Below are 70867 nucleotides of genomic sequence, written 5' to 3' on the forward strand. Positions count from 1 at the left end.
CGCTCAGGAATTCCCTCTTTCCAGTTATACTGGAGGGTTAACAATATTTTCATTTGGGAATTGTGTCCTCCTGCCGTTAGAAAGGAAAAATACATCTTTCAGGAGTGTGGTGATGAAAATTGCTGGGCTGCAGCTGGCACAGCAGAAGCCTTTTATTAGTTGCTTTGGCCCAGGAGGAGTCAGTCAGTGGACTCATCACTTCTCCAGGCACCTTCTGTGGCATCACAACAAATCAGTTTCTGAATTAGGGAGACTGGGAGATACTGCAGGAGCTCCCAGGGCATTGCTGGATGATATTACAACAATCACAGCATACAAATAATGTAGCTCTGCTCTGTGGGGATGGGGTTCCTCCTCTGTGTCTTGTGGTTCTAAGAAGGTTGCAGCACTGCCACAAAAATATGTCTTCTGCTCAGTCAGATGAAGGTTTGTGTAGGTGGTCTTTGCATCTCAAACACCCTTTCTCTGATGTGGGAGGACTCAGACAAGCATCACGGCAGGAAGGCGGCATCTGACATTGACGTGACTTAAATTGCAGGCTTCCCACTGCAGCCAAGCTGGTCACCTTTCTGGTGCTCTGCCCAGCAGGAAGAATGATGCAAACAGCAACTGCGGATGCTGGCACCGGCTGGAAGACAGAAGGAGCACACATCTGTGCCGGCTGCACTCACCTTCTGTTTGTGAAGATTCAGGCCCACCCAATCCATGATCAGAAGCCACTGCGTGTGGCCAAGCAGCCCAGTCAGGCAGCGTGGTGAATGAACAGCAAATAAGCAAAAAATATTCTCAAAATATTTTGAGGCTAAATATTGTTTGTCCAAGTTACTTGGCCAAGACTCCTGACTGAGGGAATCACTGCCAGGAACTGAGATCACCTGAGAAGGATTCAGAAGAGAAGGAAATTCATCAGCGGCTTTGTCTCACTGGATAATGGCAGCTTTTATCCCTGACCAATCCTGTTTTGAAACGCATCTCATGCCTGAAGCCAGAGTGGATGCTTTGGTCAAACTGAAATCCTGGGCTTGAACTGTACCCCTCAGCTCACTGCTGGAGACAAGTTTTACCTAAACATGTTATTGAGGCTGTGAGGAGTCCTGCATCCTGATCCAGATGTGAAGAAACACAGCTGTATCCTTACACACAAGTTTCTGTGCCCTGGGAAGGACTTAAAATCTTCTAAATTACTTCTCTGTGAAACTAGGAATATGTTGGGAACTGAGAGATGAAGACAGAGCCTTCTTCCTAATCAAGCCAAACCCATGTTACCCATCCCTATTTGCTTCCTACGTAACTTTATGAGCACTTTCTTGTCATGGAGCACTTGGAGTGAGACATGTGTTAGCTGTCTGGGATGATGGTTCATTATTATGATGTCCTAGGTCTGTCTGAACCATGAATCACACCATGCCTCCTGTTCAGGTGGGACTCACAGAGTCACAGAATAGTTTATGCTGGATGGGACTTTAAAGACCCTCTGATTTCAACCCTCTGCCATGGGCAGGGACACCTTCTACTAGACCAGGTTGCTCCATGCCCCATCCAAAGTAGTCGCAAGAATTCAGGAGAAATATGTTGGAAAAGCAGATGGGTTATTAGCCTCTGCAAAGACCCTGAAGAGAAAAAACTAAAAACTGCATGGCCTTCATGAGTCTGTATGGCGTGTGGTACACAGCTCTGCTGATAGGTGTGCAGGATTTGTGCAACAATGGTATGTCCCCATTGGACCCATACTGGTACAGATCTCATCTGGACCAGGACAACTTTAACTAGTGCCCGCATTTTCTTTTTCAGGAGGCACTTGGGGCCCACCCTGGGCTTGCATCTCCAGAACAGACACACAGCAAGGCTCTGGCTCCAGCAAAATGCACAGGAAGTTCAGGGCTGTGCAGGCAAGGGTCGCGCTGCCAAGGGCGTTATGTGTTTGTAGCTGAGTGTGGATGGTCTCACTGCTTGGACATGGGCACAGCACACACTTCCCATCTGTTCCATCCCTATCAATAGGAGCTTGTCCTCACCATGATGAGGGTGGATGTTATCCCCATGGGCTCAGTCCTGTTGCTCAGCCCCGTTGCTGAGATGCCCCATTAGCTGAGTGCTAACTAATGGAAAAATCCTGCAAAAGAAAATTGGAACAGGAAAGGGAATAGGAACCTTACTGGGTCAGAGCTACAACCTGTCTTGCCTGCAACTAGCAGAGGCAATAGGAGATGCTGTTTTGGGGGAGGCTTCTGCAGCCTATGCACCTCCTACTTCAGTATTCTTGGTCACTGGGCTTGGGACAGCAGAAGGCTGACTGTTCCCTCTGATACTCCCTTACGGACCTGCTCTCCACTGGCTGGTCTAATTCCTTTTCACCCATGCTGACAGCCTCTTGTGGCAGCAAATTCTTGAGGTTTTACTCACTGTGTGAAGAAATCTTTCCTTCTCTGTTTCATTGATATCCTACCAGTGCCACTGACTGCCCCTAGGTCTTGGCCTTGGGATTGATTTCAATTTCACTTGATTCACTCCCTTCAGTCACTTCAGTCACATCCCCCCCTGTTTTCTTCTCTTCAAGTTGATGAATCCCAACCTTTTCAGTGCTATTCACAAGACAACCCCTCCAGCCTCTTGATCATTTTAATTATTAATTGAACCGCCCTTAGTATATGAAAGTTAGAGCCTTCAGGTTTGTTTCTATCCTCTGTTTAACTTCGGAGGAGATCTGGAGGATCTTCTATTGGGGTTCTAACTGTGGTGAGTGAACATCCAGCTGCTTGAAAATATATCCTAAAAATTTCAAATGCCTTGTTCGTGGGGTTGGCTACAGTTCTTCTGGATTTATAGTTTCTTTATAGGGTATTGCTCTTGCTCCAGCAACCTGCATTAGTAGTTGCAGATGCAAGTGACCTACTGCTAAAGAAAATGTCAGGAATTCTTGCAGCTCTGCAGAAAGAAAAGGCTTTTGTGGTTTAACCTCAGGCTGAGAAAGACCAAAATTATGACAGCAACCTTAGACTGAGATCTCACAGGCCAACGTCCCTGGTGGTTTACCATAAACATGCATTTATTTAACACTGGGCTGCATGTGGTCTTGGAGCATGTGCAGGAGAATGGTTGATGGGTCTTACCTGGCTTCCAGAGTTGTCTGAAGATCCCAAGACTTCGCTCTGCAGAAGCACTACTGTGGTTAGGATTCTCAAAGCTCACTACAAAGGTTAAGCTGTGTCAAAGGAAGATGCTTTTCCAGGGTCAGGGTTGAACAGCAGAGCCCTGGTTCACCAGCACACTTTAAATGTGGTTGTGATGGTCCATCAGAAGGGCTTTGGGACAGAGAAGGTGGACATTTATTTGTAAAGTTTCTGTTCTCCTGAAATGCTCAGTGCTGAGAAGATGAATAAAAACCAATTCCCTGCCATGTTACATCTGCTTCAGCTTCTGAAAAAGCACAGATGATGGGATAAGGTCATCTTGAGCATGGCATCAAGCTAAGCATTTTCCTGGCTTTATGTTCATCCCACATCCCCTGCTCTGTCCTGGTCTCATGCTAGTATGGTCCCTCCCCTGGAAAAACCAGCTAGAGCTTGCACTTGGCTTCTGAGCCTGGTGCCCACAGTGGCAGCTCTTCAGTGAGGATTCTGGTAGCAGGACACAAATGGCCATCAGGCCCCTGCCCACTGCACCCAGCACAGTGTGTGCAGGACACCATGGGGCAGGAGGGGGCAGTTCAGCTGCCTGCTCTTTGCAAAAACACAGGTGTGCAAGCAGCAGAGAGGAACCACTGCGGAGTGCAGGGACCACGGCACACAGACTGCAGTGTAGGGACTCTTCCCATCAGGTGCTGCTCTGTCCTCCACGCTCATCCATGGCAGGTAAGCATGGAGCTAGGGCTCTTCCCTCTCAGGGCAGAAGGTGTTTTGCTCACCAGGCCATAACTCCTGCAGAGCCCCTTTGCCATGGCCACAGACCACCTGGAACAGAGCATGGCAGGTGAGGAGGTACCCACCCATCCTGTTCCCCTGCTTGGAGACCTCTGTGTCCCTTATGGGTAGACCCAGGCCTGCCCTCGCTGTCTCCATGCACACCCTGTGCAGCACAAGCAGGATGCTGACCTCTCCCCGCACAAGGCTGGATGCAGCCTGTGCTCTGGGACCTGCTGACTCATGTATCTGACTCACTCCAAGGCTGAATTTCCATTGCCACAAGTTACTCTGTTCTGCCAACTCAAAAGACTCCCACCCATGGGGATCCTCTCCCTGGGGCAAGGAGGCTCAGCCCTGCACAGGCAAGCAGCAGCAGCACCAAGGGGCACAAAAGTGGCTGACAAATGACAAACGGGTTCACGGTTTGGCTGCTGATGTGCAGAACAGAGCTCTGCACACAGGTATTGCCTCTACTGGCTACCTGCTCCCTGAGCAGGGCAGGGGAGCCCAAGAGCCCCACTTCAGCCTACAGTGATAGCTTCCAGGAGGAGGCTGCCTGGGACAGGTGCTGTCTGACTGTTCCCACTTGCAGCTGCACAGCCTCAGCCCAGGGCTCCAGTCTGAGGTGTGCTCTGCTCCAGGCTGGCCACACACACCACCAGTGGAGCACCAGGCTGGTGCTGCCCGGTGCTGTAGACCAGTGTTTCTGCCCTCCCCTCTGACACACGGAGCAATTTGCCTTCCTCCTCAGGAAGGGACGCAGAGCCTTGCCCAGGTGGTGAAAGGGGCAGAGCTCAGGAAGAAAGGAGTGACCAGGATGGGTGCGTGCCAGCCCAGAACTTGCTCTGGTGGCCTGATAAGTGTGGCTCACCTTGCCTTACGATTTCCAGAGCACTCTGTGCTCCATCTCACCAGAGATCTCTCACCACTCAAGAGATGCACAGTTACCCAGGAAGGTGTCCTTCCAACAGGTCCCTGTGCTTGTTGTGAGAAACAGCTCTTCCCTGGGGATGCAAGAAGAGGATCCACTCCAAGTCAAGAGAGTGCAGGATTGGCCCTTCATTTGTCCCTATGGGTCTCAGGAATGGGGTCTCTTTAGCACAGCTGGGCTCCCAACATTGTTGGAGCAGCAAACCCACAGTGCTGAGGAGGGCAGATGGGCTGGCTCATACCAAGCTGGTTTGAGTTCAGCGGTGGGATCTCTGGGATGCTTGTAGTCCCCTGAGCCCCCCGTGCTGCCCTGGCACCTGCCAGCCCACGCTGCCCGTCACTTTATTCCTCAAAATCCTGACCACAATCCAGTAACATGGAGAAGCTCTGTGCTGCCCCTGGGGCCTGGCTATGCTGGAGGCTCTCCTGGGAGGATGACCAAATGCTCACCATCCATCTGGCCTCTTGTCCCCATGCCTTGTCCTCTCCTGTATGTCAGTCTCAGGAGGAAATGTCCTCAGCTGCCAGATCAGGGCAAACAGCAAAACATCGCTGATTATCTATAGAGAGGATGACCTCTGGTTCACAGCGCCCTCCCAAGCTACCCAGATCAATGAACACAGGTTTGGTTTCCTCTGCGGACCCACTATGGTCATCTGTCTGATTGGTACTCTGCCCCAGATAGGACAGTCTTACCCACATATTTAAGGAATTGTTGCTAGACAGATGTCCAGCACTGCTTACTGACAGATCACATGAATCTGAAATTTTGACATTGAGTTGAATTTGAAACCATTTTACCATGACTGAACCACTTTCTCTTTCTGGAGGTTCTCATCCCAGGAGATCATGCTAAATCAAGGTCTCCGCTTCTCACCCAGTGACCTTTCACATCCAAGAGCAGTGTTCCAGCCCACCAGAACATGTGCCATTCTTCATCCTGGAGTAAAAGACCTCCAGATGTTGACCCGCAGGCTTGATAAGAAATGCTTAACCCACATAACCCACCCACAAACTTCCTGGAGCCTTGCAAGGTGCTGGAAACCTTTCGCCACCCTATTTCTGAGTCTCCCCTCCATTTTTCCAGGTGGTACCTGTGAGGTACAGAGAAGTGCCAATGGAATTTTTCCCAGAGGATGACTGTTGCTGGGTCCCATACATTAGAAGACAGCACAGCATACAATCAGCACAGGGTTAGCTCAGCCCTGGGCCAGCTGTGCAGGGGTGGGTGGTTGTGCATAACCTGTCCCCAGTATGTGGGGACAGGGCTAAAAAAGCCAGAGGCCTAAAACCCTTCCCCTGCAAAGAGCTCTGTGACAGACAGACAGACCTTTTCCATGTCTGCCCTGCTGGGAGAGATCCCAAAATAAATAACCCCGAGGCCCAAAGCCCCAAGGGAGATGAGAAGGAGCAGGGAGTGGGCCCAGGCCAGAGCACTCAGCTCCACACACAGGGCAGCCACACAGATCCGTGCTGTTGACAGAGCCAAGAATAATTCCAGCATCTCTATTTAATGCTATTTAGAAAAATTTCCCTCTCCAAAATAGTGAACTTCCCCAAAGACAGGATCGATATTTATAAATGCCGTGACTTCCATGCCCCAGTGATTTATCTGGGACCCAGGTTGGGCAGGGTTGCTGCAGCCCTGGCTGGGCCTGTGGGCAGGGATAGTGTCCATCATTTTGGCTGTTCCCAGGGAAGCAGGATGCACTGGGGCAGCCTGAGGAGGAGAGGAGGTCTGGACTGTTCAGGGAGGCTGCTGGGCAGGGGTACCTCACAGAGAGCCTGAATTTTCTCCCACGTGGAAACATGAATTTTTGAGGGAATTCAGTGCCAACCCAGTCAGGATAAAGGTGCCCAATAAGGCTGGCTGGTGGTAGCTGGTTTCCCACATCAGAAAGAGCTGGGGGCTCCTCTGTGATAGCAGAGGGAGTGGGGGGTAACCGTGGACACAGGAGACTGACTCCATCCTCCCACATCCAGGTTTTAGGTCACCTTTCCCCCTACCCAGGAGCATGTTTTCTAGGGGGACAAAGATGATTTTACTAATTTCCCTCTCTCATGCCTTGCCGCCCCCTCCACTGTTCCCATCCAGCTGACTGTGACTGCTGTAGAAAGCAGACGGGGGTAATATTTACCCCTCCCCCCCCAGTCATCCCCACGACTCAATCTTTAGCCCAAACAAAGGAGTCAGCAGATGGCAGGGACAGCACACTGTTATTGAGGATGGAGAGATGATCGTCAGCAATCCCATAAAGTGATTTTTAAAGAAAGCTTCCTTTGCAACAGCACTTCCCAAAATGTCCTGCTCGGCATTTGGACTGGGATAGCCAAAGGATATATGGGGTGCATGTTGCTCTGCCTGCATCAGTTAGGGATGGATCTCGCCTTGCTAGATGCCACCCATCGGGACCTCTCCCACTTGGCCTCCATTCATCCTATAACAGGACAGGTCCCGGTCCACAAGAAAGGACCCTCATGAAGTGTTTGAGGCACTATTCCTCTGTGATGGAGACCTAGAGGATGGATGCTCCTCAGATAGGTGCACAAGGCACAGATTTACCTGCGTGGCTGAGTGATGGAGAACATCCCCCTAGACAGGACAAGAGGCAATGGCTTTAAGCTGAAGGAGGACAGATTTAGTTTGGATGATAGGAATAAATTCTTCCCTGTGAAGGTGCTGAGGCCCTGGCACAGGGTGCCCAGAGAAGCTGTGGCTGTCCCATCTCTGGAATTGTTCAGGTCCAGGCTGGACGGGGCTTGGAGCAATGTGGGATAGTGGAAAGAGTCCCTGCCCATGGAAGGGGGATGGAACAGAATGAGCTTTAAGGTCCCTTCCAACCAAAACCCTTCTGTGATTTTGTGATCAAGCCCTTCTCTGTTCTGCAGCTCAACACTGCTGCCCAGAGAGGAGCTTCTGATACAAACCATGGCACTACCTTGGAACCATCAGGGGACTGCAGGAGATTCCATCCTCTGCTCCTCCAGCAGAAAAAGCAAAGCAAGGTCACAGGCAAGCTGAGCATGCTCCCCACTCCCAGCCAGCAGCAGGTACTGGTGTGAAGCTGCCTGCCTGTGCTGAGGGCCAAAAAGGGATTGGCAGTGTTCTGCCTCAGCAGGAACATGGTCCTTCCAGCAACTAGGTTAGGACGTGCAGAGGGACATGTGCCATGGGGGGTAGTTTGGAGGGAGAGCAACTAAATAAGCAAGGGAATGCATGGCTGGAGCCCTGCCAGCACCTGCCACCCCTGGAAATAGCTCTTACAGAGCCCCAGGGTCCGGGCATGAAGTCCCCTTCCCTTGGGTTATTATGCAGCACAGGATACATTAAACATGTTGGCAGCAGTCAGTCTAGGGAGAGCTGAGCAAGGGAGGGAGGAAGATTAATAGGAAAACAAATCAGCACCTAGAAACAGAGCAAATGGTCAACATGTAGGGACCCAGACCACCGGGGATGCTGGATCACAGACAAACCCAGGCACATGCATAGAAGGAAACAGGCTGCGAGAAGAGCTGGCCACCCAGAGCAAAGGCAGGAAAATGAAAGGAAAACACTTTATTATCTAAATGAGGATACGATTTCTGGAAGAACAGACTCTTCAGCCCAGGAATGGTGTTTGAAGCACTAGAACAGCTGAGAGAGGTGTTGATGGGGGCTGTCACCAGAAAAAATGAGAGTATGGAGATACTGTTTTTTACCTAAAGCCAAAGCATGGGAGAAGAAATAGATACTTGCTTCTGAAGAAGGGAACACTGCAGCAGTAAGGACCTGCAAAGGGAATAAAGCAGTGGAAGAACTGCATGTGCTCAGTGCCCAGGGCAGTCTGCAGCTTGAAGATCTTGGAGCAGGGATCCTGACAAGCCAGGAGTTTGCTGCTCTGCTAACAGCAGTGATGGAGAGGAGGGAGGTTGTGCTCACACAGAACAGGAGCTGTTGACTGCAGCCTCTGGCAGGGGAGAACTGCCCAGCTCACTGCAGTGCAGATGCTGAGCCATCCCTGCTCACCATGAAGCCCCTTCTGAGGAGCCTTGAAAAGAGGAAAGAGTTCAAGTTCAGCTGGGCATCCCTTTCACCACATGCAGATGGATCTTCAGTCTGTTAGCTTGTGATAGTACTGGTGTGGCTGGAAGGAGAGGCCCAAGGGATATTCCAAAGATCCCAACAGACATGGGTACTGAAGCAGGACAGTAATTTGTACAGCAAGGTTGGTGACATCATAAAAAAATCAATGTCACGGGTACCAGTAGCTCCTACCTGCCAGTAGCAGATAAGAGGTGAACTCTGGGCCACATATAAGGTGGGATTTTGCTTAAAAGAGGCCAGGGGACTGGAGAGCTGACATCATGGACAGATGCCTAGGCAAGCTGAGTGGAGGATGAAGGCATGCCTGGAGTGGTGCCAGGGCTGGATATTGATGCTTAGCTGAAGACAAGTGCTGTGTCCCATCCTGAAAGGAATCTGTGCAGCCTCCTGAAACTCCAACCTGTCTGTGGAAAGACTGGAAGAAACCTGATCACATTTAGTAATGGATCACAGATATGTGATAGCTCCAATAGCATCCACAGAGCCTTGGAACTGGACTTTCTAGAGGCCACAGAAGTCAGAATCTGACTGAGAAGCAGAAGATCGCCTTTGGAAAGCTGGATTTCAACATGTTCTGCTCAGACTGGACCACCACACTCAGCAACAGAGTGAACACAGTTCAGTATCCTGTGGGAAGCTGGATATAAGACTTCTTTCCCTACATACCCCACAGAAAGAAGCAGGAATGGCAAATGCCATGGAGATGGTCTCTCTTGGGAATCACTGCAATAAAAAGTAATCAAATCAAAAGCCAAGGAAGCTGATGGATCAGGAACTACAAGAGGCTTTATAAATTCAGTCTGGGTGCCAGAAGTCCATCTCTTCAGGGAAACTTCAGTTTGGCTGGAGAAACACAGAAGTGAAATATTTCAAACCCATTTACAGTCCCTGCTTCTTAATGGGAGCAGGGACTTCCCTTCCCCAAGACACCATCCAACTCAGTTTTGAAGGGCAATTTAGATGAAATAACAGGGCAACATACAGTCTCTGAGTGCAAGCCTGGAATGTGCTGGCAATGGCAAGAGGATGGGGCAAAGGGGGCAGAAACTCCTCTGCCATGAACCAGCTGCTCCAGTGGCAGGAGGGAGGAGGACTGGTGTGGGAGGAAATCTGGTTTGGTACATGGAGAGTGCACTTGGTAACTCCCAGTATGTCCTCCGGGACAGCTCAGAGGGGTCGTGCATGGTGTTCCGCTTCATTAGCAATTACTTTATGCCAGCATATGTAAATAATTATTCTGGCACAGGTTCCCAGCAGAGAGCTGTGTGTAGCCCTTTGGAGCCAGTGCAGCGCTGACCCCCAGCACAGCCTGTGCTGCTGCCTTTCTTGGAGACCAGCACCAGGAGCAAGGAGATTTGTGTTCACACATGGACAGGCTGTGCGTCCTTGCATCAACAGTGCTTTGGAAAATTAAACCATCTGTGCAGGTGAAGTATAATTCCATGTGATCAAACTTTCTGCCTCCCCTCAATAACTCACTGTGCAGCCCAGCCTTTTCCCTGAGATCTGACCCTCATGAGAGAAGCCCTGGGATTAAAAAGATGGAAGAGAGAAATGTTTACAGAAAAATGAAGATAAAAGAAGTCCACATGACTTGATATTTTCTGTGAAAGATTTTGCCCAAGACGGAGCGTTCAGGCCAAAGCTACAAACCCCTGAGAACAGAAGCCACAAAACGGATGTTCTTCTGCATAGTACGACACGCAACAAATCTTTCACCCCAGGAATCTGCCTCTTTGCAAACTCCAACAGTGCCCTCAAGTGCTCAAAGGAGAAGCCGCAAGCCAGGGATGGAGCTTGCTACCACCCAGGCTGTGAGGCAGAGAAGACTTATGAACGAGAAGGCGGAGAGATGTGGTTGCATGGCCTTAGGCGTGGCTCACTGCTGTTCCTGTCTGAGCTAAGGTGTGTCTTTTCCTACTTCTTTCCCCCTGAATGGGTAGATCTGTGCTGTTCGATAGCCCATCTGTCACCAAGAGAGCATCAAAAACAGATTTAAGATCTGCGTTGCCTGGAAAAGATGCACATGTCACAAGCTTGTGGAAACAGCAATGTTTGGATTTGGCCACTGGAGTGATCTCACCCAGCTACACCTCCTGGATCCATTCTTCAGAAGACGTAACTTCTGGAGGGGACTGCGTCTCAGTGTCCCAGCTCTGGAGGGGAGGTTGGGTTTCACCCCGTCTGATTCCCTGCCCTGAGCTTTTTAAGTGGTGTGGAGGCTGTTTTGGCAGAGCTAGGCAGGGCTGTCCTCACTTCTTCAGTGGGCTGGGTCTCAGCAAGAGGGGCTCTTTCAAGGGACAGGAGACAAGGCCTGTTTGGATCTGTGGGACTTCTGCCTGCTCCCAGTGAGAATAGTAGCTGGAGACATGGTACATGCTCACCTGGGCTCCTTTGTGTGACACTCAAGTGATCCCTGGCAGGATGCTGAACTCAAAACCAGCTCAACTCGCTTAGGTCTTTCCTTGCAGGTTCCTTGGAGAGTCACCTGGTAAAGCTTTATCCTGCAGTCCTAAACATACACTTTGGGGAAAGGAAGCACGCAATGGTACAGCCCCACTCACCGGGACTTGCTGTACGAGAATTAAGATGTTTTCAAGGGACAGCTGAGTGTTACTGTGCTTGCAATTGACAAAGCTACACTGGGAATCTGTTTGTGTCCCCTGTTTCCTCACCCTTTTTCTTATTTGGGGAGACTACTCCTGGATCATGGAATTGGTTTGATTTACATGGCATGGACACGAATCCCATTGATTTAAGCAGCAGAGGGGACAGAAACAGGGAGATGGGGACAGGAACTACCAAGTCTGTTTCTGTCCCTGTAGCCAGTGTGTCATGCCTCTGACCACCCTACCCTAGCCTTTGGAGAAAAGTCTGTGTGGCTTCTCTGAAGGCATATGTGTTGTTCTCTTCCATCGCTGCTCATCATGCCACTGCCCTGTCTCCTCCACACATCACCATCCATCTCCTCCAAGGTAGGAGACCACAGATGCTCTTCCAAGCAGGCTGCTGTCAATCCCATTAGGCCCCCCTGAATCCCAGACACCGCTCAGCAAACATCAATTTCAGTTCAGAGCTGGTTTCAGCAAAGAGCCACTCCTTTATGACCTTTTGCTGCACTGCCTTGGTCTGGGCAGGGACATTCAGCTTCTTCTTCTCTCTAATTCTGACAAAAAGCTGTTCCCACAGGTGCCTGCTCCAGGTGCTCACAGGAGTATCACAACACCAAACGGACAGGCAGGCTCAAAAACCTGTAGCCAAAACCTCATACCTTTTTGTGCCAAAGCTCTAAGTTTCTCACACAGGGAACAATTCTCAAGGTATCAGAGACATCAGGACTCTTCTCTGCCATCAAGGATGGCCTTGCAGGAAAGGTTTTGCTCCTGCGGAGAAGCCACCTGCTGCAACACACAACTCCTGCTCTGCTGCAGTGTGCTGTGGATGCTCAGCATGCCTCAGACAACATGAGATGGCTCTGCAGCAAGTGTACATCTGACAGGGATGGGGATGTTGCTCCTAGTGTAGCAATCACTGCCCTTCATCTCACCAATACTCCTTGGCCAATGCCAGCCTCTCCCCCAGCAGCCTGGAGCAGGTCAGTCTCACAGCTGGGGTGTCATCTCCAGGTCAGCTGCTGTCAGCAGCCACAGAGCAAGAGCCACCAGTGACTTCTCAGTATCACCTTGCTTTGATCGTCACCAGGCTGGGGATAAAAATAACCAGATCTGGGTCCAGAGTTCTCTCACAGAGATCCCTTCAACACTTAAAATAGGAGCACGCAGGAGAAAACTGGTGGAGCAGTGATTGACAGCTGCAGCAAAGACAGCTCAGTGCAGGAGAGTGGCAAAGAACCATAGTCTGAGCAGGGCCCCACGAGCCACTCTCCACACCTCCACAAGAAAACAGCCTGTCCTGCTTTTGTTGCATTCGCCAAAAGTGACCTTCAAACCTGCTTCTGCAGTGCCATTTCTATTGTAATGGCAGAATAGCTTCCTGTCGGCCGAGAATCCCAGCCAAGAGGCATTTCCCTTGCAGAACACAGAGGTCCCAGAGCAGAACAGGTCTCATCGTGAAACTGTGGGTTTCTAACTAATACCCATTTGTCTGCAAGCTGATCTGCTTGACCACATGCCAGCCCCAGAACTTCATCTGCTTCCCTGGGGAGAGGGCTTGGCAGTCGCCAGGACCCACAGTCCCAGGCCCTACAACCTGCCTGCTGCTGGTTACCAGGTCACACACAGCCCAAGATATCAATCTCCACACCTCTGCACGCTTCTAATCCCACAATTAGCACTTGTTTATGCAAATGAGTCAGTTCATTAGCTCTCCTCTGCAATCTATCAATAGATGGAGCAGATAACCCCCTTCCAAGCCTGAGAATGTAAATGGAAACGAACCTGCTACTCCATGTACTGGCAAGATTGCCTTTTTTTTGGTTGTTGTTGTCTTTTGTTTTGTTTTTGTTTTTTGTTTGTTTGTTTGTTTTTTTAATCCAAATTTCAGCCAAAATCTTTCTGTTTCTCCAATGATACGAGTCAGACAAAACTTCCCTAGAGCTCTGTTAAAGCCAAACACGGAGGGACCAGCAACTTTCAGGTGTGCAACCATACAGAGAGCAGAGAATGCCTGCTCGACTTTAGCACTCGGGAGAGGGGTCTCTCTGAGCCAGCCAGGGCACGGTCCCCGCACAGCTGTGACTTAGCAAGGCCAGCGGGGACACTCGATGGCTGGCCTTCACTGCACTGGCTGCTGGTGGCAGGGGCGGTCCCACTCACTGGGGCCATCTGGAAGCTCTCAGAGCTGCTGAACAAAATGCCCCCAGAGGCCCTTTGTGAGCCACAGGCTGGGTCAGGTTACCGACAGAGAGACAGGGAACAGAAACACAGTGAGGTCTCTGGGAGGAACAAGGAGCTCTCTTGCAATGGCAGAAATACAGATAGGGGTCTCGGGGAGGAACAAGGAATACCTCTGCTTTGGCGTAAATATAGATCGGGGTCTTGGGGAGGAACAAGGAGCACCCTGCTATGATAGAAATACAGCTATGACAGAAATACAGATCAGGGTCTTATCACCCCTGTCCCTGAGAGCAGGATGCCGGCACATGGGCTGTGAGAACAGCCTGGTCCCATCCTACATCCTGTTGCACACAGACTGACACATGGCTGACATGCACAAAACATGGGCAAGCATAGTGGCATTCAGCATCGGGGGGCTTCTTAGCTATTTGCATATCTTAGGGGCAGCCATACACCCCAGGGTCCCTGCCTGTGACACACACGCCCCTCAGCACCCCAGTTCTAGACCTGGTGCCCCAGGTGTCCTCCCCAGCACACCACAGTGAGATGCTACCAGGACAGCACAGGGAGCTGTGCCTGCAGCATGCTGGGAAGCTAATGCCTGGAAACCAGGTAAGCAGGTAATGGAGCAGCAGATCAGGGCCCACAGCCAGGGCTGTGTCCACCTGCCCCATGTCCCACAGCCGGCACCCCAAAGTATGCCCAGAGCATGGGCTGGAAGGTCCAGCACTGCCCAAGCATTCCCTTGGCCCAGGCCAAGGGCAGGTGACTCTGAGGTGGACATGGCTCCTGCTGCCTCAGCCCCACATGCCCCTCACAGCTGGCTGCACCCAGCCACCACCACCACCACCACCTCCCTCAGGGAATGAGCCCCGGCTCTAACACAGAAAGGTGATGTTTTATTACAGAATCACAGAAACAGGTTCAAAAAGGCCTCTGAGTCCAACCTGTGACCCAACACCACCTTGTCAATTAGGCCACGGCACTAAGCACAATGTCCAGTGTTTCCTTAAATACTTCCAGAAACAGTGACGCCACCGCCTCTCTGGTCAGCCCCTTCCAATGTCCGACCGCGGGGGCTGCGACGGCGGCTGAGTCGGGCGGGCACGAGGTAGGGGAGGGGTGCGACAGCAGCTGCCATGGCCGGCGGGTCCCTCAGGGCTGCCCGGGACGGTGAGCCGGTGTTGCCGGTTTTAGGACGTCCCAAAACACAGACACAACGTCTAGTTCAGAAAGGAGACATCATTTAATCTGCGCATGGCGTAAGGTGGAGGTTTCCACAAATCAAGTACACCAAGGGGTAAAAACCTCTATTTTATAGGCAGTAAAATTCACACGAATCTGCCATCTAACACATACTCTCCACCTACCTAATGCATATTTATTTAGGTGATGTGACCTTGCGCAACGCTTGAAACAGAGTTCTTTTCTTCATTAAGCAACTTCTATTGTAGAAGTTATCTGACTACATCAGTTACGTTTACAAAGGTGAGAAAATTCAGCCAGGGGACATAAAATCCGACCGGAAGACAACAGGGGGGAGGGGGCGGGAGGTCCTGCCGCGCCCTCAAGATGGCGGCGCCGAGAGAGGGAGCGGGTGGGGATAGGGGCGGCTGTTGTTGTAAAGCTTTGTTGCTGCCGCCGTCGCCCGCCGTGTCCGCGCCGCGCCGCGCCCAATAAAGGTAAAACCATGGCGGCGGGGTCGGCCGGGCCCACTCGGCACCGGGGCGTCGGGGCGGCTCGGCTTCCCCGCGACCCCGCCGGCGTGTCCCGGCTCCAGCCACCCCTCGCTACCCTGCCTCGGTGCCAGACCCGCGGCGGGGATGGGGCGCTTCGCCTTGTCCCGGGGAGCCGGGGGACGAGACGGGACGGGACGGGACGGGTGGGTGCGTGCCTCCCCGCCCTTAGGGAGGGACCGGCCCCTACTAAGCCTTTCAGGCGGATGAGGAGGTTGAGGGAGGCCGAAGGGAGTCTCTGCCTTCAACCTGGCCGGGAGCGGGGACCCGCACACCCCACCCATGTTAAATCGAAGTTAGCCTTGTAGGTGCTCCACGGGTGCCCAAAAACCGCAGGCCCTCTCATTTAAAACAGTTCCCATGTTCCCTCTGCCAAAGGGAGCTGGGTAATCCCATTGCTGCTTTGTGGCAGGGGCCTTTCCTTTTGTAACCTACACATAAAAGATGTTTCCTCCGGAATTTTGTCTTTACCAGTGAGTCAGAGTCTGTCCGCTGGGTACCACTGACCCTCCAAATGTGTTATATTAGCTGTGAATTAGGGCTGTGCCCCTGCTTGGGCTGGTGTGACCCTCCAGGAAGTTTTTTAAAGGTAGCCATGGAAGGGGTTTATCTTGTGCTTTGGTCACAGCAGATTCCTCTCCTTGCTTTGGCCCACTAATCCCATCTGTTCTTTGAGATGATCCATCAAGACTGACCCTTCAAGAGACAGTTTTTGCACTACACCAAAAAATGAGCAGTCTCACTTGGTTTCCTTTGTGATCTTCAGCTCGAATGAGCTGCTGCACGGGAGCAGGGAGAAGAGAGCCTCAGGGCTGTCCCTGTCCCCAGGTCAGGTGAGATGTGTTACAGAGGGGTGCTGGGGTGGGTCCTGGTCAGGGAAGCCCACCTGCTCCGTCTAGAGGGACAGGCTGCAGTAAGGTGAGGCTCGCTGGCAGTTTGCTCTTCTGTGCTGGACAGGAAGGCTGACACACCTGATTCATGGGCCAGACGTGATATAAGGCAGCAGGATTCTGCAGGGTTTTGGTTAAGAGATGCCAAGTGTCTTGTGTTTGAGGAGGAATTTGGGTTGACACCCTGGTTCAAAGACAAGGTGGTGCAGGAACAGCCTGTTGGAGTATGGACCAGAACAAAGGTACTTTCCCAACCTCCATGCCCTACTCGTTCACTCTTGTTTTCTCTCTTTCCAGTATGTTTTAACTGCCCTGACATACCACTTAAAGAAGGTGTCAAAAAAGTTCCTGTTGTCCCTCAAAAAGCAGCTCAGCAGTTATAAAATTCTTCCAGGAGATGGAGGAAGCGCATTGGCTTTCTGGGGCGAACCGTACTTGGCTTTCACAATGCTGCATCTTCCTCTGCACTCATGTTTGAAGAGTTGTTGAAAATCCTTTTGTCTTAATGGCGTTTTGGGGCTGAGGAGGTGCCTCTCTGAAAGCCTGATGCAGGAGGTGACAACGGTGGAGGTTCAGGTGTCTTGACAGACTCAGCTCACAGTAATTCTGTGTACTTACTAAGAAGTCTGAGGGAATCAGACCCGTTTTGGGGTGACCATGCCTGAGAAGTGTAATTTTAAAGGCCTTTGCATCAAGGCACCTTAGGGGTGTGTTGTGCCGTATCTGTCCTTGGCTGTGGGAACAAATGGCTCCTGTACTTCTGCTGATGCAAAATGGGTCACAAAAACTGGTCAAAGTAGTGTAGTTTTGTTTTTTTAACAAGTCACGAAGAAATTGCAACATACCGTCCTCTCTGATGTAAACCTACCTGACAAAAAGTAGTTCAGATGCCCACCTTTTGTTTTTTGACGATGTTAAGGGAACCTGCAAAATATAATTAGCACTTTCGGTGTTCTTGGGCACAGTGATCCGTGGCTGAGCAGCGATTGGAGCAACTTTGGCAGTTTCTTTGGGTTTGTGCAGGTTTTCCATTGCATGATTTTGCTTTCTTTTTGGGGCAGCCCTTGGTTTGAAGAAAACTTGCCATTAAGAGTTGGAGCAGAGCTGTTTGTTTTTTGATCTATTGTATTTCTATTCAGAGCATTAGTGCAGACAGACAGCCAAAATGGGTTTGAGTGGTATATTCTGGTGCCTTTAGAGACTGTGGAGCACTGAATTTAGTCAAAGTGTTGCGTATTTTCCTCTTTTATCAGTCTGCACTGATGCTCTGAACTGCAACAAAATAGATTGAAAAACAAATTGGTGTTCCCTGGTTCCTCGTGCTGGATTTCACATTATCCTCTGGGCGAGCTGCCTGCTCTGCCCCTTTGGAGCACCCCAGAGACAAGTAATGACCCCTCAGCCTCTTTCAGCACTTCAAAGGCTGAATTACTTTTTGTGGGAGAGGTAAGAAAATTGAATTTCAGTCCTTGATTTTCTGGCTTTCCAATAACTCAGTGTAAGATCATCATCTTGGTAACAAGAAAACAGGAAACTGGTAAACAGGGGCAGAAAGTATTCAGATTGTGATTTAAGGCTGTCACTGCTCTTTACTCTCCAGAGCTAAAACCAGAACATTGCCCCTCACTCAGAGGTCACTGTCATGCCCAAGGGACTGCAGGCTGAGCAACACGAGAGATGTATCCCAGCTTTCTGTCCTACTTCGTTCACTGATTTCCATGAGGATTTTGAAATGAGCCTTTGATTGAGTGCAAATGGGCTGGGATGGGATGAGCCCCTCTCACAGGGCAGAGAGCCTTCCTGGGCTGGCAACTTTGCCCCCTGCAATGATCACTTTGGATTTTAGGTCCTTGAGCAGAGAGCTGAGTGTGGGGAGCAGGAGGGTTGTGGGGTGCTCCTGTGAGCCCCTCTGATCAGCTCCAACAGAAGTGGCATTAACTGAGGACAGAAAAGTTGGATTCTTCCATTTTGCTTATCTCTTTCTTTACAAAGCTGCATTATCCATGTGAGCACTGCAAGTTCCCTGCAGCAGAGCAGCAGGCTGTGGGTCTGTGCCACACAGAACCACTGTGCTCAGAGGGCTTCATCTTTTGGCAGTGCAGCAATAGTTGTTGGGTTTTTCCAGATTTTTTTTTTTTTTGAAAGCTACAAAAAACCTGCTCCATGTGCATCTCCAGGAAGAATTTCAGGCACGGAATACATCCTCAGGCTAGCCACTGAGATGCATACAGGAAGAGCTTTTGTTGTTATGTTATTAATGGCAGCAGCTGTGTTGACGAGCACCTTGTAAAATTAATAATATAGCATTAATTATATAGCAAGGGATATACAGAATCCTTTTGCTTAAACCTTGGAGGCATTGCAGTTCTTTCTGGGCCTTGTGATGGATGTTCCAAAGGCGTGGATACTGTGGCAGCAGGAACTGCGAGGGACGGATGGTCTCATCTGTGCACCTTTGGAGCACCTGCCTCTATAGAGTCTGATTGCTAAAGTGCGCAGTCCTAAATTTCAATTATCTTTTGATGAACCTGGTGATGCGCATGGCTTTTGAATCTGTTGGATCTAGATGGAAGTAATATGAATAATGAAGGGAAGTGATTTAATTTGGGCACACTTTTCAGTTATGTGGATAGAATTGGGTATCTCCTTTCCTCCTTCCTTCTTCCTTCGACTTCCCCCAAGAAGGGTTGTTGCTATCAAGAGACCTTTTTCCTGTTCTAATGTAGCTTAAAGAAAACAACATGATAGCCTCAAACTGTGGAGGTGTGGGAGGACAGAAATAAGTGGAAAAAAGGCAGAAAGAACTGAAACTGGACAGTGGAGGGTGATGTTTTCTGCAGACATGTTCTGGACCTCCTATACTTGGGAGGTTCAGAAGAAAAAGGGTCATCTTTCCTGAAGTGGGTGTCCTGGGAGCAGTCACAGATGACAACTGCTGCTTAAGGATGACAGGGGAACAATTATCAACATGTTATCAAGTAGAGCCTTAGGAATTTTAGGCACTGTTGAAAATTTGGCTTAAATGGATTGATCTCGCAGTTTCATTGGAAGTCAGTGGAAGGAAAACTAAGCCACCCTGGTGCTTCCCCTGGAAAGCTGACAGGTTGCAGCTTAAGATGTCCCCCTCAAAGGATTAATTTTGCAAGACCTGTTTGTTGTGCAGCTCAGCTGGGCAAATGCCCTGTCTCCTTTGTCCCCTTTCTGACCCCAGTGAGTGGTATTCCGGAAGAGGGTAGTTCTCATGTGGCTCAGGTGTCAGAGGTCCCAGGAACAGTCTGCTTAAGCCGTGTTTTACCTTAAGTTTTAAGTCCCCAGTGGACCTGACTCCCAAGAGGAGTCAGAGAAGTAGTTTTAAGCTGAAGAAGTGACAATTGGCTTTTTCCTACCAGTGGTGTTGGCAGAGGCAGACAGCTCAGGCTCTGTCAGCACTCATTGCTGCTGAAGTATCAGTTACCTGCTCTGAGAGAGAGATTCCCAGTTCTGCCCAGTCCCCCAGCCAAATCTCCCAAAAGTCATCTAGAGGATGGCTGGGAGACATAGTCACACAAACTCAGGTGAGAAACGAGATGTAATTTAACAGTCTAGCGGTGGAGGGTCCTCTCCCTAAAAATTAGTTCTTATCATGACTGGGCTCCTTAATGGAAGAGAGGCTTTAGCCAAACCGAAGTTACTGAGCCTGGAAGTCTGGGAGGCGGTGATGGATGAGCAATTGGATTGCTGGTGGTGGTCCCTTCTGGCCTTAGGCTTTGAATAAAAGCCTGAAGTGTGCTCTGAGTAGGGTGCAATTGCCTTGAGGCTGGTCTTGGCCAACACCCCTTGTTATAAATGCCTGCTCTCTTTGGCAGTACTGGATGGTTTGGGTCCCTATAATTAAAGAAATAAAATGTATTTAAACAAATATGTCTGTGCTAATTGCTCAAGACACATTTCTCAGTGCTCTGAGTTGCTGTAATGAAGAAGGGGACGTGTTGGTAGGCTGCTTAGAGCTTCACTGTTTTGAGCTCTCATGAGCAAATGTGTCTTCTATATTCCTGCCAAGAATAGAGGGAGCAGACGGTGCTGCTGCTTCCTCCAGCTTGCCGCAGTGCAAGCAATAGGTTTCATGCAGAAGGCTATTCATGGCAAAGTGAGCAGACGTCTCTTCCAGGACATTGATGTTTCCTGCTTATTCTTTTGTAGGAAGAGCCATAGTTGTTATTATTTAACTAGCAGACCCAATTTCAACTCAGATACTGGAAGTCCTTCAGCTTCAGGGAAGGAGTGGGTGGACTAAAACTGCTATTACATCGTGTCTGGCAAAAGAATCGGGTCTGTCTCTTCTCCCACGACCAGCAGCAACTCTGCTGATGGCAGTTTGGTTCCTTGTGATTTAAAATGGTGTGGGAGGAGAGCAGAGCCTGTGTGTTGGATCGAGTGGAAGTGCAGGTGGCCGGCCCTGTGCATGGGTGAGGGGGTGGATCTTGTACTCGGAAAGACAAGCTGCAGATCAGCCAGCCTTTGGTAGCAATGTGCCTGGAGAAGCTCTGGCTCTGTGGGGGGCAGGAGGGTGGGCTATCAGCCCACTCAGGTTTTTCTGTCTTCCAGAGAAGGACCAACCCCGAACCTGTGCTCTTGTTTCAGAAGTACTGAGGAGCGTAACATCTCTGCTTTGAGGTGATGTGAAGACCATCTGTGATCTTCTCCTGGTGATTGAAAAACAAGTTTCATAGCACTTCATCTTTAAAGCCCAAGGGAGCTCTTGGCTGAGCAGGAGAGCTCTCCTGCATGGCTGGGATCCACCAACCATGTTGTTCAGCCTTCTGTAGCTCTGGGATGAGGTGATGTTTCTTCAATTCTTCTGTCTTCCCATGGTCACCACAGGCAGTGTCATGCAGAAGGACAGCTGGGGTCCTGCCTACCTGTGGACATGAAGTCCTGTGTCCCACAAAAGCTGAGCTCCAGAGGGGTTGGTGCCTTGAAGAAGTGAGATGTCAGCTCAGCCTGCGCCCAGCATCTGCTCGTGTCATGATTTGGTACAAGTTGGGAGTTGTTCTGAGCCTGATTTCATGTGAGGCAGAGCTTCGAGATTGGTGTGTGTGCATTGGTTTGTTAAAGCTCGTACCCTGGTGATAGGCTGTATTACTCCTGTTCTCTACAAGAGAGCAGGAAGCTGAGTGCAAAGATTTTAATCATTAAAGGTCATGTAACTCATGTCAGTCCAGTTGCTCTTTCTCTAATGCTTATACTGCTTTGTGGCCCACGCCAGTGTTAGGCATCCTAGTGTGTAGACAAGGCAGTAACATCTTTATCTTGTCTAGCTTAGATAAAAACTCCTGGTGTCCCACTGATAAAAATTCTGTTAGCAAATGTCCTATCTGTTCTCCCTCCTGCAATGGGGTGGGGGGGGAGTTAAAGGGAGGCTCTGGTAGATGGGATAAGGGTTATGGACTTCTGCCAAGAATTACATTTTAGGGGAAATAAATTCATAAGTTCATAAATTGATGAACTGAGACCATGGTGTGCTGAGAAGGGGGTGCTGAAGGCCCTGGGTTGCAAGCAGACCTCTGTCTCTAATATTCACATGGCCCTGCTCATCTTACCAGTGATGTAGGGGAGAAAATGAACTGGTCCCAAATCACTTAGTGTTTTGCAGGCCCAAACGAACACCTCAGATTCTCCTCTCTGTTTGGTAGATGATCTGAACAGGTCTTCCTGCCCTGCATCCCCACCTGCCTTTCAGAAACCAGCTGCTGAATTCAGCATCAGCTCCAGCCCCTGGCTGCAGGCACAGCCTGGCACTGCAGTGCCTGATCTGATGGGCACTCATACCTCTGTGAGATGTATGGCACATCAAGGAGGCTCTACTCCTTTTTTATAGCTCCTGGGACTCGGGACTCAGTACTCAGTCCAAATCTGCTCATTTAGGTTTGAACACTATCTAGATTCTTCACCTCTCACAGTAAGTTGCTGAATTTGGGGAGTTCAGAATGAGGATCTTGCTGTAACCAAAGAACTGAAGCATAGTAAACTAAACTAAAATGTGTAAACTGAAAAGTCATTTTTCTTACTGTTTCTTTCTGTCTTGTAGAGAAAAATGCTCCAGGATCCATTTCCTTTTCGTTATCTGGGGTTTGTGAAAGCAGTGTGGAGACCAAGGCAAGAAGAGGCCAGTAGATGCCATGGAGCTTCCCAGTTACAGCTGGAAGCTGCTGCCCCAGTTGTACGCTCTCTGCAACTGCACCATCTTCATTGGGAACATGCATTTTAGAGCACATGAGGTGGTTTTGGCTGCTGCCAGCCTGCTGTTTAAATCCCTGTTGGACAGCACAGACACCATCTCCATCGATGCTTCTGTGGTGACTCCTGAGGAGTTTGCACTCTTACTTGAGATGATGTACAATGGCAAACTCCCACTGGGGAAACACAGTTTCACCAAAGTTATCTCCATGGCAGATAGTCTGCAGATGTTTGATGTGGCTGTAAGTAGCAAAAACCCCCTCAGGGATCTCATGAGCTGTTCTGCTCAGGACCAGGTAGTGAGAGGAGTCTCCAGCCAGGAAGCAGATTCATCTGGAAGCCAGGCTGAAGCTAATTACTTGCCCCAGTCTGGAAGACCCGATCAAGAAAAAACATTTGTCATCCTCACTCAGAGAGTTTCTCCTTTACCTGGCCCTGTAGAAGCAGAAATGGAAGCAGGTGTTTTTCCTTCTGGCCAGGAACTTACTGTGAATCATACCTAGGCTCACCAGGACACAATGTTGAGTGACTCCAGGTCCCTCCAGGAGGATTCAGGCTCTGGCCCTGATCAGCCTGCCCACGCTGAGTGGAGTAGCTGTGTGGAAGAGGAGCTTGCTGAGTCTCCAGAGGGGAGAGGGCGATCGAGGGATTTAGGTGAGACTTCACAGGTCTGAGCACGGCATTGCCTCTTATTTGCAAGATGTTGACTCACATTTGCCTGTTCTGAGGTATTTTTACTCTGTGTTCGATCTTCTTAGTTTGCGCTGGGTTGGGAGCAACTGCAACGTATCCCCGTTCCGCAGGGATTTTCTTCCTTTGGCTTTTGTAGTTGCTTCATGCTCATTGCTCTGCCAGAGCTGTAGCGAGCAAAACTTTTCTTGCTCAGGCATGTGATTGCATCTGCCATGCAGTGGGATCTGTGTTAGTGCAGGACATGGGGCTGATCAGACAATCTGTCTAACAGCAAGTGAACAGAGTTGCTTGCTAATGCAACCTTATCCTTTAAACTCCTGTTCAGCATGGGGGGAAAACAGAGGCTGTACTGGGTTTAAAATAAATGTTCCATTTATAACTGGTGTTAAATAAACCGTTGGTTTTCCCTCCAGGCTGTGTGATTTCTTCAGAAGGGATTTATAAGTCACAGTTTTCCTATTATAGCCAATGTGCTGGTTACAAACTGATGACTTTCAATCACATCACGCTTTCTGCGAATCTCTTCAATTAGCAAATAACTCATCTTGTTTCTCTTGCACAGCAGCAGAGAGCAAAAGCTGTAAACTGGATTCCTTTGTTGGATATGAAAGTGTTTTTTCTGAGGCTCTTTCTGATGCCCAGGCTGTGCTGAAAAGACTAGAAGAATGCAGAGAAACTGATGCCTCTCAAAAGGAGGTAGGTGTGCTTACTTCCATAAATGATGCAAGTTTTTTCTTCACCCTGCTAAGGGCTGTAATAGTTTGTGCCTTGTTTAGGAAATTGTTTCGTGGGAAACCGGTGCCTGGTTGTTTGAAGGGCAACATGTGCTCACCTGTGTAACACCCTGGAGAGAAGCATCTCTAAGTGCAAGTTGCTTGGGGTAAAGAAGTATGTCCTGCCCTGAAGACATCCTTGTGTTGTAGGAAGAGCTCCAGCACAGATTTCTCTCCTCCTGTTTATGCCATTTGCTTTAGGAACTATATCGACTTGTAAATGACTGACATATGAGATCCCAAAATAGATTTCCTGAGCCCTCGGCACTGTCTTGCTGTGAAGCATCTGCTGCTCTCTGTGTATGGCAGAGCTGCTGAGGGAGGAGTGGGACAGGGGGTGGCAGGGGGAGCTGGGTGCTGCCCCATGGTGCTTCTCCTGGCAGTGTGCTGCTTTAAGAACAGTCGGAGCTAGTGAACGATGCTCTATTCCTGTTGGAGGGGGTAACTGAGTCTGCTGCTGAGCATATGCTGAAGGGTTCTCTGGGCTCTGAGCAGTGGTAGCCAGATGCCACCCATTGTCCCAGATCAAAGTCAAGACAGAAAACAGAATGTGACGTCTATACTAGTGTGACAGTGGAGCAGGAGGACACAGAACTTGGGAATGATTGTGGCGAGTCCAGGTGGGCACTCGTGCTGGCTGCACACTGCTGTGCAGTGGCAGGGTCTGCAGAAAAGCTGTGGCCAGCTGTGGAGCAAAGATGGGACTGTGCTTGCTGTCCTCAGCCTGGCCATTTCTGGTAGAGCATTTTTCATATGCATGAACTGCCCTGCGTGCCTTTCTGAAGGGGAAAAAGTATTACTGTTTCACTGCTGGCTCTTACATGGCTCCCTGGTTATTCAGCCTTTGGAAGCTGTTCCACAGGCTGGGGGCTGCCATGCTCTCTAGGTTCCCATGTAGTTACTGGCTGGAAGCTGTCTAGATCAGAGTCCCTCCAGTAGCAGTGTGATCACAGGACATGGTACATTTTGGCCATGGTGGCATTCTGCTTATAAAAGCCCAAGACCACATCTCTATTAGATAAAAACCCAAACCTGTGACAGCAGGGGAAGAGAATTCCCTTGAGTTGGGGAGTGCAGGATTGTTTTCTGCTGAGCCCTTAAATGTTCATGGAGGGAAGCGTGTGTTCCCTTAGCTGCTGGTTCTGCTGATGTTGTGGAATATAATATCTGGGGAGCTTTAGGAGAGAGGTGTGAGTCCTAATTCATGTTTGCAGTAGCAAGCACAAGCCCATCTGGGCAGACAGGCACCTCTGAGTGCCCTGCTCAGAGAAGGATTAGATTTTTGTATGTTTGTTTTTTACCATGACCCGATAAATATGTCAGGTTTAGGGTTTTACCTGTTGTCCACGTTTACAAATGTGGATGGGTGCTGCCAGAAGGGATTTGGCAGCTCCACGCTCCCATGCCAGCAGGCCCTGTCCCTGCTCCTGCCTCCCCTTAGTGCTGGTGGCGGGGCAGAGCTGTGCTGGCAGAGTGCCCAGGCAGGTGAGGCGCAGCTTCTGCACTGCACAACAGCCCCGTTCGCTATTGCTCTGCAGTCACTGCTGTTTCGTGTTCCTTCAGGGAAGGCTTACAGAGCCATTCCTGGCCCTTTGTGCTCCCAAATGACCTGTTAGAGGAGGAGCCAAGCGAGAGGTTGTGGAGCTCAGAGCCAGTTTGGGTGTCTGACCGCAAAGCAGTAGCAGGACAATTTTTCTGCAGCTATAAATAAATGCTGAATAAATGTGAAATGGATTTTCTTTAAGCCTTCCTGAAAAATCACTTTTCAACTGTGACAAGCATGAAAAGTGTCAACCCCAGGGCAGTGGGGGAGAACAGGCTGCAGCCTGTTATAAGCAAGAGCTCAGTGAGATCTATCCCTCTCTGAGCTCTCCTCTGGGACCAGCAGGACCTGTGGACCATAGCACTGAGTCTGTTTCCAGCACACAGAGCAGCTTTTCCCCACAAGAGCCTGGTGTTTCCTTTGGGGGGAAAACACAGCGGTGTATTTTAAAGTCATGCTTGAAGTGCAAGTTCAGCTCCAAAGAGCCAAACTCGGATGTGTAGTTCAGGCTGAGGTTGTGCCAGCGGTAGATGTCAATGGGTTTTTTTCTCTCTTTTTTTTTTCCCTCCCCTTCTTTGTATTCTTTTGCTAGTCATTTGCTTGAAGTTTCGGGTGCCTCAGGGCAAGTAAAAGTGTGTCTGGAAGCCGGTGAGACACTTCCTTTGCAGAAGGCATTCTTGCTGGTTGTGCTTGCCCTGCTGCACGCGAGATCTCCCATTTGTTGGGAGTATTCTCTCGAGAGCCTTTTGAAAGTAGCTGATCTCTCTAGGCAAACACCGGTTGTTTTGAGCAGTAAAGCATGGGCAGTGTAGGAGTTCAGGGGGGTTTTGCCAGCCTGCCTGTTTGCACCAAGGCTGTCCTGGTGTTCAGGCTCCGCCTGGATTCAGTGGAATTTGGCCTTGGATAGGTCTCTATTTCTTTTCCTTTGCTGGTGAACTCATCTCTGCATGGTGTCTTGTTCTCTGCAGCATTCCAGTCTGCTCCCCTCTGCTGTTCCTGCCTATTTTCTCCTACCTCCAGTGGAGACTTGTCTGGTTGTGGGGTTTTTCCCCAACAAGGTTTGTGGTGCAGGGCTGGCTTTTGTGAGAACTATTGCTTCTGAGTTTGATGTTCTGTTCTGCTCCCCAGACTGAAAAATGCAGATGAATTGCTTTTCAGTTTAGGGAGATGTTACTTCTGGGGTTGTTTCTGTTTTATAGTTTCTCTGTTTATTTCATATAAACTATTCCTATCTAATTTTGTTCTGGCTTGGATGAAAACTGCTTGGAAAAGAGAACAAGACTGAAATTGCAGTTATTTAGAGAAGCGTAGAAGAGCTTTGCTGGTGTCAAGTCTTATCTTCCTGTGCTCTCTTAGAGAAACTCAATTCAAATTATTGCACAGCTCATTTGTTCCCTCTACTACTGGGTTCAGATGAAGTGGGGGAGTGTTGATTCCCCACGTAGAATAAATGTCACTGTGTTTGTGGATCATTTCCATTGCCTGTGGGCCTGTCCAGTCATTGTTGCCCTTCATTTGCAGCTGCAGGGATTTCTGGATGAGGCAGAAGAAAGAAGTTTCCTGTTATCTTCTGCATCCTGATTAGGAGAAAGAGCTTGTGAGGGCCTGGGGGTTTTTTTCATGGTGACAGAGCTAGAGAACTTTTTTTTCCTCTGTTCTGGTGTATTTTTGTAGAAGTTTGGGCTGAGCTTTTGTTCTTGTTGTGTGGAGCAAGCAGGGGGTCAGTGTTTTCCACACAGCCTTCCTGGGGTCTCCCTCATGAGTCATGTACAGATGCAGGCTTGAAAAAAAAAAAATCACTTTAGCTTTCTGAAGGCAAAATGCGAACGTAGTTTTTCTCTGATTATTGTATGCACGATACAATAGTTGATGGATAGTTGATTGACTTCGTGGTGGGATCACAGCAGGGGAGCTTCTCTGAGGGTTAGGTGTGTGGAGCCAGTCCTGGGGCTGTCCGTGCCACTCACCCTGTGAGCAGCAGCAGCCTATGGAACAGCGCTGCTCAGCTTCCAATGGTCGCATAACCGCAGAACCATGGAACAGCCAGCAGTGAAACAGTCCCTAACCATGCAGGTTTCCAATCACTTTTTAATGTTTTCTTCACCTTCTTTACATCAAAACCCAAAGCAGTGTGCATTTACAGAGGACTGATGATTGTGGCTGTGGAAATTTCCCCGCAGTGCCCGGCCTTCTGCGGTGTACCTGAGTGTCCGTCGGGTCTGAAGGGAGTCAGCTTCTTCTGCCACCCTGAGCAGGTGCTTCCCAATCTGTCTCTTCCAGATCCCTACCCACCACCCTCTGGATGCTTGCATTCACTCTAAAGCTGATGCTTGAAGGAGATCACTCAGAAATAGTCAGTAAATTGGCTTTTGCTGGGATGTGCTCTCACAGTGGGAGCAGGACCATGGATAAGGCATGAGAAGCCGTAACCACACTCATCCACCTGCAGGGAAGAGTTAATGCCAGCTGGGCTAATGACTGCCCTGTGTGCTCTCCCTCTCTCCTCACATCCCTCTTTAGTCTCAGTTATGGGCCACTGCACATTGCTTGGGGGGGATGTACATTACTTGTGCATGTGGTTGAGTTCCTCTCTGGAAAAATACGGAAGATGTGGAGATAGATATGGAGACAGGAGACCTACCTCCTGGATCCTTACCTGCAGAGGTTCTTGATCAGAGCTTGCCTTGGAGCTGCTGTGGACATGGGAAGGTTTGAGATGAACTGCGAAGGCTGTTCCACGGTGTGTGACGTGTTCCATGGTGCTGAGGTGGGAGCGTTGTGGCCACCAGAACTGATATCCTCAACTGGGACCAAACTTCTCGGGTGCCATGGAATCTGTTTGGTGGCACAGCTCTGACCAAGCTTAAGCCAGGTCTTGGTGACTCAGTTTCCCTGCATAGAGAGGCAGTCTCTTCCTCCCACGTGGAAGCTGGATGTGTGCTAATTTGTGCCAACTTGGCCATGAAGGGTTTTGCAGTGTCCCAGGCAATGAAAGCCTGGTGGATCTGGCTGTAGTGTGAGGGCACATTATGACAGAGTGGAAGCTGGGATTCCACCTGGTATCAGTATTTCTCCATTTTTTCCAGGGTCTTTGGGAATTGTTAGTGCTTCGAAGTAAGTCTGAAATGTACTGTGTGCTCTTTCACAACAATGCTGAAAGGCTGTTGTTCCCATTGGGCAGTGCATCTAAGGAAATGTCTTTTGGAAAGAGCCAATAAATAGCAGAGCATTTCAGTTACTGAAAGCTCATTTTCCATTAACCAAATCCATGCACTGAGGAAGGGATGTTACCTGGGGCTCTGGGTAGCAATGCTGTGCTGATTTTAATGAAAACCCCTCAAAATTAAAAAATATATTGCAACAATGCAAGTTACTTTTCATCCATATTAGTGCAAACATGGATTTGGCAGGATCTGAGCAGCTTTAGGGTGGTGAGAGTGGAGATATTTTGTGTTTTACATGCTCATTTTGATCTGGAAGGGGCCAGGCACGCAAACCTTGAGAACAAACACGATCTGGTTATCAAGTATCATTACAAATTAATGTTTGCATTAAAAAAAATACCTTTAAGTTTGTTCCTCAGCACATCTGCATTTTTCTTTACACCAGAGCCCTTCATGTCCACACTCTCTGTTCGGCAGGCATGCTGCTCTGAGTGGGAAGAGCTGGGACTGCTGCAGTTTCCCCTCTGTGGAGTCGTTGCAATAGGTCATTGCAGTGCCCTGCTGCCCTAATGTGTGAGCATTTACACCTGCTAGGAAACGCCAGTCCACCGGTGCAGCCCCAAGCAGTTGCATTCAGTCTTTTTATCATCGGAATAAAAATGACAATGACAGCACAAAATGGCCATTCTCCCTGGAGCAGAGCTGAACTTCCCACTTCAAAGGTACCTTTATCGCATCCCTGGAGTCTCCAATAAAGGCTGCCTGCTCCGAAAGGCTGGCATCTCTCCTGGAGAGCTGGGGAGCATGTGTCTTCAGGGGCAATATTTACAGCATTAAAGGACGCTGGGGAAATGGGAGCAGGAGTTCCAGCTTATTTCTTTGCCTTTTATTTCCATAACTGTACAGGCATATTTGCCTCTGGTTGCTGTTTCAGGTCATTGAAGTAGATTTTGGGTTTGATTGCCAGGTGTGCTGAGAGCCCTTGGCACTCAGAGTTTGCATGCCTCCTCTCCAGAGTTTTCTCTAGGAGACAGAACTCCATTGTGATTGAGAATGGAGATTCCTGAAAGTTCCACTTGAAATGCTCTCTGCTTTCTGTGCAAGTGATCCCTCCTTGTTCTGCAGCGAGAGCCAGTATCTCTTGCTCTAGCTTTGCCTTCCAAAGTAGCAGTGTTTAATTCATGCTTTATCAGGCCTTTTACACTTAGCGGTCTTTGGCTATGTGGACATGAAGAAATGTTTGGTGCTGGAACCAGCTCCAGTTTGTGGGATTTGCTGTATGGATAAGGGCTGGCATCAGGACTTGCTGCCCCTCTTCCCAGGGTGGGCGGCCACAGGCCAGAGCTTGGGTTCAGCGGTGTGTGTCTATGTGGTTACTTTTTTGTTCTGTTTAATTTTTTGTCCCCTGACCGAAATCTCAGGATTCTGCTTGTTGTGTCTGTCTGTATAGGGCAGTCGACTCTGTTCTCTAAACCTACTTCCTGCATTTCTGTTCTGCTGTACGCTCTGGCTGCCTGTCTGGCCAAAGCAGAGAAAGTCAGTGTTCAAGGAGCTGCTGGGCAACGTGAAGGATGCTAGGTCCCAGGATGCTCACGCCCAGGATAGTGACACTCGGGACACTCGGCCCCTGGACACTCAGACCCTCGTGTCTTTTCTGAAGCTGTTTCAAGACACGAATCCTGAGCTGAGAGTGGCTTTGCTGGAGAGGGAACACAGCAGCAGAGAAGCCCCACAGTAAGCAGGTAGGAAATTGGGTGCAACCTCTGGCAAAGTGAGTGGGCAACCTTACAGAGAAACGCTGTATCCAGATGTGGGAGGTTTATCACTTGCTGGCCAAATCCTGGAGCACTTCTGCCTGTAGCAGGAGGTGTAGCTGTACAGGGCTCTCCCCACTGCTGCCTGGAGGCCTGGATCCATGGCTGGCAGCCAGCGTGGGTCAAAGCAGAGCTGAGCCTTGGGATTGAAAACTTCTTTTTTACTTAAGTCTGACACAAAACAGTGGCCTTGCAAACCTGGTGTTAACCTCCAGCTTGCTTTATGGCTTTATGCTCTGTTAGATAAATGAGACATTTTCCTTTCATAGAGTTTAAAGAGAATAGTAAAGTGATTTTCCTCTGCTGCTTGTGCTTGGGATGAGCTTTGCTATTCACTTAGATCTTTCAGAGAGTCTCCCTCGCTTCAGGAACCTGTCAGTTTCTTCAGACTGGCTTATTTCTTCTCTTGTGTTTCTGAATCTTTTGTCCCCCCAGAGAGCACAGCCAAGGAAGAGACGTTGGCTGCTCTCTTGCTGTGCTGCAGGGGGGAGCTGATCCAGAGTGTGACACAGCTGAGCCCCATCATAGAGTTTCTGGAGGCAGAAGAGGCATTCCTGACCGCCTCGGAGAAGCAGGTAAAATAATCTGAAATAGGCAAACGGTGTGGGTGAGGTGGGGTGTGTGTGTCTGCAAGGCAGCATTGTACACATGGTTTACCATGTGATCGGCAAGCCTCACCTGGCACTTCCACCTGCCTTCTGCGCAGCATTGACTGCATGTGTGTGTGGTCTCAGGTCCTTCTGTTCTGGACTGTGGGAATAGTGAAAACTGAGCAGTGAAGGCAACCTTGAAACCAGGATCAGTGTCAAGACTACCCCTGCGAGGGGAGCCTGGGCCAGACGAGGTGCCTGGTCCTCCTCATACCCCCAAAAAAGCCTTTTTGGGAACAAGGATAAGGCTCTATATGGGAATTTAAACAGAACCACTAATACCTCTCTGCTACCTGCTCGTCAGTTCCTGGTCATCAACTAACGCAACCGGGGGCTTGTCACCACAAGCCCCGGCGTGCCCTCGGACAGAGGGGACGCAGCGTTAGCCTCCACAGCGTCCTTGCTGGATGGCTCAGTGGAATCGGCGTGAGATGGGTGCGTGCGCTGGCTCCTCCTCAGAGGAAGCACGTCGGGCAGCCGATGATCAGGCTCGCGTTAGCCCGGAGGCAAAGAAGGCAGGAGGGGCTTCTGGTGTGAGTTCCAACAGGTTTATTCACAGGAGGATCCAGGAATCAGAGAAAAGTCCCGAGAAGAAGCGGGCTCACCCCTTTATGGGGGGGGGGGGGGGGGTGGAGCAAGGCAGGGAAAGTGAAAACAACCAATGGGGTACAAGCAGAGGGGAGGATACAATTTTTCAGAACAAATGGGGAAAACAGGGAGGCGGGAGTCACAACAGGGAACCAATTAATAACTAAAAAAGGGAGAACTTTCTGGAACAGGGGGAGGTAATTTAGGATTGGGAGCCACCCACGGGGAGGTAACCTAGATCTCTTCTGGTCCGCCTTCTGATCCACTGTCCTGGGTGGGGAAATCCACCCAGTGGGCGGCCCTGGTTTGACTGACATTTGATGGTTTCAGCCCGAGAGCAGGCTGAGCCGCCGCAACAATCAGCTTCCCTTTCCTCTGTCTCCCATCTTTGTCTTTTTTGCAACTCTTACCACACAGTTGCTTGCAAGATTAGCACATCCACTAAATGATTTGGTTTTGTTTTTTATGTGTTGAAGGCAGCAGTTGTTGGGAGGACTGTTGCTTTCCTTTCCTGTAAGCAACTGCGCTCTGTATGCTGATTTGCAGAAGCCATAAAGGACAAAATACTGTTTATAACTTGCTTTCCTTTGTCTTTTAGGGGAGCTGGCTGTACCCTCTGCAACTGGAACTTACAGGGTGCCCTCACATGCTGTGATCAGAACACAGCTTGAGACCTCCTGTCCTAGTTTGTCACATCACTGAGCTCCCCTGACACAGGATTATAATGAGTGGAAAGTTGTGCTCAGTGGCATGAATGATCTTTGCTTTCTGTCTGAGTAAGCCTGACCAGAGCCACAACAGGTGGGCTGAGAACATCTGCCCAACTCATAAGCCCCTCAGTTAAGGTCTCATGATTCCTCATCACGGCCAGCATGGAGCATCCCTGAGCACAGGCACAGATTGGAACAGGAGACCCAAAAAGGTATTGCCTAAGCGGCATCTGCCCTGTCCTTGTGGGCTGGGGTATGAGTGGTGTCACTGGCGTGTGACTCGTGACTGATGAATTTTTGCCTCCAAAAGCACATAGCTGAGCCTGGAATGCAGATGTGATAGGAGAGAGCAGGGTATGAGTACAGCAAAGGACTTGGCATCTGCTGGGGGCATTGTGGCTGTCAGCAGATACCTGTGTGGGGGGGCCTGGAGCTGCAGCTTCATCGGCAGTGGGGAGATTAGGATTTTCATATATGTCTGTTTGTGTTGCAGTGCCTTCTTTTAAAGGCTTCACCTTTTCCCTGCTCTCTTCTCTTTGTCTTTATAGAAATAGGTGGTTAAAATTCAGCAAGTTTTTATCTCCATTCACAATGAAAAAACAAAACACAACCCCTCAATAATAAACCAAAACCCTTCTGCCATCATAATTCTGCTCCTTGGGCACAGGATACAGCCTGTAATTGCATCATCATGTACTGCAGAGCTCCTGCCTGGTTCGGTGGAGGAACAGTGTTTTGTTTCATCCTCACCAGTCACTGTGTGCTCTGTTTGCTACAGAGCCTCTAAACCCTGCTCCGAATACCAAATCCTGCTCCTCTCTATGGGATCCCTTTGTGCTCTTGTTTCAGCCCACAGTTTCCATCAAATGACAGATCTATTTAGGGAGCACTCTTGTGAGGCTGGGGGCAGAGCTCTGTCCTGCTGTGGTGCAAGAAAATGAGAGAAATTGCCAAGTGTAGACTGACCTTGGGGGGGGGGAGGGGGGTATTTGCTTAATTCCACCCCCTCTCCCCCAGACAAGTGGGAAAGTGTTAATGATTCCAAAAGTTAAACTGATTAAAATGGTGAGCCCATGGCACGTGTGCAGGTAGGATCCCTGGTGTCTCAGATGTAGGACTGGGAAAACGAACATGGAATTAGCAGCCACTTCTGAAGGTTTTGTCTTCCCTGGTTCATCCAGTGTTGCAGGATGGGTTGGGATGGGATCTAGTTCTCTAAGGTTCATAATGATGAAGCTTTCCTTTTTCTTCTCACAGTCACTGCCTCATTAGCTACACACTTATTCAGCAAGACAAGTGTGAGTTTCTCATGGAACAGCCTTTTTTCTTGGCAGCTGGGTTCTTTCTGTGCCTGGTCCGAGCTGTGCATGGAGCAAGTTTGGTTTTCTTTGCTGGAAAACCAGTACATGATGTTTTGTGAAACATCTTTGTAAATATCTATTTTTTCTGGGTAACTTTTGAACCTAGTCTTTCTCTTTTTTGAGTGCTTAACTTCTGTGGCTTTTTTGGTGTTTTTGTAATTGGGAAGGTGGGGTGGAGGATTTGGATACAGATTATCACTTAAGAGAAATAAAGTGGGTACAGAGGAAGAGTGGGTAACCTTTCCTGTGTGGTGCCTCACATGGCTTAGGTTGTTGCAGAGTTCAGAGTGACCAGTCCACAATACAGCCCTGAACCCAGAAAATCAGAGTAAGTAGTAGAAACATCAGCCCTTTCCTTCTGTCCAGGCTCTCTTCTAGAAGGCACCTGGGTATTCTGAGCTTGTGGTTTCTCTCCCCTTTGACTCCAGTGCCTGCCCACCTTGATGCTCAAGCTGCTTCAGAGCTCAGACAGGTATCAGGGGTAGTATGAGCAGGTTGCTGGCCACTGCAGGAATCTTAACTGGGTGCACTGGGGATGGAAAAATCCTGCTGCAAGCAGAACTGGGGGATGTTTTCTAATTGTCTCACCCGGTGCTGTCAAAATAAGTCTTAAAATGTCACCACTGCATCTCCCACTGCCAGGGACATCACTTCTGCCTGGGAGCAGTGGTAGGTTACAGCAGGAGCTTCCCAAAGGATGCTGCTCTTGTAGCTCTTTTTGTGTTCTCTCAGAAGAGGACTTCAGACTAAGGGATCCAGAGGCAGGTCGGTGTGATTTGAATGGGAGAATACATCAGCAGGTTCACTAACAGAGTTTGGGCTATAAAAGGACAGATCTTTAGAAATGAAAGAAACTAATTAAGGAGTTCAGGTGCTCATTAGAACACAGGAGGAGCTGTTGGATTAGTTTCTTTTATGTTAAAGGTAGGAGAACTGTCTGAAGTTTGCATCCTGAATGAGAGAGAAGAACTTATATGAGAGGTTACAGACTTGAGTGAGTGAATAACTTGAGGAAGAGCCTTAGGACGTTCAGGGAATGGCTGAAATGTCTGACTGGCAAACAAACATACTGTAGAGGCTTGTGGCACATCAGCCTGCTGGGCATCATGGCAGATATTGTCTGACCAAGAAAAAAAATGAGAGGAGATGACCTGCAAATTCATGGCTTAGCCTGGAGCCTGATCCAGAAGAAACACAGAAATAGAAATTTCCTGCAGCTGAAGGGGAAATCACAACTCAAATGACATCCCTCAACAGTCAGTTAGGACCAATCTGAAAGCCTTCTATGATGGCATGGCAGGACGGGTCAATGAGGGGAGAGCAGTGGATGGGTGTCTACCTCAACTTCATCAAGGCTTTTGATACAGTCCCCCACAACATCCTCATAGGTGCACTCAGGAAATGTGGGTTAGCTAAATGGACAGTGAGATGGATCAAGAAACTGGCTGAATGGCAGAGGGTTATGAACAGTGATGCAGAATCCAGCTGGGGGCCTGTAGTCAGTGGCATTCCCCAGGAATCAATACTTATTCAACCTATTTATCAATGCCCTGGATGAGGGATAGAACGGGCCCCGAGCGGGTTTGGTGATGATACATAACTGGAGGGAGCGACTGATACACCTCAAGGCTGAGCTGTCATTCAGCAGGACCTTGATAGGCTGGAGAACTGGGTGGAGAGAAACTGAATGAGGTTCAGTAAGGGCAAGTGTAGGGTCCTGCACCTGGGGAGGGATAATCCCCAGTACTCGAACAGCTTGGGGGCTGAATTACTGGAGAGCAGCTCTGCTGAAAAGGCCCTGGGAATCTCAGTGGGTGCCAAGCTGTCCATGAGCTGGCAGTGTGTCCTTGCAGCCAGGAGGGCCAGTGGGATCCTGGGGGGCATCGGGAAGAGTGTGACCAGCAGGTCAAGGGAGGTCATCCTGCCCCTCTACTTGTCCTTGGTGAGGAACACCTGGAGTGCTGTGTCCCGTTCTGCCCAAGAAAAACAAGGGGCTACTGGAGAGGGTCCAGTGGAAGCCACAAAGGTGATGAGTGGCCTGGAGCATCTCTCTTATGAGGAGAGACTGTGGGAGCTGGGCCTGGATAGTCTGGAGAAGACTGAGAATGTATCTCATTAATGCATACAAATATCTCAAAGGGAGGTGCCAAGAGGATGGTGCCAGACTCTCTTCAGTGGTGCCCAGCAACAGAACAAGTAGCAGTGGCCATAAAATAAAACATAAGAAGCTCCACCTCAGTATGAGGAAGAACTTTTCATTGCGGGTGGCAAACTGGAACAGGCTGCCCAGGGAGGGTGTGGAGTCTCCCTCTCTGGAGACAATCCAAACCCCCCTGGATGAGTTCCCGTGTCACCTGCTCTGGGTGATCCTGCCGTGGCAGGGCACTTGAACTAAATCATCTCCAGAGGTTGCTTCCAACCATAACTATTCTGTGATTCTGTGAACAGATGGGAAGAGCTGACAGCAAGTGACAGCAAGGCCTCTTATTTACTGTTCTCCAAACCAAGAGTGGTCCTGACAACTGATGAGCAGGACCAGACATGTAGGAGGGAAAGGCAGTGATCGGAGCTCTGTGGGTGCACAGGAAAGGTATTGGGACAGGCTGGAGAGCACATATAGCTGAAGCTTGTAAGCAAAAAAAAAACAAAAAAAGAAAAAAAATGCAGTAAAGGGTGTTTAGTAACTTGTTTCTGCTTGAACCCAGGGTTCTTTATTTGATGAGATAAAAATGGCTTTTTTCTGCCTCGATCTACATCTAGAGGAAAGCATTTGAATTTCATGTGAGGAAGTTGTTAAACTAGAAGAAACAGTGATACTAAAAAGGATGCATTTTATTGGGAGACAACTACAGGTTGTGCTGAAGGCAGGACTGACAATGTGGAGCAAGGTCACCAGTGGGATTCTTGGCGCTTACTTAATATTAACACAGATGTTATGGACACGAAAATATCAAGGCATGTTTAGCAAAGCTTGATGATGAGCACTATCAAGATCTTTTGTCCTCATAGAGGAGGATCTGCAAGAGAGAGAAGAATGAACTGTATTCAGTTTTGGGCCCCTCGTGACAAAAAAGACCCTGAAGAGCTGAAGTGTGCAGAGAAGGAGCACAGGGAGTGGCTGAGGGAGCTGGGGCAGCTCAGCCTGGAGAAAAGGAGGCTCAGGAGGGACCATCTCACTCTCTATAACTCCCTGAAAGGAGGTCCAAGCCAGGTGGGAGTTGGTTTCTTCTTCCATGTAACAAGTAACAGGACAAGATGAAATAGCCTCAAGTTGTGGCAGGAGAGGTTTATATTGGATATTAGGAAAAATTTCTTCACTGTGAAGGTTATCAAACTACTGGCATAGGCTGCCCAAGGTAGTGGTGGAGTCACCATCCATGGGGAGAAATAAAAGATGTGTGGATGTGGCACTTGAGGACATGGGTTAGTGGTGAACATGGTGGTGCTGCTGGTTGATGGGTGATCGTGATGATCTTAGAGGTCTTTTCCAGCCTAAATGAGTCTATGACTCTGTATGAGTTCTATGGCTGGAGAACTGAGTAGTGAGAATTGACTGATGTGGTGGTATAATGTGAAGGGCATGCATTGGGTGCAGTAATGAGAACTAAGAAGTAAGACTTCATCCAAAATTTCTGTTCCAGTCTGGTTCAAAAAAGGTGAATTCATATTGTGCGGGAGCTCGGGTGGGTTCGGACGGTCGGGACGGACGGAGACGAGAGATCTCTGAAGTCAGATCTTGGAACACGCAGTTTATTGCAAAGGGCGTGGGTACAGGGGCACTGCTTAGAGCTGCAGCTGGCAGCTCTGAGCAGGCCCAAGAGAGCAAGAGAGTAAGCAGGTAAGTGAGAGGAATGAGAGTGAAGAAGTAGTGAGAGAGAATGGAAGTAGTAGTAAGAGTGAATAGTAAGAGAGTATATTGTAAGAGTGTGTATAGTAAGAGTGTCTGAAGTCCTGGTTACAATACAATAAATCATCTTCTGTACTGAATATTCTAATTGTCACTAACCAATCTAATACAAGATACAAATCCTATAGCATTTACATACAGCCTATAAGAGTTATATTACCATAGAGTGTTACATCTTAACTTCTAAAAACTACTCTTTGGACCCCTTCTGCTGAGCTAGTAGGGTCTGCTCTGACCCTTGGACCTGCCTGCAAGCAGAGGGTATTGTCCAATCAAGAGGGGATTACCTTCAGTTGGCCATACCATTGTTTTCCAGTTGTTCAGTAACTAAGACTTGGTATTTCAAAAGTGGCTTTCATTTCGATGTCGCCTGTAGTTTTCATATTCTCAAAATCTTTTGTCAGGCAATCATATTTATAAGGCTTTCCTGTTTCATCTTCCCCAACAATATTGGAACTTGACATATCTGCAGTGGGAAGTCCAGGGGAGTGTAGAAGTTGTTTTACAAGAGGAGCTGCCTTATTTAGACTGGGGAAATGAAGACTGAGAGGGAATATGATCATGCTCTTATAATGAAATCAGAGATGAAGGACAGGGTAAACACCTCAGAGCGTTTAAAAGGCTTTTTAAGCTAAAAGATAATGTTGGCACATGAACAAACAGGTATACACTGGCCATGGATAAATTTCAGCTGAAAATTAGAAGAATCAGCAGGGGACTGAGGCTGTGGAAGAGCTTACCAACCAGGGAGAGGGAGCAAAAATGTAACTAGTTTTAGGACAGATCTTAATAATTTTATTGATGGGACTGGGTAGTGCTTATTGTCGTCAAGGAACTGGGCTGGTGCTCTGCAGAGGTTCTGCTCAGGAGCACAATGTTAGTGGAAAGGAGGTCAGTCTGTATTTGCCAAATGCCTCTCACTTGTAGGAGTCTTGTAGGTATTTTACTGGTGTCCTAGAGCTTTTCCAAACTACAGTGGTTGCATTTCATGTAAGAGATGTTTCATGTGGCCTTGTCACAGAAATAATAATTCAGTTAATAGGTGCTTATTTAAATAATAAGAGTCTTTTTTTCTGGCCATCAATTTTTTGATGGCAAACAGAAAAATCGTGGAGACAAGGGAAACAAGACTATCAGTTTTAAAAGTAGTCACTAAAAATATTAAAAGAAATGTTTTGAACACTCTCTTTAAGTCTATTTTTGTTTTCTTTTGAAAAGTAGCTTTTGCTTGTCAGCCACTTCCAAGAGCTGGACTTGGTGGAAGATCGCACCAGGTTTGTTTTCAAGGTGACACGTCTGTTACACCTCAGCCATGTTTGGGTGTTCCTCACCTTCCAGTTAAACTGTGTAAGCAGTGGGTAGGGATCTAGTGCAGTATTGTGGTACTGTTCCTGTTTTTCTGATCTCTGTTCAGATTCAAGGGTTTGTAGGAAGCTCTCACAGACAGTTTTGTGGCTGTTTCTTTCTTACAGGTAGTTTTGGATTGCTGTGAAGGTGGCTCTCAGAGGGAAGCCATGGACAATCTGCTCAGGAAGGTGAATGAAGAGAAAACCCTGAAAGTGGAAAGCTTGGTCAAACTTCTGGAGGCTGTGAAAGCATCCTTCCCTGGACTCCAGCTTCTGTAGGACAACTTGGTGGCAACAGCAAACATCTCTGATGGTAAAGGTATGAGTAAATTAAACTTCCATTGGTGATTTTACTGTGTGGTACTGACTGCCTTTGAAAGCAAATAGCTAAAAATTCCCCTAAGCTGGAAGTGTCTTGACATTAAATACAGACAGTGTCTACTTGGAATTTCTTGTGATTGAGGGAGATGGGGAGGAAAATTTACTTGGGCTGTGCTTCTTTCCTCTATCCAGGTAGCATTTCTGCTCGTGTTGGTCACTGACCCATGGTCTGCTGTGTGGAGCAGAGTGTGCTGATTGGAGTCCTACTCTTAGTGTCCCCATTACACATCATTCTGTTGGATGGCCAGGCCACTCCTCTTACTTGTTTTGGTGGGATTTTATTGTTTGCTGCCTGCCTGTGGTGGCCCAGGGACTCAGGAAGACGCCTTCTTTTGCTTGGTGGGACAATCTTCCAAGTTTAGGTGGGTTTAGGCATAGCCTGAACAATTCAGATCAAGAGACTCTGAAGACACATAAAATTTAAAACTAAACTAACATGCAGTGAAATATAAATGAGTATTTAATAGAAAGCAAAACTGTGCTCATAATGCTGATAATTTCCTCTGTAGCAAACATCCCCAACAGGCACTTGGCTTTGTCATTTGTTAAGCACAATTGCTTTCTCGAAACACCAGACTCCCAGCATGGTTAATTATCTCGTGGTAATACCCGTGCCAAGGAGGAACATTCCTTAATTACATGGAACTGAATTTCCTCAAATTGCAGCTTGAACAAACAGAAGCACATATATTTCTTACGGTGGAAATGAAGAGGGAGGGGATGATTTGAGTCTGCTGGCAGTTTAACTAGTGGTACCTTTGGTGTCCCATGCTGTCCAGCTAACAGGGAGCAGGAGGTCCTGCACTGTGACACAGGGCATGTGCTGGTTCTTGAGGTCACCTTGGCATGGCAGCAGAGTGGAGAGCGCATTCATAACAACTCAAGTTTGTGTCATAAAATAAGAAACATTCTGATGGGAGAAGAAGGAAAATATTTCATCTGTGGATTTCCCTTGGCTTTGCTGGGGATCAGATTCATGTCTCCAAGAAGTGTTTGTTCAGGGAGCTGTTCATAGTAGCTCCGAAACTTCCACTGACTATTCCCCCAGCCTGCCATTGCTTTCTTCCCCATCCTGGAGAGTTTTCTCTTCTTACATGGCACTGTGTATCTTCTGGGACGCAAAGACTTTACCTTTTTTTCCCAAGCTGTGCTTCCTGCATTTCTCCCAGTGCTGTGAAAATGATGGATTGTTCTGGTTGGTACTGAACCAGAATAATTAAAAGACACAAGCACAAAAATCATGCATGGATGTCTGGGATGAACTACAGCTTTCGGGTTTGGTTTCTCCCACTGAAGTATAACGGTGCATCTTCTTCAATTTAGTAATTGCAGTGGTGAAAAAATCCTTTTCAGGTTAATACATTTGCCAATTTCCAGTTTTATTTATCAAGTAATCAAGTGACAAGTACAATCCTAGATTACTCTTAAGACACAGTAGATTTTGCCCAAGTCTCTTCATTATCCTGAGTAAACACTGCTCCTCTTCCTGACTTAGTCTATTATGTCCTGATGCTGGGGTGTCTTTAAAGGGTTGCGTTTTACTCTGGACTCATCATTTTTGTGATTCATCAAGGCAAACTCAGCAGATCCAGCTTGGAATTAGATAAGAGAAAGGAATGAGGTTAAAGTTGCAGGTTTTTGGTGTAAGAGAGAGAAGAAGGTGCTACAGGTGCTCTGCAATCGCAAGTCTGGTTTGTGTGCCCTTAACATTTTCACCAATGGCAACTCAGCCCACTGAGTTCTTGATTACCTTGGACCACCTGAGTGTAAAATGTTGGTGTGTTTGATAGTCATACACGGGCATGAGAGGGACATGAGCCAGGGCATTTCAGAGCTCCTTCTTGGTGGACTGGATCAAACACTGACTTACAGACCTCTTACAATGTAACTCTAGTTAATTAGAGTCAGTAATGGGGCCTTTGTGATTCCAGGGTATCAGAAGAGGCTGATGAACATCTTGAGGTGTTGGAGGTGTTGCTGTCACAGACAAGGCCACTTGTTCATCTGCTGAACACTGAGACTTTCTTCCTCTGGGCTCAGACTGGGAGTGATACTCAGGAGATATTTGGGTGCCAAAGATCCATTTCTGTTGGCACATGGGGGTAGAAGATATTCTGTATTGTCTCTGCATTGGAGAAGTACTGATTTGTCATGTTCATCCTCTGCTTGAAGGTGAATCCAGGTGTGCTATTCATAAGGCCCTGAGCATTAGTGACCCAGGGAGAACTGGCTGCCTAGGCTTTTTCTGTTTCTCCTACCTTTGAAGCCCTTTGGGAAGATGCTGCAAGCTGAGCTGTTCCTTTTTCCATTCACTGAATTTGGGCAAATGGAGCCAAACTGTTGTGACAATACTGAGAGAACTTTGTGGAGCTCCTGACAGACACCCAGGTGCTGCTGGAGCGCATCTCTGCTGCATGGAGCCTGGCTCCTGCAGAGAGGGAGATGAGCAGGCTCCTGCACATCTGCAAGCAGATACAGAGTTTTCATCCCCATCTGCAGGGAAATCCTGGAAATCCTAAGGACTTGTTTTACTACCTGCCATGCTGGGTTTGGGGCAGTCCACCCGCAGGACTTGGTTTAATGATTCCTTAGTATTCTTTAGTGGGAGTGAGGCAGGGTAATGTATATGAAGCTGATTAGCAACTAAGAGTTGCTGATTTCGGGCTCTGAGGAGAGATGCTTGTTCACAGCAAGGGAATGGGAATGAGGGAATGGCTGATGTGTTTAGGTACTAAGTGGTCACCGCTTGAGTTGCACTGTGAGCCAGGTCTGCAGCGGGTAGGAGCAAGGGCAGGCTGGGTTTGGGTGAGCCTTGGTCATGCCCTTGTTCCTTCCAAGTCAGAATATTCTGTAGTTTTCTGAGGGATTCTGTGTCCAAGTGTGGTGAGGGAGGCATGTGGATGGGGTCCCTGTTAGTGCCTCCCTGAAGGTCTCTCCAAGGTGATGGAGCAGGTTGTGAGCAGGAGGCAGCGGTTTTGCCTCCCTTGTATTGACAGTGCTGGAGTGGCAGTCCTTGTCTGTCTCTGCTGTTTGGCAGCTGCTGATGGCTGTGCAGGAATCTGCATCCCTGAAACTGTCCATGAAGGATATCCAGAAACAACCCAGCACAGAATTTTTCTTCCAAAGAGGTGTCCTCTTTCCCTGAACTTCTCCTGCTGCTGGCAGCAGCTGCTTTCTAACTCCTCACCCCTCCCTGGCCAATGACCTCTTCTCTTCCAGTGGCTCTCAACACCCATGTCCCTGGTGAAACAGTTATAGTTGGAAAAGCACTTTGGCAAACACAGCTGCTTTGCTTGTGGCTCTGCGCATGCAGGTTTTATAATGAGCAAACCTTTGAGAGCTGGCCACCATCCTGTGGTAACAGGCAGCTGGAGGCCCATCAGCCCAAGAGCCCAGGGTTCATCGTAGGTCTCTGTGCAGCCACCATCCTGTCCTCCCCATAGCCTCAGCTTCTGGGTTTCAGTTTTCCTGCTTTAAAACCTAAACTGTGTTTGTACCTCTAAATTGTTGTCAAACACTCACAAAGGTGTGAGGAGTGCTCAGTTTGGTGGTCTGTGCAGCAGACCCTGGCTGTGTGTGCTGGCCCTGTGGGCACAGAGCTGGAGTTCACCTGCAGCCAGGTGCCTCCATCTGAACTCCTCTATCCCCTCTGTGCACTGCCTGGAAAAACCAGCATCTCTGGTCCCTGGTGCATCCAGCCAATTTTCATGTGGCTGTCCTCAGATGAGGCAAACTGTGCCTAGGAATGCCTGTTTTCTGCAAAAGTTGGGATCTCTATCACTAGGGAGAGAAGAAATCCTGAGTCTTGGGAGAACCATGCCTTGCCTTTTGAAGTCGTCACTGTCTCTTTCAGCAACATACTTTGGAAAACCTTATCTTCTCACTCGAAGTTGGACAAGCAGTGAGAAGGGAGGTCTGCAAGGACCTCATGCTGCGTGTCAGTGCTGCAATTAGTACAACCAAAGCTTGAATGTAGTAGTTTGCTGTTTTCTGTGCCATGAAGAAGTCACTCATGTTAACAGCTCAGCTTCAGGTTCTCCTTGGGTTTGTGTTTTTAATACCTTTGCTTTTCATTTTTACCTTCAGTGGCCACCAGTGAGAGCACAGCCATTGAGATCATCCTGCGGCATGGCAAGCTGATCTCAGAAGCCATCCAGCAGAAAGAGGACCTGAAGGGCTTGGCTCTGGAGAGGCAGGGCTCAGGGAACAAGTGAAAGAGGTATGAGGGGATGTTCTCAGAGCTGGCATGGTTTGAGGCTCAAAGGGTGTACAGGTCTAATGTGCACTGAGATCAAGGGACATTGCTTAAGCTGGGGAAGCCATCCAAAGTTGGAAGTGCTCCTTCGCTGAAGTGAGTGTGTGCTGGATATTTTATTGGGTGTTTTATATAAATGAGGGCTTAAAGGAAGGCTGGAGAGGGACTTTTTGCAAGGGCAAGCAGTGAAAAGACCAGGGCAAATGGCCTTAAACTGACAGAAGGCAGATTTAGATTAGGTATGAGGAGGAAATTCCTCCCTGTTAGGGTGGGGAGGCTCAGGGTGCTCAGAGAAGCTGTGGCTGTCCCATGCCTGGAAGTGTCCAAGGACAGGTTGGACAGGGCTTGGAGCAACCTGGTGTAGTGGAAGGTGTCCCTGCCTGTGGCAGAGGAGTTGGAACTTGATGATTTTATGGTCCCTTCCAACTGAAACCATTCTGGAATTCTGTATAAATTCTGCAGGAGTTCTTAAGTAAAAGAAGGTGCCAGTGAGATTCTCAGTTGATGAAGATGTGGGTATTCAAATGCAGCAAAACTATTTGAGCTTTGCAAGGTTACTGAGGTCCTGGGGAAAGCAGAGCTGTGTGTTTCCATTTGAATTGACTGTATGGGAATGAAATACTCCCAGAAAATGCCCTGAGGATGCCATAAGTGTGTAGCATCCCAGAGTACCTTGCCCATTGTCCCTTTGACAACAAAAACATTTATGAGTTAGGTAAGCTGGTAATGCTGCCAGGTGTTGAGGAACAACCTCTCTTTCTATGCAAAGGTGGTTTTAAGTGGGCTAATACCAAATCAGAAAGTCAGACTTTAATTTGTTGTAACTTTTTAAATCCTGAAATTCTCTCAGCTCATGCACATATATCCGTGTAGGAGCACAGACCTGTATGGAAAGGGATTTATTTTCTGGTTTCTCAAAGCAGGTTCCCAGCAGTAGAGATGAAACAGAAAGGATGTACCCTCACTCCCTGACCATCCCGAACTTTCACAGCCCATAATCTGTCATGTGATCTTTTCTTCCTACTTCTCCAGCTACTGAGTATTTCTGCTCAGACTGAAAGTTCAGAGGCCTCTTTGAAAGCAGCTCTCTGCACAGCCCAGGGGAAGTCTGTCCCAGCCATCAAGATCTGCCACCTGCTGTGCAGTGTCCAAGAGTCCTTCCCAGACCTGCAGCCAGTGATGCAGGAGCTGGGCCGTGTGGGTAAGAGAAGCACAGGCTTTACCCTTCAGTGGGCTTTTACCCATGGTTGTAGGGGTCTGGGGCAGTAAGGTGATGAACCAAGTGTCCTGGTGGCCTGAGGCCATTTCACAGAGCTACCTCTGGCCAGATGTTTGGGTTGTACTTGCAGGAAGATTTGCAGGGGGCACTGGAGTGTGTGTTTCTCCTGCTGGTAACATGCACTGTGTTAAGTTTTGTATGTTACAGGGGTTGTGGAGCCCATAACTGACCCCGTGCTGGTGTTCCTTAATTGTGTTTGCATTTCTCCACCCCAGCCCTTGATCTGGAGGCATTTAAGCAGCTTAGTTCTGTAATTTGTATCTGTATTGGATTATTTTTCAGAATTATTATCCTTAAACTGTGGGATTTCATTGGCTTTTCCTGTGCTGTTTGATCTGTATGAATTTGGACTTTTATTACATTCCCTTGACTTCCTATGTGTATGTTTGGATTTTTCACATGCTGCAGAAAGGTCAGGACAGAGCACACCCCTCTTGTGCAAAGATGACCAAGACAGTGCAGTTTGTAATCCCAGACTGTTTTCTGAGTTAATTTTCTTAGAATGTTTTAATTTGGTCTTGCTCTGTATGCACTTCACAGATAAATACTCCCCTGTGAGGGTCCGACAGCAGTAGGACAATGTTACATGCTATACTAGTTTGGCAAACTTGAGAATGGTACACAAGCAGATAACAATTTGTGAACTCCAGAACAAATGCAGAGCAATAACCACGTGTGAGTCCTGCCCTGAGCTGTGGGAGGCTTTCCAGCTGAGCCCAACTGTATCTTTGCATCCATCATTTGAAGGAAAAATTCTACACTGAATTTGGTGCTTTAATGACAAGGATACCAGAGGGTCAGGAAAGTAACTGCTGGTGTGTGTCCTCCCAGAAAGGATGCAAATGTGACTTGCTTATTCTGTTTGCTTACATACGTTTTCATCTGTTTCCCAGTGTATCCAGATTCTTTGGACTGCAGAGTCCTCTGGGATGTGCACAGGGTGGTTTTTATCCAAGTACAGGCTCAATCCATTCCTATCTTCTCATGGTACCAGAGCTGCTTAGCTGACAAGCAGTGTGGAAGTGCCATCAGATCGCTGGGGAGTTAGAGTAAAAAGCAGGTTGCTATTAATGTGTCGTGTTTTTTTAGGGGTAGAAGGTTTAATTACTTTAACTGCAAATTTGGGTCAAGGCTGTCAGTATGAATGAACACAAGCCTTGTGGCTTTGACACTTGCCATCATTTCATGTGTGGCAGGGACAGGCAAAGCCTGTCCCCAGTGTGCTGGGGGCAGGTTACCCTGTGCACCCTGGGCTCCTTGGCCTGCCTGTGGTCTTGAGCAGCGAGGCAATGCTGCTGGAGTGGAAGGTGGGAGTGGGTGACTGGGAGGAGGGCACAGGTAGAAGAAACCAAGGATCTCAATGACTGCTCTAGCTGTAGGGCTTGGAGGATGACAGCACATGCTCCACTCCCATTCGTTGCCTCAATGGCCTCCTGAGAGATGTCCTACCCTGCAAATCCAATATTCCTGCCCAATTCAGATCTATGTCCTCTCTTCTAGCTCCACCAGAGCTGCTACCAATCCAGCTGGCATTTTCACCTGGTCATGGTTTTGATTTCCTTAGAAAGGATGATTCTCTCTTATCTGCCATTGATTCTGTCACCTTCTGATGCTGCAGGCACTTGTCCCACTCCCCCTGAGTCTGTGTTTCTCTGGGATGTGCCAGGACCGATGCCCTGATGACTCTGGAGCAGATGAGCCAACAAGTCATGTGTCTGTGAATGCGCTGCCCACGTGAACTCCTGGACACCTTGGCATGTGTAGCAGAGGGGCCTGGGGAGTCAGTGTGACTGCTCTGGCAGCTGCCGCCTCTCTGGCAGCAGTATCAAAGAGAGCAGACTGCTGCCACTGAGTGGCTTTGCAGGGCTTCAAGCCAAGGTTGAGACGAAATCAAGCAAGAAGCATCATGAAAAACAGAAGCTCTGGAAAATGTTATTTACTTGGCAGAAACATCTATTCTGGATGAAGTGTTCAGAGGAGGATTGCCAGGTACCAGCTTCTTTCTGGCATCCTACAGATCTTTGCACTGAACTTCTGTATCTTTATTTTGAGGTCAGTCTACTCAGCTCTGACATCACTGCTTACCAGGCCCACGTATAGCAGGTGATTTTATGGACCTTGTGGTTTTTGGCATGAGATATGAGTGATAACTGCAGACCTCATGTCTGAGGGGTGTGAGCTTCTTATTAAAACTGAGGAGACCTTGTGTTTCTGAGAATGTATGTGCTGCATGGAGATGTGCTCAGTTTGCACTTCCACTTGAAAACAACAGTTTTTGCATATCTATTGCAAAGAAAGCTCTCAAAAAGTTCTGGTAATTAAGTTAGGTGAACCGAAGCACTTGGAAGGCACAGAGCGTCCCTGTGGCAGAAACTGCATCCATCCCTAGCCACGCTCAGCACTTCAAGTAATGGATCGGTTTCTTTGGTGGAGGTACAACATAGAATCTCTTGGCTTCTCCTTTGGACCCTGCTGTAGTCAGAGCATTGTCACTGTTGGCACCTGGTGCATGCAAGGGCAGGGTTTGGCTCTTTCAGCCAACTCCATAACCTCTTCTCTAGCCATCTGCTTTCCAGGGCTCTCTACAGCCACTTAGAAGATCATGTTTGTCAAGATTGGTCTTACTCTCATATCTCAGAAATGTGTCAAGAGCTCTACAAAAAAGGCTTTTCATCTCCATGGTCTTGTTTAAAAAAAAAAAGACAGTTACCATCTCACTGCTAGATTTAAAAATCATTCTTCACTTAGGTCAGAAAAACTGACAGTGTTGGCTGAAGGGATGTGGAAAGAAACCTTAGAGGTCACAAGTCAAGGTGACTTTGACAGAACAGGACAAACTGGAAACCAGTCTTCCGGTCTGCTGTTGTCCCTTGACGCGTTCGCAGATTATGGATCACCATTTGGTATCTTAAGATTTCCAGGTCCGTCAAAGTATGTCATCTAGTCTTTAGTTGGTTGAAAATCTGGGGCAGTAGTGCTGTGCAAGAGGACACTGTGCTGAGCTCTTCCCATGGTGAGGAAGGCAGAGATGAAGTTTTTCAAGCACAGGCTGCGTTTTCCTGTACATTGGCAAAAGAAGTCTGTGTCTGTTTCCATGGCCACGCAGTTCCTGGGTTCTCATTATAGCAAAGAAGACAAATGTATATCTGTTTGTATTTTGATTTTTTCCATACATACATTTCCTGTGGGTCTTTTCTGTAGACTGAGATCCTGGGTGAATTTTCCAGCTTTTGCTTTTTGAGATGATGGTGTTAGAGGGACTCGGGAAGGCATTTATGCTTTGTAAGAAATGAACATAATGAGCAGTTTAAAATACCTCAGGGCCCTGAGTAGAAGACTCAAAATGATCGTAGCAAGATTCCCTTTTAAAGAGATTGTGTTTGTGAAGTGTTTCTGAGATTTCTTGTAATTAAGGGCTGGATGTCCACTCTCAGTGGCAGATTTAGACAGTATCATACCTGGGGCTCAGGTCTGAAAACATTTAAGCATGGCTGTAACTTCACGTGTCTGAGCCGGAGGCAAATGTTTGGAAGCAAGAGTTTGAGAAAGAAGCTTTTAAGAAAATCTGGCCCTGGCTCTTGGCATCTCATGCAGACCCTTGCGTGTGTGGTGGAGAAATTCAAGGATCACTCTTTATGTTTCTAACCATGCATGGCCAGAACCACTTCTGAGCAGAGCCATGTGCCACTATTGTGATGGGACAGCATGTCTGATGTGTTACTGTTGCATCTGAGCAGGGAAAACTATGTAGGAGCATTCAGGAGATGGGAGACTGAGGGGCAGGTTGCTCAGTCCTACTGGTCACCACCGAAACAGTAATTACTGTTTCCATAGGTCTGTTGACTGAGGGAAGAGGGGAGAAACCTGGGATCAGGAGGTGGACGGTGAACAATGAATCCCAGCTTGAAGCTCTGGACAAAGATGAGGACAAGGTGGGAGGTGCCAGTGCCAAAGAGGCAAAGGAATCCCAAGACAAAGCTTCTTCCAAGAAGAGTTTTGTCTGCAAAGCCTGTGATAAGGTCTTCCACTTCTACTGCTGCCTGAAGGTGCACATGAAATGCTGTCGGGTGGCCAGAGGAAAGCAGATCCAGTGTAAAGAGCACAGCGAGGTCAAATCGACAAAGAAGGAGCTGGAGAAGCATCAGCTGGAGGTCCATGGGATGGTGGGGATGGCCAAGAAGAAGAAGAAGAGTATCCCTGTGGCATGTGACATCTGTGGAAGAGTTTGCTCATGCCTCAGGTAGGGTTGGTGGGAGCAGGGGTGTTTAGACAGAAGTTTGGACAATATAGTAAAGTAATAGTCTGAAATCTCATCCCTGCAGCTCTGAGTGCCATGCGTGAGAAACACAGCTCATTTTTCCTGCCCCACTGAGCAGAACCACTTTCTGATTAGTTCTTCCCTAATTGTTTTCCACATAGCTCATCAAGGAAAAGTGGGGCTACGGGCAAATTTAAAAGCTTCCAAAAATAATCAAGCTGTTCCAGTTCCTGGCTGCTTTAGCAGGACACGTGCAAGGAGCCAAATCTCTTTGCCGTTCCTGGGGCAGCTCACAATGTTGTGGTGGACCTCCGGGCTGGAGGACACTGGAGGACCTCAGTGTCGCTGATGGGCTGGTGGACCTGCAGTAGGGTGGAGTGGTGCCTCTGCAGCTGAGTTAGCCAGTGTCCTGCCTGCCTCACCAGGGATGCAGTACCACAAGTGACAGAACACCTTGATGAGAAGCCCTTCTCCTTCCAGGAGTGGGGGGCCAAGTTCGCGGCCAACTCCACGCTGAAGAACCACCTGCGGCTGCACACAGGGGATGGGCCCTTCGTGTGCAAGCACTGCTTGATAACCTTCAGGCAGGCCTCGGCCCTTGCCTACCACCCCAAGAAAGAAGCATGCTGAGGGTGAGCTTCCCTGCAGGAGCTGGCTCTGGGTTCAGCTTGCTCCATCCACTCCTTCATGCCCTGTTCCTCCCTTTGCCTCCTGCCTGCTTCCCCAAGCCTTTGGGCTACCCCTGGGCATCATCAGGCTACTCCCAGATCTTCTCCACCTGCATGGGTTTGCTTTCAACTCTCCACTCTGCCTTTCCCTCATCCCCTTATCCAGGTCCTCAGATTACCCACACACTCCTCTTCATCCACATTCCTTGTTTTTCTCCTGAATAGCTGCTTTCTGTCCCATCACATCTAGACTCCAGCGATGCATTCTTCCTCTGGTTATCCTACTTTCTCCCATGCCTCCCTTTGACTGAATTTCACATATTTTTCATGCCACTGCTTCTCCTGCCCCACACTCAGTGCTGTGCACTCCTGGGACTGAGGCAAGGGTCTTCCAGCTCATTGACACAGATGAGGCATCGCTGGGGTTGCAATAAATGTGCTTGGGTGTATTTCCCACTGTTCCATCAGTGTGATGCAGTTGGACAATTCATTTTGAACATGATACACACCAGCATGTAGTACCCCTGGAAGCATGTAGTACCTCTAGATACCTGAGGTCTGTATCAATTTTATCCTCCCTGTGCAGGTGTGGTTTTCTCCAGCACCTCCAGGGCATTTTGCATCTTGTACTGAGATGCTCTGGTACCTAGGAAATGGCTACCCCGTTCACTTCACAGTCTCTTCCTCTCCCTCTGAAGTCAGGCATGGTCCGGACAGAGCTGCTGTGCCATGGGTGTGGGCTCTCACTGGGGTGTCCCTGCAGGGAAGGTGTATTCCTGCCAGTGCTGTGACGCTGTGTTCACCCAGTCCATCGAGCTGTCGTGCCACGTTTGCACCCACACCAGGGACAAGCCCTATGTCTGCTGGGAGTGCAGGAAAGGCTTTCACCAGGCCAACGGGCTCTCCATCCACCTCCAGACCTTCCACAGTGAGTGTGGCTGGCTGCCTCCCCAGCGTGGGCAGCCCAGCCTGCAGGGCATGGCTTCTGTGGCGTCATGGCAGCCACATGCCGAAGTGTTACTGATGTCTGCTGGGGGTCTCGTGGGGGGATTTTTCCTCCCGAGAAAAATGAGATTTTAGTGGTTTGATGCTATGAGTAGGGTTATCCCAAAACCAGTGGCAGGGGTAGCATCCAGCAAACAAGCTGCTGGGAGCCCACTGTGGGAAGTTGTCAGTGAATAGGAACAGCTGTATGTAAAGCCCAAATTCCAGTTTTAGTTTTCACCTGGGAAGTAACATTTTTTCCCCCCTTTTTCTTCCTCCCTCTGTAAATTTCTCTCTTAATTCTTCTCTTCTTTTCCCTTGATTTCTTTGCCCTCACTGGTTTTTGCTGTGCTTCTGGGCAGCAGACATTGAAGATCCCTGTGACTGCAGGAAGTACCACATGAGCTTTGCCACCCTGCAGGAACACCGCAAGCATGTTCGTGAAGCCCATTCCCGGGGATACCACCCCTGCCCTACCTGCTCCAAAATCTTCAGTGCCCCATCGCTCCTGGAGTGCCACATGGTGTTGGGTTTCACCCTTTACCGGTGAAATGTGTAACAAGGCTTACCAGGTGAGCCGGTGCACCCAGGAGTTGATCTCATATGCCAATGCTGCTGTTGCCTGCTCCTGCACCAGGGTGTCTCTCCTAGCCATATGCAGCAGTTTGGGGTTGGCAGAGGGAAAAACTGTGCAGAGGCAGAGTCCATAGGGAAAAGACAGGTCCATGGGGAGAGATGGGCTTTGGCTGCAAAGGGCTATGTATCTGCCCATCAGGACCCGCAGGAATCTCATTCACTCAAGTTTCCAGCTGCCAGGAAGTGTAGGAGTAAAAATAGTAATGTTGCAAATGGCAAGCCTTGGAGGGAATGTGTGTGGGAGCACATTGCTGCAAGGAAACAAGAATTCACACCAAAAGGAGACCTGCGGTGAGTGAGACAAGGATCAGGGATTCAGCTGTATTCAGGGACAATGGAAAAAGAGAGTGAGGTGTTAGCTCTTGTCCTGTGGGAGGACAAGCAGGTCTTGTACCTGCTGAGCACAACTCCCCTGTTCTATTGCTTCCCATGTGGTTTCTGGCTGTCATGCTGTCCCTGGAACAGAATCATAGAATGTCAGAGTGGGTTGGGTTGGATGGGACCTTTAAAGCTCATCTTGTTCCACCCTCTGCCGTGGGCAGGGACACTGTCCCCTAGCCCAGGTTACTCCAAGCCCCATCCAGCCTGGCCTTGGACACTTCCAGGGATTGGGCAGCCATAGCTTCTCTGGGCACCCTGTGCCAGGACCTCACCACGCTCACAGGGAAGGATTTCTTCCCAATATCCCATCTAAACCTGCTCTCTTTCGGTTTAAAGCCTACAGCTTTGGATGGTAATCGTGATTTGATCCTTGTCATTGCAGCAATTGTCAGGGTTATGGTATCACAACACGACCCACCACCCTGATGTCTTTGCAGCTCAGAATCACCAGTCCTCCAAGTTCTCCTCTGTGCAGTGCGGTTGCTGCGACAAAACCTTCATCAGCACTGCTGCTCACTGAAAGCACGTCGAGGCAGAGCACACAGGTAAGAACCCGTCATTAGTGATGTGGTGACTGCTGGGAGAGAGAGAGAATCACAGAATCATTTAGGTTGAAAAAGCTCTCCAGGATCTAGTCCAACCATTAACCCAGCTTTGCCACTTTCATCACCAAGCCATGTCCCTAAGTGCCACATCCATACATTTTTTGAATGCTTCCAGGGATGGTGACTCCACCATTGCCCTGGGCAGTTTGTTCCAATGCCAGACCATGCTTTCCAGGAAGAAATTTTCCCTGATCACAAAATATGCTGAGTTGGAAGGGACCCACAAGAATCATTGAGTCCAGTTCCTGGCTCTGCACAGCACCGTCTCCAAGAGTCACACCATGTGCCCAAGGGTATTGTCCAAATGCTTCTTGATCTCTGTCAGATTTGGTTCTGGAACCACTTCTCTGGGGAGCGTGTTCCAGTGCCTGACCACTCTCTGGGTGAAAAGCTTTTTTCCTGATATCCAACCTAAACCTCCCCTGACAGTACTTCAGGCTATTCCCTCAAGTCCTGTCACTGGTCACCACAGAGAAGAGATCAGTGTCTGCCCTCCTCTTCCACTCACGAGGAAGTGGTAGATTGTGATGAGGTCTGACCTCTCTTCTCCAGGCTGAACAGACCGAGTGCCCTCAGCAGCTCCTTACATGGCTTCCCCTCGAGGCCCTCCACCATTGCCCTGGCCCTCCTTTGGACACACTTGTCATACATGAAATCCCTATTTGTGCTTGGTCTTTGCATATTAAGTGCTTTAATTAATTAATTTTGAGTTAATTATTTTTAAATTGAATGTTACAATTAACCCATCAGCCCAGGTACAAAAATCCAGTTCCATTATCAGTGTTTTCAATTGCTCAAAATAGTTTATTAAGAGAGTTGCACCCTTCCCAATTAAAAACTCCCCAGTTAAAAATCACCAACTTATGCTCCCATTTCAAATTTCAAACCACTTGTACACCATAAGAGTTACCTTTCCTGTGTTTACTGTATACTTTTACAAGTGTTTTGAGATGTGTTGGATGTATTTTAATACTTTTTTGTAGGTGGTTTTCACTTGCATTCTGATTCCAAGGCCAAAAAAAACCCCACCTAGTCTAATAGCCAGCAGCTATTTTTAGCCACAGCCATTACTCTGCAGGCACACTCCATGGCAACCTGAATACCTGAATTTTAATGAAGGCATTGTAGTTCCCTTATCTCAACCAATAACACCTCCCCCCCCCCCCCCCGACAACGATGAGCCATTGGTGGACGGAGATGATCCATCAAAGGGAAAGCACCAATCGCCTTGGACTGAAGGGGCGGGCTGGGGGCGGACTGGAGGACGGAGCAAAGACACTATAAAAAGGATGAAGCAGAGCGGCGGGGTCTCTTTTCCCCTTTTGCTCTCCCCACACCAGCTGTGGGAGACGTTGGTGCTGGGCATTAAAAGCCTTACCCCTTTTAAGGGGCTTTTAGTAATTTTTTTAAAGTCAGCCCAGCACTGCAAGTTCTTTTTCTCTACCTGAGGTCTAGTGCTGTCTCAGCCAGAAGATCTCAAATCCCTGCGCTCCTGGGGCATACCATCTACTGAGCCATAGGATCCCAAATTTTTATATTTTTCTAATTTCTGTAATTTTTCAATTTTTCTGTTTTCAATAAATTAATCTTTTTAAGAGTTGTCTCATTTCTCACACACTCTAATATTTTAATATCTTTCTTACTTTGCGATGCTCATAACTGCCCCAGGACTCGAGGTGAAGCTGCCCTACTGCAGAGCAGAGCAGGACAGTCTCCTCCCTTGCCTGGCCAGCCGTGCTGGGCCTGATGTCCCCCAGGACACGGGTGGCCCTCCTGGCTGCCAGGGCACTGCTGACTCAGATCCAACTGGCCTTTGACCAGGACCCCAGGTCCCTTCCTGCAGCTGCTCTCCAGCCTCTCGTTCCCCAGTCCATCCACACATCCAGGGTTGCCCCATCCCCGGTGTAGAATCCGGCACTTTCCCTTGTTGAACTTCACACGGTTGGTGATGGCCCAGTCCCCTGTTTTGTCGAGGTCTCTCTGCAGGGTCTCCCTGCCTTTGTGAGAGGCAACAGCTCCTTCCAGTTTTGCATCTTCTGTGAACTTGCCTCGTATTCCTTCCAGTCCTGTCTCCAAGTCATTTATGAAGATGTTGAAGAGCACAGGGCCTAATCCTCCCCTGGTGCTACTTGTGGCCATTTCCTCTTGTCACTTGTTATGTGGGAGAAGAGACCAATGCAGTAGTAACTCTGATAGGACAAGGCTGCACATCCTGTTTACCTGCAAGTCACAGTAGATTCTTGTGACCTGTAGTAGTCTCTTCTGGCTCATCTCAGCATCTTGCAGCTCACTTGCTCCATGCTGCATCTCTAAGGATGCTCCTCATGCCTGTGTGCAGGTGTGGTGGTGATGAAATACTAGACAGCTCTGGTCCAGAAGGTCTCATATAGACGACCCTGAGAACACATTTTTGTGTTCTTGGCATTGTTTACAGATGTGAAGTTCCACGAGTGTGAGTCGTGCAAGGAGCTGTTCCCCACGCTGGCTCTCCTGCAGGTTCACATGAAGTACAGGCACTCAGGTCTGTCACCTTTGCTGCTGTTCAGGTTACCTTTTGAGCAGTGATGGTTCCTCTTGGTGATGTCTGAAATTTAAGCAGGAGGGTGAAGAGGGACATGGTAAGGAAACAGTGTGAGGAAACAGAAAATAAGGATGAACTGGAAAAACACTGTGTTGGTGAGGCTGGGACATGTTAAGTTTTTGGACCTGCTGGAATCATGGAAAGTTATGGTTTTGCCTGTTACAGTAGAGAAGAGAGCTAAGTGTAGGTGAAGAGACATCAGCATGAGGAATGATGGACTGAACCCCATGCACCAGGTTTGTCTATGTAGCTAGAGGGAGACTGGAAAGATCAGAGAGAGACCTGGGCTTGGGGGCACCACGTTAAGGACCCTTTGAATCATAGAACCGTAGAACGGTTTGGGTTGGAAGGGACTTCAAAAATCATCCAGTTCCACGCTTTTGCAAGTTTGCAAGCTGTAAGGGCAGAGTGAACTGTCAGACCAGGCTACTACAAATAGTGGGTCCCCAGGGCAGTGCATGGGATAGTAGGAGAGAATATGAATCAGGAGACATTGGAGGGGACAGCCAACAGCAGCCTGGAGAGTGAGGAGAAGAAGCTCTCTCTGAAAGTGGAGAACTCCTGATGTGGGTAATGATTTTGGGATAGCTGAATCAGGAGGTGCAAGCTAGGCCAGCAAGGAGCAGTGCTGGATGGTGTGAAGGAACAGGGAGGAGGGATTCCTGTGAGCAGGGACAGCCACAGCTGCAGGCAAACCAGCCGGGCTTCTTAATGCCAGTGCTGCAGGGAGCCAAAATGAACCTGAGCAGCCGTGAACTGTTTGATAGCCAGTGGTGCAGCCAAGAGAAGGGACACTAGCACATGCCAGTTCCTGCTGGGTTTCAGCCCTGTGTGTCCTGGCCATTGCAGCTCCCTGTGCCCTCAGGCTGGCCCTTGGCTGTCCCAGCCCAGGCTCAGACAGTGCTGCTCCTGCAGGTTCTCAGCTGTTCCGCTGCTTGTACTGCTCCATGGCCTTCCGCTCCCCGGGGGTCTTGCAGAGCCACATCACACAGACGATCAGCACCTTCACCTGTGAGCTCTGTGGGGAGCTCTTCCCCTCCCGGGGCAAGCTGGAGGGGCACCTCAGCACTGAGCATCCCAAGGTGGCCTTCTCTCAAGCCACCACGGCCCAGATTGTGCAGGTAAGGACTGCTTCGTGTCACAGCCGCTGCGGTTGTTCATCCATCCTCCTCTCCCACCCTCTTATTCTTCCCAAATCCACCCTGTGGGCCCTGTTACCCCTTCTGCTCCCTGATTTCCCATTCTTAGAGGGGTCCATGATGCAAACCCCCAGCTCACAGTGCTCTGGGATTTCTGTGCTGGCATGAAGTGGGTTTGCTGGAGGAGAAGCAGCTCAGTAATGACTTTAAGGAGCCGAGGAGGAGGATTGGCACTGTGTGTGGAGGTGCCTTGTTACTCAGGGGGTGTTAACACCTTGATGACACCCCGTGAGACTGCAGCTGTTTTGTTGGAGGCCCAGTGCTAGGTTTGAACCCAGACACTTCAATTTCTCATCCATCCATCGAGATGAGTTCCTTGGATGAGGGAGCCCAGTGTGCAAGATTCCCTGGGATGGCATTCACGCAGTGGATAATCACAGAATGTTTACTGTCTACGACTGCTTGTGGAGTTAAATTATAGCAATTTTGTAGAGAGAAATATTTAAATTACTCTCCTGTCTTTTACATCACTGGTGTGTGTGGTTTGGTGTTTCCTATTAGTCTCATGCCTGTTGTAACTGCAGACATGTGGTGTGAAGCTAAATGTTACTACCTGAGCTGGGGCTGGGAAAGGTGTGGGCAGCAAAGGGATCCAGGGGAAAGTGGTACTCTATGTGTCTGACTCTTGGGTCATCTTCTTTCCACACAGGTGACTCAGACATTGGAGAAAGAAGCAGCAGAGCACATCATCTCTTCTGATGATGCCAAACCTATGATGTTGCCCAAATCCCAAGTGAGCCAAACTGGCTCTGAGCTGGTGGCAGTGACTATGGAGGACTTGTCTGATGACAGTCACTTTGATTTGTGAAGAAATCAAGTGAGGAACAGTGGAGGGTGCCTGTGCCTGGCACCTGGTATCCACTAGGCTTGTTCAGGAACTCAGTGTACTGCTCCACCTGGGAGATCCAGGGTTTCTTTGGGAAAGCAATCCCAGGCATGCAGCAAGCACAGCATGGCCACAGGACGGGAGAGGTTCATTCACTGCCTGGGAAGTCTCCCTGCAGTCAGCCACTGGTAGACTACTACACATGAGAAATAAAGCAGCACAGGAAAAGATGGGAATCAGGTGTAATTCTCCGCTGCTGTGAAGAGACAGGTACAGGACAAAGCTGGGGTGTATGGATATAGGTAACCAAAAAAAGCTGTCCTGACAATTTAGGATGGAGATTTTTATGGCTGAATCAGCGATATGTTCACAGGTACCTTCTTCTGCAAGATGTAAGGGCTGCTTTGTTCCTTCTGCTCTCACCTGTATTGTGCAGCTGGAGAACTCTTCCAGCACAAAGCTGAAGAGCTGACCTCTGGGCCTCTCTTCTGCAGCAGAGACTTCCTGGGAGTTGTGCTAAATGACTTCAGCACTGTTTGGATGGCCACACAGATCTGATCCCATCCATATTTTTGCTGTGGGTGTGAAGTAAATGGATAAAACACTAGCCAATTTATCTCTGCTCCGGCAAGTTTATTAGCAGAAACAGTAACAGAGCCATTAAGGTTCCTATCAGCTGATTGGCCTAGCCCTAGGGAGGAGGACCCACCCCACGATGCCTCGCCCGGATCGATTGGTCAGAGACCTGCAGTTGCCAAGGGAGTCAGTTTTTATACCCCTCCCGAGAACACCGCCCTCTTTCTGAGAGTCGTCCCCCTGGAGGTGTTTTGATTGGTGTATGTTGGCTCGTTGTCTAGATGATTGGTTTTTCCAAATGGAGTGAGGTCAGTGCATCGAGTGATTGGGTAGGTCTTAGTCCAATCTGCGTCCTGAGTTCTTCCTTTTATGCTAATCCTAGATGACACCCTTGTAGATCATTCCACCTTCTAGTAGATCATTCCACCCCTGTCAATCACATCAAGGCCTGTTGCTAGTACATAAGGCAGGTCTAACACTAGGCCTAATTAATCCCCATTCCCTAAAACTTAATGTACTAACAGGTTTAACAGTGACACATAAAACAGGAGAACCACTTAAACGCTTACCAGACTTAACAGTAAGTCTTACAATTAATTACCTATTAACTATTCAACAGGCAATTAACAGAAAAACACTCTTATCATGAAGGACTACAAAAGCCAACTTTCCCCACTTATTCATAACAGGGTGTCTGTTAGGAAGGAGGGTCCCCGGCAGGTCTGGCCATATCCATCCTCTCTGTGAGCAAATAGCCCTGAGATCTGCCACCACCCTCTAATTCACCTGGGTCATGCTGAAAAAAGGGAAGGAGCTGTGCCTGTGTGCCAATGTCCTTTGTGGCGTGGCATAATGAAGGTGTTGGAGTGTGGGATAGCTGCTGTGACTGCATGTGAACCTTCCCGTGGCACATGGGGCACTGCCTTGTAAAATGCACTCAGTACCTACTGTAAAGTTTGCTTCTCTGGTACCAGCATGATGCAACAGCTTCATTGCGCACACCAGTTCCTTTAAGACTAAATTTCATAAAGCTTTTTTATCTGCAGCTTCCTAAAATATAATCTGATAATTAATGGCTTGCTGAATCCATTATGAAGTGCAATTAGATAGATGCAGGGTTCCTGTGGCTCTGAGGGGACTGGTAGCATTTATCTTCCTTTTCCTCATGCCAAAAGGTTGAACTCTGCCACTGTGATATTTACACACAGAGCAGTGATCCTGCTGGATCCCAGGAACCCACCGTGAGCAGTGCCTGTTGTATCCTGCTGCCCAGAGCCAGGGCAGTGCAGGAGGGGAACAGATTGGAGCTTTCCAGAAGCATCTTGTGCCGGCTGCTCAGTGCTACCAGGCAGAGATGGTGGCACAGGAGCATGCCAAGGTGGTTGTGCCAGTGTGAGAGTTTGTTCCCGTTAAAACTTGGAAGGAGGAAGAGAGCAGCAGAGCTCCCAGGAGAGGGGCTGGGGGAGCTCATGGCATTTTGTGTGTGTGGCAGCAAGTGTATGAATGACCCTGCTGAATTGTTGCACGTCTTGAAGGGCTCCCATGTACGGTATGTCCCCTTAAGCTTTGCAGGGATGGTGACATGGAGGAAGCATGAGGTTAAGTTGCCACTAAATCCGTGAATGACCAGGAGATGGTGCTCAAGGCCTTGAGGATTAGTGCTGGTGCCCAGGTGCCTCAACACCTTTGTGGAAGCTCCTCTGAGCCTTCCCAGGCCTTCCCCAGCTCCTGGGCTGCCAGCTGTGGAGAAATCTTGAGCCACTGCCTGGCTGAAGGAAAACTCCAAGCCCTGGACAGGTCACCTCCAAACCCTGAATATCACTGCTTAAAGAGTCTGAAACTGGGCCTTGGAGAGGGTAAAATGCACCTGTTGCTGCGGTGAAGAGGTGAAAAACCTGGGATGCCCCTTGGCCAGGAGGAGAAGGGCCAGAGGGGGAACTGCTGGAGCCCATCTCATGCCTGCCTGGACACTGTGCGGGGCACTTTTGATGAGCATGGGGATAATGACAGAACAAGTACCTATGTCTTGGTGGTTTCAGAATAGATGTGTCGGGAGGAAAGCAGTGGATTTTGTCCCACAGGCTGGTGAAATTGGAAGCTGTTCCCTGTTTTCTGACTTTGTGGGGGCTGGGAGATGTGGAAATACTGCATGGGCTGTGGGAGCGCTCTGGAGTGGGAAATAGATTGTCCAGACAATGCTTTAGAGGTGTCCTGGCCTTTATGTGTGAGCCAATATCTGCAGGGAGCACTACGGTGAAGATGATCTCTGTTCCTGAAAAACTGGAGGGAGGAAAAAGGTTCAGCAGGGCTTGAGGAGAAGTTGCCTTATTTCTAGCCCTGTCCTAGGGCAGAGGCAGCTCAGCCAGGGCAGAACATGAGCATGGGGTCTGTTGGCTGTGATCCCTTTGGTCCTTGTTGCTGGAGTGTTGTCACAGCTGAAAGAGTACAGTGTAGGTGTTATATCAGGGGTGATTCAGGCTCACTTGTCCTGTTTGGGGCCATCTCTCCTGCCTTTCTGCCCAGCAAGATCCTGTGTGAACGTATCCTCAGCAGAGTCCTGCCAGCAGCACACACCCAGCAAGAGATCTGCAGCTTTACAGAGCCCACTGAGCATCTCCCATATCATTATGAGGAGGTAATAACTCACATCCCCCCATTCCAGTTCCTTCTTGATGGATGAGATGCGCATAGCAGAGCAAATTGCAGTGTTAGCAACACCTATGTACTACCCGGGAGGGAGATGCATTTCCCAGGACACGTCCTGGTCTGGTGTGCACCACACTGGAGATGGTGATTGCTGGTGATTCCTTGTTATGCTGCCTTTTTTCTTTTCTCTGTAGAAATAAAACATGGAGAAGGAGAGATGTAGCTTCAGAATTTCATGTGAAGCTGTTTTCTGGAAGGAAAAATCCTTGGGTTTTGAAAACATGATTTTTTTTAAGTCTTGTCCTGGGTGCTGGGTGACCTGTTGGGTTTTGGGGCGTCCTGTACCCCTCTTGACTTTGGTGCCATCCTCTAAGGAAGCAGAGAAACTGTTGTAAGATCAGGCTGGAGCATGAGACCATCCTGACTTTCATTGTGTCCTCCTGTTTTTGGATGTTTTTGGAGAAAGGGCAGAGTGCCTGTAAGAAACTGGGAAGTGACATCCCATGGAGGATGTTTGATCAGGTAATGGTGGAGTGACAGGACAAAGGGGGATGGCTTTAAGCTGAGAGAAGGTAGATTTAGAATGGATATTAGAAAGGAATTCTTCCCTGTGAGAGTGGGGAGGCCCTGGCACACGTGGCCCAGAGCAGCTGTGGCTGCCCAATCCCTGGAAGTGTCCCAGGTCAGGTTGGACAGGGCTTGGAGCAACCTGGTGTAGTGGAAGGTGTCCCTGCCCATGGCAGGGGGTGGGACTGGATGAGCTTTAAGGTCCTTTCCCAACCAAACCATTCTATGATTCTGTGATTTATACATCTCCTGGTTTAACTCCAGCCAGCAGCCAAACCCCTCGCAGCTGCTTGCTCACTCCCCCACCAACAGTATCAGAGAGAGAATTGGAAGGGTAAAAGCTGGAGAACTTGTGGGTTGAGATAAAGAGAGTTCAATAGGGAAACCAAAAGCCACACACACAAGCAAGAAAAACAGAATTAATTCACTGCTTCCCATGGGCAGGCAGGTATTCAACACCTCCAGGAGAGCAGGGCCCCATCCCATGGAACAGCAGCTTGGAAAGACAAGCGCCATCACTCCAAATGCCTGCCCCCCTCCCCCCCCCCCCCCACCTTCTTCCCTCTAGCTTTATATACTGAGCATGATGTCATGTGGCCTAGAATATCCCTTTGGTCAGTTTGGGTCACCTGTCCTGGCTGTGCCTCCTCCCAGCCTCCCATGCACCCCCAACTTCTTCCCCAGCATGGCCTTACAAAAAACAGAAGAGGCCTTGGCCCTGTGTAAGCCCCACTCAGCAATAACAAAAGCATCTCTGTATTATCAACCCTGTGTTCAGCACAAATCCAAAACACAGCCCCACACCAGCCACTATGAAGACAGTTAACTCCACCCCAGCCAAGACCAGCACAATCTTCTTGCATTAATTGGTGCCATTTAGGGTGCAGGACTAAGCCTGTGACCATTAGGAAATGTTTGTTTTCTGCACAGCTCCCCATTGTGAGCCGGTGTCTGTCCCATTGCTGGGGGATCCTTTGGAAGAGGGCAGAGTGCCCTGGGTACAGTAGTGCCCTGAGGAGCCCTCACTTGACATTTCCCATGCAAAGTGTTGTTTCACAGCCCTCAGGTGTTATTTTATAAGTTAATGCAAATTCAGTGCTCTAGGCTTCGTTTTGGGGTTAAGGTTTTTATTATTTTTAAATCCAACCTGTCTGTAATTAGGTGGAAGGATCTGCTGCTTGCTCAGAAGTGAGGGATGGTGGTGGTGGAAGCACGGTGGCAGTTTGGATGTTCCTTCAAGCCTCTTGTGGGGTAGAGCAGGAGGAGAATGGGTACCAGCGGTCTGAAAACCTTCCTTGTGATTTGGACAAGCCTTGGCAGCCCCAGATGATGCTGATGTCCTGGCAAATTTTATTATTGATCTGGCAGGCTGCCAGCATGATCCCAGTGAATTGAGGCACTGGAAAAGGGAAGTGATGTCTCCAACAGCCTCCATCCAGCTCAGCAAACCTGAGTGCCCTTTCACAGCACAGACATGAGATGCTTCAGCAGCCAGAGGGACTTTCCCAAATTTTGGTGGTTTGCTGCAGACAGTGAAACCTGAGGCATGTCCCCGGGAGATGGGCTTGGTAACCTTCTGTCCTGGGGAGGAGCAGGCTGGCTGATAGGCGCTTACTGCCTCTCCAGCTTCAATTTATGTGCCTGAGCCCCCAGCACCATCAGCTGCATGGGGCCTTCTTCAGTAAGTCACCACAATTCCTGATTTCCTGTGTTAGCACAGTAATTCATTTTATTGGAAGCAGAAGCTCTCGCTTTTCCTTCCCTGCACCATTTATGATCATTCAAAGCAGGAAATCTACCCAGACTTCTAATCATGTTAAGCAAACCTGATAAAGTGTAGTTCTTAGTCGATATAATAGCAGACACATGGATGCTTTGTACAATTTGTGGTACAGAGCTCTCATCTGCAATGGGAGTGGGGCTGGGACACACCCATGGGTCGGGCCATGGCACCGGTTTCTGTGACCTGCAAGGAAACAGAAAGCCCTTGCTGAGACAGAGGCTGAAGGAGCAGTAAGGAGCAGTAGGATCTGAATTGCCCAGCACATGGGCACAGTTGAGCAGCTCAGCACTGCTAAATGTCAGGCCATGTGCCTGGGAAGAAGCAACGCTGGCTGCATGGGGACAGGAGGGGACTGGTCAGGGTGCATGACAGTGTCCTGAGGGTCACTGGTCAGAACTGGAGGCGTGCAGAGCCCTGAGTGATGTTTGGGGGCTTTAGGAGCTGCTTTTGGCAGGTCAGAAGGCATTCCCTGCTGCCCCTGCTCTGAGCGTTGCTGTAATGACGTGTCATTGCCTACAGCTCTGCTCACCCATGGCAGCATGTGACCTGTAAATGATGAACTGGAGGCTGTGCAGGAAACAAGTACCAGCATGAGCCAAGAGGTGGGAAATCTGCCATCGAGCACAAGGGTGAAGGAGCTCACACTGCTTGGCGTGGCTGAGCAGGTGAACTGGTGTCAGCCTTCACCCCTGTGATGGTGCTCGCTGCCATCTCTGCTCTCTGGCAAGTGCTGAAGGGCATCAACACTAGTCCGGGCCCATCTGTGCAGAGCACAAATGCTTAGATTTGCCTTATTTCCCTTGTCTTGGACACCCTGGAGATGCCCAGCATTGCGGGCAGTCCAGACAGTGACCTTTCCACTTCTAAACAGGAGCAGTCTGTCCCTGTCTTGCTCCCAGGGAGCTCAGGGTCAAGTTTGTTGGCCTACATTCCTTCATCCCATGGGTCAGGGATGCTTAGAGCCCTGCAGCATATGGAAAGCTGTTCTCTGTGTCTCCCAGACCTTTTCCTGCTGGCCCCAGAGCCTCCTGCTGATGAGGAGGGCTGGCCAGGATGGGTCTGGTGTGCACATCCTCGCTAGCAGCACAAATGAGCTGCCAACAAATGAGTCTGTCTGGATAGATTAGATGTAGCTTGGGACTGTGCAAAATTGTCTCAGCCCACAGGTCTTCCACCTGCTGGAGGCTTCTTGCTGGAGATGGAGTTTGCCCTCCTCCTCTTGGCTGAGATAAGGTGAGTAGAGCCCTGCCTCAGGTTTCAGGCTGCCTGGGGAGATAATCCATGCCCCTCCAGCTGTGCTGAACCTGCTGATGGGTGTGATGATGTCTTTCCCTGACATGTGAATCTGGCTTTCTCTGCCCAAGGAGGCCAAGGCCATATGTCACCTACTCGATGACCTTGGCCTTCTGGCCAGCACTTTGGTAGGGAAGAGTTGAGCTCCAGCCCTCACCAGCCACCCTTGTCCCTTCCTTTTGCTGTCCTTCACCTGGACAAGGTCTCCCTGCAGGCTCACCCCAGCCCTCCACCCACCTTTCCGTGGTCTGCCATCACCCAGGCCTTCTTCCCAAAGCTCATCCTGTGGAGGTGGCACCTCTTGACATATGCCTGCTTGTGCTCTGCTCTCTGTAGAGACTGGAAAGTCTACAGCTGTAGGTAAATAATTCCCATTCTGGCCTTCTGCAGGAGTCACAAGGAAGTGCTGGGTAGATGGGTGGGATGGCTGGAAGGATCCCTTGGGAATTACAAGTGTGGGGGTTGTTCTCTTTATCCAACTTGTGTTCTTTTTATATTTTCCAGCTCAGAGGGTCCAGTGAGACATTGCTTAGAGCGGAGCTGCCCGATCAGTTGATCTTAATGCCGCACTAACATCACCTTGGTTCAGTACATAGCACTTCAGACCTGAAGTTGTTTCTTTTGTCTCTGAGCATTATTCAAGCTGTTATTATTGAGCTGTCCAGTAGACACAGGGCTTTCTCCAGTGGGGCTATAGATGATGGTGAGTTTGGTGGTACTCAGGAGCAGGTCACATGATCCCCATGGTGAGGGTGACCTCCCGTTTATCAACACTGCGTTCCCCTTGCCACACAGCCAGCCTCTGTGAGCAGTGAATTCCCTCCACAGCTCCCTCCAGCCTCTCACATGGACTAACCCAGATAATCCTTTGCTATCTGCCACATCTCAGTAGATCTATTAAACACACACGAGTTCTCGTGTCCTTGTGTGTAACCAGGATATGCTGAAAGATTTCAAATCCCTCAGTGTAGGATTCTATCAAAGTTTCTGTCAACGTCTAAATAAATGCACCCCATTTACTCATGTATTTCTCTGTGGTTCCGAGGGTTTTTCTGTTTTAAAGGTGAGGTATTGCTGTTCCCCCAATGAGCTGGTTCAGATCATTGGTGGTACAGCTGGCCAGGAGCTGATGCAGCTGATGGGAACCCATGGTAGGAGATTGGATTTGGGATTCCAGGAGCTTTGCACAAGTGAGGTTGGGTCTCCCTACAGCTCCAGTGGAGGATGAGGACAGGCTGGACTTGCTTTGGGGGGTCAGAATGACTCATGTCATGATGATGAAACCAAACCCTCAGCGTTGCCAGTGTCCAGACTCTTTGTCTGTGTCCCTCTGGGATGTGCCCAGGTGTTTGCCAAATGTTGGCACTTAGGAGGGCCAGAAAGAGCAGGTAGCACAGGGAGCACGTTCTTGCTCGGTGCCAGTACCTGTCCCCACCTCCCTGGTTCTCTCTGCAAAGGGCTCTACCACTCCTGCATTCCTAATGCAAACATTGCAGGAAGATGATTCAGCACTTGGCAGAGAATTGCAGACACTCCAGAGATTATTTTGAGCATCTTGGAGCAGCTCTAGGAAGTGATGGGGTGCTCAGGGTCCCTGCATGTTGGGGTCCCTCCCCTGCCATGGAGCCTGGGAGAGGGGCCCTGAGGGCACAGGCACGGGGTTTCCCTGCCCCTGCTCAGCCTCGTTCCCATGGGTTGGTTTGGGTTCCCTGCGTGGGCAGAAGGACCCTTGGTGCGGTGACTGGAACAGTTCCTGGGCAGAGCTCCGGCCATGCGGCTGGAGAAATAAACATCTCTGAAACAGCTATCAAGAATCTGTCTGTCCATATATATTTCCTTTCCACGGGACTCCTGGTTTGGTATATGTATATTGCAGTATCCCCACTGCAACACCTGCACTCCTCCATGTGTCAGCCACGGCCCACGCAGGGATGTGGGACACAGCCCTGGGACAGCCCCACACACTGCTGACTGCTGCGCTCCTGTCCCTGAGCCTGCCCGGCTGCTCTCCCCCTCCCAGAACCCTGCGACACCGGCAGGGGTCCCACGCTTCCCTCTCGCCTCAGGGAGCAGGCAGCTCACCTTGCCAGAGTGATCGAACACAATTTCCTTTTTCTGTGTCACAAGCTTGTTCCTGGGGCTCTGCTCAGGCCAGATGCTTGCAGGAAGAGGTCTCCTGTTGGGAACAATCCCTTCCCCTGGGCTGGGGGGATTACTCAGACCTGTAATTTGAGGAGGGGCTAAGTGGTGTTGGTTTAAATATGGAAACTCCTGTCTGCCATGATGGGAAGCAGAAAGAGCAAAAGCAGCTGGAATCAATGGCTGCAGGTCAGGGGGATGAAGGGAGTCCCAAGCTGGTGGTGGACTTCAGCAGGGGTTGTATGATCTTCCATCCCTTGGGGACACTGACTAGGCCCTAAGGTTCAGACATGGGCATCTCCAGTGATCTCTGATCCTCAGAGCACCTCTGCTGACTTGGCCCTGTGCCTCGCTAAGCCCCAGCACTGAAGGAAACCACACTGCTGGAGCTCTGAGGACCCTGAACAAGCCTTCGGCAGTTTCACCTGCAGAAGCTGTTTAATTTGGGGCAGTCATGAGGGCTGGGGCAGTCTCTCTCCCTGCTCTGAGGGGAAGCTATCCCCACCCTCTGCTCTTGTGTGTTTGGGGCGGGTCTCTGCTCTTTGAGGGGTTGCTCCACTTTCTTCTGGCCCTGCCCGCCATGCCATGTCCCTCCCTGACTTCAGTGAGCTCTGCTGCTGAGTCTACCCTCTGTACTGCATGTGCTGGACAGATTGGATGAGGTTTCCCCTCACACCCCTTTGGAATCGTGGCCAGAATAACTGTCTGCTTCCTGCCTTGTCCTGGCATTGCTGATGGCCCTGTTGGCACTGAGCGCCGGGGAATCAGCCTGGTCACTCTGCCCTGGAAGCAGCAGGGAGGTGATGCAGGGCAAGAGTTTCCGGCTGCCTGCCCAAGGGATGGTCTAGGAGGGCATCTTGCATACACAGGTGGATCAGGACACTGGATGGCTCCAGTGGGAAAGGGGAGAGTGGGCAAGTGCACACATGAGCCTATTCTCAGAGGAGGGGTAGGGGCAGAGCCAAGCAGCTGTTGCTGGGCAGGATGATGGAAGAAGAGGATTATGACAAACAGTATTACCAGGGAGTGCTTCCCCCTGCCTCACTTTTTTTTTTTAATACAAACTCAGATAATGCAGAACATGGTCACAGAGATTTGGCTCAGGTTTCCCCAAAAAAACCTTTTGCGTGTGATGAAGCTTGAGACATCTCCAGCACAAAGAGTTCTTGTTTTGTTTTTAAGTCGTTAACGCCTTAAAAGTGGGGTTTAGGAGAGAACAACCTTTGGTGTTGGTTATAATCTTACGGCATGAGTCTCTAATATCCCTTGCTCACACGAATACATACACCCAGCTACCTCCAGAGCATCCTTCAAGAAAATTGATGAGGAAATGGGATTTGCCATGCTGGTCCAGCTCACTCAGGGTCCCCTCTTCTGAGGTGACTGGACTCATGCACTAAAGGTGAAAATCCTCTGCCACCCACCTGAACACTTCTGCAGCAGCCTGAAGGGGAAAGAAATCCCTTTGGATCACTGTATCCCCTCAGATTTTAAGTAAGTATTTTGGCCATCACTGTTGGAGGGCCAAACCCTGTTACTCTGCTGCAAAGCCTATGGTGTTGTCCAAGTTGGAATGAATTTAGGGATTGGTTGGCAGGACTTCCTCCAGGCCCCTCTTATCTAGGGGAGCCATTCCAGGAAGCACCAACTGTTAAATCATGACCTCAAAAAGAGTGAAGCAGAAGTGATATCTGATGGTGTACTAGTTTGAAAACAAACCAGTGGAAGGCACCAAGTCAGAATAACAATTTAATAGGGAAATAAAAAAAAAAAAAGAAGAAAACACTGGGTTAAAGTGACAGAGTCAGGATACAACCTGACACCCTGTTAGTCAGGGTGGTGGTAGCAGTCCAATGAAATGGTGGCTGCAGTCCTGAAGTGGTGGATGTGGTTCTGTCAAAGCAATGATCCTGTAGAAGGGGCTGCTCTTCCTCAGAAGGTCCAGTGGTGGCTATGTGCTCCTGTCCTTAGGGAATCCAGTGGAAAGGGTGTCTGTGGTGTTGGGAATCTCAGATTATATCCGGGATGGAATGCTTGGTTCCTCCTTCTGGGTGGAGCATCTCACAATGGGATGATGAGTCATGAGGCCAGGCGCTGATGGGCTCATTAACAGAAGATAGTCCACGGGAAAGAGGCAAGGAAACACTGCCCCACCTGGTTTCAACAGCTCATGAGGATGGTAATAAAATACACTGCAACCCAGGGCAGATGGGCACTGTTGATGTTGATGTCACCCATAGAAGGACGCCACCTGTGTGTCCTGCTGTGCCTCTTGTGCTGTTATGCCCTGAGCCATGACCAGCTCCACCAGTGTGAAATCTCCGAGGGCTTAGTGAAGTTGGGAGAAAAACGATTTGAGCAACGATTTGAGCAACGATTTGAGGAGGGGGTTGTGGTGAACTAGGTGATTTTCAGAGCTTCTGTCCAACCTCCACTTACTCTGCGATTCTGTGATTGCAAATTTTTAACAGATCTTTTCAACTTTTCCCCTGAGGATTGAATCCATGGCGTTGGCTGTGTTTCTCTAACTAGAACAGAGAACTATCATGGAACCGTACAATAGTTTGGATTGGAAGGGACCTAAAAGCCCACCCAGTTCCACCCCCTGCCATGGGTAGGGACACCTTCCACTATACCAGATTGCTCCAAGCCCTGTTCAACCTGGCCTTGAACACTGCCAGGGATCCAGGGGCAGCCACAGCTGCTCTGGGCACCCTGTGCCAGGGCCTCCCCACCCTCACAGGGAACAATTTCTTCCTAATATCCGATGTAAATCCACCCTCGTTCACGTTAAGGCCATTTCTTCTTGTTCTGTCACTACATGCCCTTGAAAATGTCCCTCTCCAGTCTAAGTAAACCCCGAACTCAAGAGTGCTGCTTCCATTTTTTAGCTAGAGAAAAAAATGGACCAAACCCAAAAGACTTTTAAGTGTGGGCTCCAGTGCAATCCTACTGCCGAGACAGGATGGAGCAAGACAAGGTAGACAATTTGTCTCACCAGGTTCCTGAGGGAGGAATATCTGACACAATATCTGAAAGTTTTGCCACTTATCCAGGGCGTGCAGTACTTTGGTCTGCTCTATGCAAAGCCAGGGAGGTTTCCTGTGGTTCAGGTGACCATTTGACAGCTCTGTGCCCACTGCAGTAGCTCTGTGAGAGCACTGTTATGACTGCTTCTCCTTTTATGATGAAGCAAAGAGGCAGTTTCTCACCTATTCCATTTCCCACAGGTCCCACCAGCTCTGTCTTAATGTGATTTGGACCCAGCTCTGGAGGTATCAAGTGATGGGTCCCTCTCTCCTGGGCCTCTGTCCCTCTGTCCCTCTCATCCTGGTGATGTTCATCTGACCATGCAGGTTCCATGAGTACTCAGACACCCAGCTGGATGCAGTTTTGGGGCCTCAGGCTTGCTGTCACAGTGCAAGACATGATGAGGTATGTCCCAGAAGTGATGAGACCACACACCTGAGCAGTGCATCACTGTGAACATCCTAACCAGGGGCAGGCAGAGACATCAGCCCTTCTCTCTGTGTTCAGCCTCCGTGCTGGCTGTGGCTGTTTGCCATCCTGATGCTGTAATTCCAGGGGTTTCCTTTCTTTGAGGAAGCTGGTGTTCCTCGGTAGTGCCTGATGCCTGTTCGCCTTTTCCCTGGCAGGGCCAAGCCTCCTCCCACCCACACAGTTGCTGCAGCTCCAAGCCACATCCTCCATCTGTGCTGGGGACACAGTGGCTCTTGCTGCCTGCAGGCATGTCCCAGCATTCACAGAGCTGTTCTAACTTTGCCCTTCTGCCTTCTGTTCACCAGCTTCTGGATCTGCCCTTTCTGGTTCTCTCCACATGTTGTCTCCAGGACTTTTTCAGCTCTAGGATGGTGTCTGGTCCTCGATGCAGGATATTCCCACTCTGGGCTGTCCTCAATGGGAGTGGACAAAACTCTCCTGGTACCAACGTGAGCAGCCTGGTAGTGTTCACTTCAAAACCCCATTGCTCATCCAAGCTGTAAATGCTCCAGCTACTGTTATTCCTACCAGGAACCATGTCACAGGTTAGATCTAGTTTCTTTCTTTTAGCAATCACAGAATCCCAAAGAAGTTTGGGTTGGAAGGACCTTAAAGCTCATCCCATTCCACCCCCTGTGTTCACCTTCCACTGTGTTCTAAGCCCTGTCCAGCCTGGCCTTGGACACTTCCAGGGAGGGGGCAGCCACAGCTGCTCTGGCAACCTGTGCCAGGCCCTCACCAGCCTCCCAGGGAAGAATTTCTTCCTAATATCTAATCTAAATTTTCTGTCTCTCAGTTTCAAGCTATTCCCCCTTGTTCTATCAATACATGCCCTTGTAAAAAGTCCATCATGCTGCTCAGAGCAGGCTGCTGACTCACTGCTGGTCACAAAACTGAGCTGCAAAACCCACCCACTCGTGTCCCACCGCTGCTGCAGTGCTCCTGCCTGCACTTCCTCTGGGCAAATCCAGTCCACTTGCAAAATTTTCTCTCCAGCAGGGTGCACGGAGGCATGTGAATCTTCTAATGACAGCTGAGATTTGTGAGTATTGACTTCATTATTCAGTGATTAAAATATTCCAGCTTCATTGCGATACAGGGGTGCATTAATGATTTATAGTATTGCATTTTGATTCGACACCTTAGCAACCTTTAAAAGCAGATTGTGCCATGGATTCTGCTGAAAACTGGAAATAAGATCTTAAA

At 49.1% G+C, this 70867-nt stretch overlaps 1 protein-coding gene across 1 annotated transcript; it reads left to right on the forward strand.

Annotated features, from left to right (window-relative positions):
- Positions 1-15343: 15343 nt before the first annotated feature.
- On the forward strand, positions 15344-57151 carry ZBTB40 (zinc finger and BTB domain containing 40; the record flags this gene model as incomplete). The annotated part of the gene is given in 30 exon segments (XM_082295585.1): positions 15344-15394; positions 22406-23054; positions 23058-23208; positions 23810-23943; positions 30231-30256; positions 30258-30462; positions 30466-30469; positions 30977-31116; positions 39230-39379; positions 39383-39422; positions 41841-41963; positions 42448-42612; positions 43571-43666; positions 43669-43703; positions 44772-44940; positions 48853-49237; positions 49239-49258; positions 49702-49716; positions 49719-49891; positions 49893-49908; positions 50647-50693; positions 50695-50872; positions 51291-51459; positions 51461-51500; positions 52328-52462; positions 52466-52490; positions 54985-55071; positions 56047-56252; positions 56980-57119; positions 57121-57151. Coding segments are annotated over 29 exon segments (3663 nt in total). The 5' UTR covers positions 15344-15394; positions 22406-22496.
- Positions 57152-70867: the final 13716 nt, after the last annotated feature.

This window comes from Coloeus monedula (assembly GCF_965178545.1).
Source record: "Coloeus monedula genome assembly, chromosome: 22".
In the NCBI taxonomy this organism is placed as follows: Eukaryota; Metazoa; Chordata; class Aves; order Passeriformes; family Corvidae; genus Coloeus; species Coloeus monedula.